Source organism: Carassius carassius, unplaced genomic scaffold (assembly GCF_963082965.1).
Source record: "Carassius carassius unplaced genomic scaffold, fCarCar2.1 SCAFFOLD_83, whole genome shotgun sequence".
NCBI classification, from domain to species: domain Eukaryota; kingdom Metazoa; phylum Chordata; class Actinopteri; order Cypriniformes; family Cyprinidae; genus Carassius; species Carassius carassius.
This window is the reverse complement of record NW_026775116.1, coordinates 1-72,089: the sequence shown is the minus strand read 5'-3', so window position 1 is coordinate 72,089 and position 72,089 is coordinate 1. Positions and strand designations below refer to the sequence as shown.

The 72,089-nt window shown below is 39.1% G+C and overlaps 1 protein-coding gene across 3 annotated transcripts; it reads right to left on the bottom strand.

Annotated features, from left to right (window-relative positions):
* Positions 1–35,966: 35,966 nt before the first annotated feature.
* Positions 35,967–70,260, bottom strand: LOC132136749 (granzyme B(G,H)-like). 3 transcript variants are annotated; one of them, XM_059547377.1, is made up of 5 exons: positions 70,064–70,260; positions 42,970–43,120; positions 39,985–40,132; positions 36,435–36,686; positions 35,967–36,343 (listed from the first exon to the last, which is right to left on the bottom strand). In XM_059547377.1, the coding sequence occupies exons 1-5, from the start codon at positions 70,122–70,124 to the stop codon at positions 36,185–36,187; spliced, it is 771 nt and encodes a 256-aa protein (XP_059403360.1). In that variant the 5' UTR covers positions 70,125–70,260; the 3' UTR covers positions 35,967–36,184. The 3 variants fall into 3 exon arrangements, with proteins under 3 accessions (XP_059403360.1, XP_059403359.1, XP_059403361.1); XM_059547376.1 differs by lacking the exon at positions 70,064–70,260 and adding an exon at positions 43,278–43,348; XM_059547378.1 differs by lacking the exons at positions 35,967–36,343; positions 36,435–36,686; positions 39,985–40,132; positions 42,970–43,120 and adding exons at positions 68,976–69,197; positions 69,286–69,540; positions 69,618–69,756; positions 69,830–69,977 and having other exon boundaries at positions 70,064–70,239.
* Positions 70,261–72,089: the final 1,829 nt, after the last annotated feature.

Genomic DNA, 72,089 nt, shown 5'->3' with positions numbered 1-72,089 from the left:
TCTCAGTCTCCATTTATCAAGATGGAAATCTTGACTGACAGGAGAACTTGATCTTGTATGTCCTGCTATACTTAGTGAATGTCCTCTGCTTTGATTGTGATGCTGCAATGGTTCATCTAGCTCGTAATCCACTAGATGAGTTGGGGGCTGAATCTGTCTTCTTGGACATACAACAGGCACTTCCTTCTCTGGTTGGGACATCTCTGTAACAATTCACCATCCTGCTCGAAGGATCATGAAAAATCTTGTGAATCTGCACTCTATTTGGAATGAAGCATCAACAGAGTGAGAATCCATCTGCAGCTTTATTCCAAATCGTGCATCCAAATAATAGTAAAATGTAAACACTTATACAGGCGGAATGGTTTTTATTCTTATGGTTGCTAAGAATGCTCAGAAAGGATATAATTACGGTGTGATGCACACAGACGCACAATCGATAAAACTCCTATTATCTACAATACCATATTCTCTACAATATTCAGTCAGTTTGTCTTCCTGTTCTCATCCACCTTCTCTCTTCTCCATCACTTCGCTAAACTTTGATGGAAAAGTTCAGGAACAGTCCATTTCGTACATCTGTGTATGACCATTGCCTGTCTTTTTCCCCAATAACATTTTTGAATTTTCCCTTTGGATTGGACTACCTTTCTGGTTACGAACTTTGACTGTCTCACGTTAATGCTATCTGTCTACTGTTTTTGACTTGTCTACCAAGGATTATATTAAACTACTGCACATGGATCCTTACTCGGCTTCTGCCTCATTACTTAATACTTTGCCTCCAATGGATCCAGCGGAAGTTTCTAATCTGCAAGCGCCGTTTGCTTTCCAGAGCGATATTATCAAGGGATACCAGGAACAGCTGAGTAATCTTGACCGCTGCCACCTGCTATGCCTAAGTCAAGTCAAGTCAAGTCACCTTTATTTATATAGCACTTTAAACGAAATACATTGCATCAAAGCAACTGAACAACATTCATTAGGAAAACAGTGTGTCAATAATGCAAAATGACAGTTAAAGTTCATCATTGAATTCAGTGATCATCTCTTTTCAGTTTAAATAGTGTCTGTGCATTTATTTGCAATCAGCCAGAAGCGACAGCAGCAAGGAACCGAAACTCCATCGGTGACAGAATGGAGAAAAAAACCTTGGGAGAAACCAGGCTCAGTTGGGGGGCCAGTTCTCCTCTGACCAGATGAAACCAGCAGTTCAATTCCAGGCTGCAGCAAAGTCAGATTGTGCAGAAGAATCATCTGTTTCCTGTGGTCTTGTCCTGGTGGTCATCTGAGACAAGGCCTTTACAGGGGATCTGTATCTGGGGCTCTAGTTGTCCTTGTCTCCGCTGTCTTTCAGGGATGTAAAGGTCCTTTCTAGATGCCGATCCACCGTCTGGTCTGGATACGTACTGGATCCGGGTGACTGCAGTGACCCTCTGATCTGGATACAGACTGGATTTGGTGGCTACGGTGACCTCGGAATAAGAGAGAAACAGACTAATATTAGCATAGAAGAAGGTAAGCTTTGCTTTACCCGATAAATACGATTGTCCTGCTGTGCAGTGTAAAGGATTTCTCAGGCTGGTAGAATTTTTTTTTAAGCAAAAAGAAGATGGTTTTGAGTCTGATGAAAAGAAATGTGCTTTCCACATGACACTGCTGACCTGTAAAGCAATCGAGTGGGCCGCGGATAGTTTGTTTCAAAGATCATATGCATACTTTTTCCAACAACTCAAAGACGTGTTTGAACATCGAGCAGGGGACAGGGATGTCTCAACCCAACTTCTGCAGATGTCACAAGGCCGCAGATCAGCCGCAAATTATGCTATTGAATTCAGAACGCTCTCAGCTCAGAGTGGTTGGAATGATATTGCGCTCAAGTCCGTGTTCCAACAGAGTCTGGGTGTGGGATTACAGGCAGAGCTCACGTGAAAGGGAAAAACCAGTCATTCTCAAAATATGTGACTCTTGCTATTAAGATTGACAACCTTATGCGCAGCAATCCCATTAACCCTCTGGAGTCTAAGTGTATTTTTGGGGCCTGGAGAAGTTTTGTCATGCCCTGACATTTGTGCTTTTTCAGTTTCTAATAAATATCTAAATGGGTAAAGTCTAATCTCACTGAAATCAGCACAAACTGTGCTATAATAATATGTGAAATGCATGTATGTACATGATTGTATTTTTGAGAAAAAAAATGTTATGCATGGTTAGTGAAAAACTAAAAATTTTAAAACATTTGAATAAGGCCATAAAACACATAAAGAACAATGGTTCCCGGGATTTTTGAGAACTGGAGCTTGTAGCCTAGATTTTTTCTTTATAAATTATGTGAAAATCATCTTGTTTACTCACTTACAGAAAACAATATATTGATTTAAATTTTCTAAAACACTTTTTGTTGGTAAAAGTCATATGCGAGTAGGCGTCAATTATCATGAATATCATTGTGATTTACACCTGAGAAGACAAAGGCCTGCATAATGAGCTGCATAATGAGCCTTTAAGTCAGCTGTGTGTCACTGAGAGGGAGGTGTTACAAGAAAGAATGTGAGGACAATACTATCTATATAATTTTATGTTTGTAGTTTATTTAGAATATATTTAATTATCCCACAACATAATTTAATATCCACTTGGGGGAGCAGTTAAACAATTTATTAGGAACAATCAAAGCTGACTTTTTGCATCATTACTCTAGTCACACAATCCATCAGAAATCCTTTTAACAATCTTATTTTCTACAAAAAAAAACATTTATTGTTATTATTATTATCATTATTATAATTTTTATTAATGTTGAAAAGAGCTGAGAATATTTTTCAGGTTTTTTAGGGGGAATAAATTGAAAGAACAGCATTTTTTTTTACATTTGTTGGTAATCTGTATTTGTTAAATTTATATTATTTACATCAAGCTTTTGAATGGTATAGTATTGTATATTGTTATTAAAACTTCATAATATTTCACTTGATTATACATTTAGTCAGGAATTATAGTTTAGAAAAAGTCTTTGGAAAAAGTCTAACTAGTAAAATGTTTACACGTTATGTGAAAACTAGTACATATATAAATAAATAAGAAGAGACTTACTCATGTTTATGATCTCTGCTGAATAATGTGCTTCATTCTTTTTTTCTGAGGAAATCCATTTCTCAAATACTCAACCACATGACATCTTTTTGGGGTGAATTATGTCTTATTCCTCTCATCGCGAAGCAAACAGTAGAATAAAAAACTTGAAGAACAGTCTCACTGCTTTTTCTTCTGTGTGGGCGTATTCAAGCCGCGCACTTCAGTTTGAATCTGAATAGCGCGTTCAGCGTGGGGGCGTGGTCACATTAGATATAGTGATGGGAAGTTCGATTCTTTGCCGCGAACCGGTTCTTTCGGACGGTTCGATTCAATAAACCGGTTGAAAAAAACGGTTCACCGGTTCTTTTACGCTCGACGTAATGACGTCATTGGCGATGACGTAATGGCGTCACGTCTATCAAACGTTCAAATATATAAAGTCAGTAATCATAACTTTAGTCAGTTAAAAACCTCATAATCATGAAAAGTTTACAATTAAGTTTTGCAACAATGCACCCAAATACAGTAACAGCAATAATGTGCATATGAGGATTTAAGTCTTGAAGATATAAAGTAAATAAATTAGGTGTCATCAGCGCAGAAACCACTATACTGTTCATAAACCATTGTGATGTATTTGTTATTACATGAACTTACGTTTCACCAGATTGCCCCTTCATTCAAGCCCTCGGTTTACCCACGCTCATAACATTAGCACAGAATCAGTTCAGAATCAAATACCAAAAGAATCAGTTCGGTTCAGACGCTGTTAGTCAGTCGGCTTCACGCTGAATCACGCATGCGCAGTATCATCAGCTCCTCTGTTCTCAAAACGGACACGTCCGAAAGAAACGGCTTTGGTTCAGTGTACTGATGATCCGAAAACCGATGCAACCGGTTCTTGACTCGAGAACGAGAATCACTCTAACCGGCACGTGCTGCAGTTCAGTATAATCAGCTGCTCTACTCGTTTCATGTTCTGTTTACTACAAACTCAAGTCAATTTGTGAATGTGTCATCATTAACTATAAATACAATACACATATTTCATAAATCATCCCTTATTCCTATTAAACAAAAAGTCTTTAGAGTTCTTAATTATTGTCCAACTTCCCTGAAACCCCCTCTGGCCTATCTACCATATACAGATTAGAAATATTCATCTTAAAAATAATAATAAAAATGTATATAGATCTTTTATCACACTTTCCGAAATACTTTAAACGCATGCGCAGTAGCATCAGTTCATCAGTTTTCAAATCGGACGCGTCCGAAAGAAACGGTTTTCAGTTCAGTGTACTGGTGATCCGAAAACCGATGCAACCGGTTCTTGACTCGAGAACGAGAATCAGCTCATCGGTTCTCAAATCGGACGCGTCCGACAGAAACGATTCTCAGTTCAGTGTACTGGTGATCCGAACACCGATGCAACTGGGTCTTGACTCGAGAATGAGAACTGCTCCAGCAGTGGGCGTGTTCGTTCGTCATCTTCAGTTCGGTCTACACAGCAGTTCAGTCCGTGTACTGTTTGAGTAAATGAATTACTCCGGGATATTGGTTTATTCTGACTCAGAGGGAGTGTCAGTCACGTTAAAAAAGTTAACATCTTAAGTAATTTGTGGATTAATGCTTATTGGAGACGTGAACCATTTCAAATGATTCAGTTCGATTTGGTGAACTGGTTCAACCGGTTCACTAAGAAGAGCCGGTTAAATTGAACGATTCGTTCACGAATCGGACATCACTAATTAGATATAATGAAGGGAGACGTGAAAAACGGACATCGTGTTGTTTTCATATGGATTACTTTATCACAGAATATTTGTTTTCGGCAGCACTTGTTTAGTTTAAAAGTAGACATGTCAAGCTTTCTATAGATATCTCTCTCATGTCTCTTCGTTGAGTATTCACGGAGTTACAGTTCATTTTAATGACGTGTTTGTAAATGAAGATCAGCGCAGACAAAGGCTGCAGACAGCACACCTTGTTTGTTATCTTTATTTTATAAGTGTTTTTGTGTTTTTACTGTGGGGAGTCAGGCCATGTTAACGCCATGTTAACCACCAAGAATACCAGCCGGGTGAGTGTTGATACCCTTTCTCTCCATATCTTAAAATCAGAGGTGGGTAGTAACGAGTTACATTTACTTCGTTACATTTACTTTAGTAATTTTTTGGGGTAACGAATACTTTTCGGAGTATATTTAAAGATGGGTACTTTATACTCTTACTTGAGTAAATTTTTGGGGAAAAATCTGTACTTTTACTTCGTTACTGTGGGCGACTCTCCTCTCGTTACTTTATCTTAATGCAATAAATGTTATAAATGCTTCAGTTTGATCCAAACATGCCGTCTACTTTTCTCTGGGCAATGAGCAATGCCCATTCGCGAATGATTCATTCTTTTGAGTCAATTCTGTTCAAAGGCTTGATCAAACCAGTGGCGGATGCAGAACGTGACAGATGGGTGGGCCTAGATTAAGTCGAGGTGGGCCTGAATTTATGGGTGTTCCGAAATCAAGGCTGGGTTTCCCGATAACGGTTGTTTCTTAGCGCGAAGACTCTAAAGGGGGCCACACACCGGACGCGCAGCTCAGCGCCGCGCCGCGCCACGTCTAGGACAACGCTCACCTGAAAATCCGATAACATCAGCAATTTTCTGATTTCTGTAAATAAATATAAAACTAAATGTATATTGCAGCACATGGTAAAGTCCGTATATACATTAACTACGATTTGAGACACATAAATGTAAACACGGTCCTGAGCCGTTGCTGGGCATTATATTATATATTTATTTACAGAAATCAGAAAATTGCTGATGTTATCGGATTTTCAGGTGAGCGTTGTCCTAGACGTGGCGCGGCGCGGCGCTGAGCTGCGCGTCCGGTGTGTGCCCTCTTTAGGAAGCTGATATATCTTCTTATGTGCGATGTTACCGGGTGCTGTCCGTGGCGATGGTGCTGAATTGGTTGATATCGATGGCTCGAGAATCAATTATTCTCTCGTGCAGGGGCTTTTTATGTAAGAAAGCGGTGTTCTTTATAAAAGAAGCGCTTCAGAAATAGTTGAAATTTCATTTATTAGGACTCATGGGATATTATAAAAAATAATCCAAACTATAATAGCCTAGCCTACATATTTTTAAATTGTATCATATATTGCTGCCATAATAACCCATAATAACCCAATAAACCCAATTTGTATGTGCTTTCGTCTCTTTCCCATTTTTGTTCGCTGAGGTGGAGCTGCGATTAAATTTTGTTCTTGTAAATACTTTACAGCATTTCAATAATAATAAAAGTGTACATCTTACGTATGGTGCTCGGCAGTGATCAAAAAGGATTTTAACAGTGTATTTTGAATTTCTTCTTGTAAACTCAGAGATGTGGATTCAGACGGCAATTAAATCACCACACGACCTGTTTGTCAAAAAACAGTAGGTACTAATTTGGACAGGGATTTTTATTGCGGGTTGGGTGAGAAAAGACACTGATATTATGGATTCGGACGGCACTAAAATCACCGACTTACTGCTGTAAATGTTTAAAATACCGTATGAGCCCATGAGAAACAATATTAGCGTCTGAATAGGACTTGACTGACAGTAGCCTATGCTTTCACTGACCTTTAAAAGCGCTTTTTAATTAAATTAAATTAATTAAATGTTAATTAAATTTGTTTTTATTAATTAATTAATAATTCCCTTTTTTTTTTGTTGTGGTGAAGCTGCAATGAAATATTGTTCTTGTAAATACTTTCCAGCATTTCAGTAAAAAAAAAAAAAAGTGTAGCCTAAATAAGAAGGTTTCGGGAAACGCTGAAACCTTGAGTCCTCTGACGTTACAAGGTGCTGTAGCCATTAAAGAAAACGTATTTAGGTTAATATATATGTTCAATATTATAATATACGTTTTTATTTATTTAATCTATGGTTATGAAAAGTGAACACTGAACAGCATTATAAGAGGCGCAATATGACATGGTCAGACATGATTATGACCACTTCATAGGTTTGTTTTGTAGAAAGACTTTCTTTAAAGTGAATTTCGTTTTGTATAAATTGTATCTTAATTTTAATCAATTTTTCATCAACCAATTGCAGATATAAAAACAAGCAAATATAACAGACAATAATCATGGAGGCGCCTGCGCGGTCACTTGCATTGCACGTTAACTGGAGCGCATCTCATCCTAACTTAACGAAACTCAGTGTATGCCTCACACAGACATGAGAAATACATCAAATGCACAAAGCTTGAAATGTCTTTAAACGAAATAATTCAAAACGAAAAAAAAAATTAAGGTTATAACATGGTGTTATTCAAAAAACGTTTTCCACTTGTCTAGTTCAGGGTGCTTGCAAGAAAAGTTCTCAAAGTGATTATAGCTGAAAGCTGCTCGGGAATTCTTTTCTCATTAGAATCATACTGTAACGCAATGAAACATTCAAACTGCTTTATAATGGTAAAAAAAAATGTTTATTAGCCTACTTATTTTGTAATTTAAATTTAATCTACTGTCAAAACTGAGCTAAATACATAAGCCTATATAACATAGGCTATGGCTACCGAGCCAGGAACATATAATTCACAAAAAGGCAACATTGTGATAGTGCATAGGGAAGATCAATTAGAGAGCACGTAGCTCTAACAAAATAACAAAAAAACAACCACAACATAACACTCTATTCATTGAACATTTAAAGTAATGACATGTTAACTGAACGAATATTTAGGCCCTGAACAAGAGGCTGAGGTCAACCCCCACTACACGTTTAGCTTTCTAAAAAAGCAACATTATTTGAGCTCAGAGGCTCAAAGAAGCCTACTTAATAGTCTCATCCTGCTATCAAGCCACGGCCTACATGTAAAGAAAACCATGGCCTATACCTTACCCGGCTACACAAGGCGGAGTCGCCTGGGTTTTGAATTAAAGATGCTTATGATCTCGTCATAATCCAGTGTTTCTGTCAGTTCTCTTTCAAAGGATAACAGGGTCAAATTGTTCAAGCGTTCAGTCACCATTGATGCTCTCAAGCGAGTGTTGATCCTGTGAGTAGCGGAGAAAAGTCTTTCAACACTGCAGGACGTCATGGGTAGTGTGATGATGGCCCTTAACAGACGGTTCATTCCGGGGGAAAATATCAGCAGCGCAGGCATCCAACAATTCAATTAGTGAGGGCATTTTGTCTTTGTCAGCTTTGCCCTTGATGAATTGGGTAAAAAAGGCAAATTCCGCATCACAGACTGTTATCCCATACAAGCTGCAAGGAGATTTGATCAGTTCTTGTGTGCCAAAAGTGGTGGATCCTGGGATGAGGGCAGCTGAAGCTCGCATTATTCCGTAGGTGTCGTCTTTAAATCGGCTGTTCAATTCAGCCATCTCGTTATCCAGAATACAGTTCCAGAGTGCTCTCAGATCACCATTATTTTTGATAGCGGATGTTTTTCCCAATGTTGTGGTGACAATAGACTGACTAAACTTTGCAGGCAGCTTTCGCTCACGAGACATTATCAGATCCCAGCATGCTATCTCGTATTTATCCATCAACTCCTCTGTCAATCTGAGAACTTTGTCAAAGTCACCATCTGAATCATCTCGAAAAGTGGCAAGGGTGGCTTTCAATGTTTCAATTAAGGAGATGCAGTCTGTCACGCAGATTGCTGGACTTTGCAGCCCCTTTGTGGCAAAATCGCTGCACTGAAACAACTTGCAAAACACAACAAGCATGAAAATTAACTTTTTTGTTTGCATCTGTTGTAATAGGTTATCTGCATCTAGTTTTGTCTGTCCACTTGTCTCAGAATACTCAGCAAGAGTCTCAAGTAACACGTCTAGCATTTCTAAAACTTTATGAACAGATCCTGATTTAGAGCTCCACCTGGTGTCACATGACCTTTCCAGTTCCTTACATGGGCGTTCTGGATGCATTTCCTTCTGAAGTTCCACAAACCGAGCGTGCCTCTGGGCCCCAGTGAAGAAGTTGTGTATCTGATTGATGACAGTGAAAAAAGTACTGACGTGTCCAGATGATTCCGCAGCAGCACAAAGCACTAAATTCAGTCTGTGGGAATTACAGTGTACATACACAGCTTTGGGAAATGTCTCTTTCAAGATAGATTGAACGCCTCCTCTGTGCCCAGACATGACCGATGCCCCATCAAAACAGAACCCGACACAGAGAGAAGGGTCCAAACCAAGTGGTTCTAGAATTTCAAGGATCCTCTGCGATATTCCTTGAGCAGACAGGTCAGCTGTTTTGACAAAGCCCAGCGCTCGTTCTTTGATTGTCCCACTATGGATAAATCGAACACAGACAGCAACTAGCTCGCGTTTCGAAACATCTTTAAACTCATCTGCAAGTATGGCAAAATATGTGGGCCTAGGCTGTTCTTGCATCTCCGTTTTTATCTTCCTGAGTAGAAGTGAAGCGGCAGCCTCAAGCACCTCGTCCTGAATGTGGTGGGACATGAGTGTAGCATTTCGTGGCAGTTCAACAAGTTTTTTTTTTATTTCTGGGTCGTACTTCGATATAAACTCGAATAGCTCCAAAAAATTCCCCTTGTTTAACGCTTCCTGAGTTTCCCGGTGCCCTCTCAGGGGTATCTCCATTTTGGCACACTGCATGACAACATCCAGCACAACTTTGACGTGCTGTCGATTACGTTCAATGAACGAAATGGAATCTCCGTGCATCTGATTTAATACAGTACCGCTGCCTTGTTGCGCATGACTTTGTTTGTAGGAGAGTAATTTTACAAGTGCAGAAGCATGTAGCTTGCTAGACTGATGCTTCTCACAGACCTGGCCGATACGTTTCCAATTTTTGAAACCCTCTTTAGTAAAAGTCCCCTCAGTGTGCTGTTCAGGAAAATGCCGACAGGCTTTACAAAAAATCAGGTCTTTCGACTGGCTATATTCAATCCAGTTGAACCTTTCATACCACTTGGCGTTGAAGCTTCGATATTTCCCATCAATTATGGTACTCGGGAATGCCTGTAGATGAGGTTGGGTAGCAGGTTCCCCCAGAGCTGACAGATCCGACGGTGCAATTAAGTGTAGCAGTGATCGTCGATTAGCCATAGGCAGATCTGCTTGCCGGTTAGCATCAGTGGAGGTCGTCGGTTCGGAGTTAATCTCCGCTCCATTCTCAGAGCCAGTGGTTGTTCCATTACGATCCACAGATTGGTCCTCCAAATAATTATTAATCTCAATACGAGGTTTTTTAAAAAAATGAGTGAGAGTAACTTGTTTGGCCATACTAAGAAAAATCAAGATACCGTACACTTCTAGCGAACGTTATAACCGTTGGTTGTTCGCGTCATAGATGGTTCGCGCCAGATTACAATAGAGCGCGCTACGATGTTGCATTGACCAATGAAAACAAGTCACCAACACACTTAAATATTAAATAGTTATCAGGCTTACTTATAATTTTACTGTTTTAACATAACATGTTATAGATGAAATACACCACATAAAGTAGTATCCATATTTAACAATACAGAGTAGTATTTTATTTATTTTTTTATTTCTGATTGGGCGGGCCAGCTGTCAATGTGGGCGGGCCCAGGCCCGTCCAGGCCCGCCCACAGCTCCGCGCCTGGATCAAACCAATTGGCAAACGAGTGAATTGGTTCATGAATCAGTTTGAATGAGTCGTTCAGTTCCCTGCCGCACGCGCTGAGCGTCTGAAGTGGTTCACTCGGAGTTGTAACGTTTAAGAACAGAAAGAGCGTTGAAAACGTGGCTGGAACTGCACTGAATTGAAATCTGCAAAGGTTATTATTTGCTAGCGATGGAGATCCTTATTAGATGAACACCGCGTGTGCTGTCTACTTTTTAACAGGTAATAACTTGGGCTACATTCGATTACAGTACACGATACCACTGTGACATTAGTTTGTTGTACGTGTGTGGCTTATAACAGAGGGGAGTCAAGTTGAATGCAGCTTCCAAAAGACAAAAAATAGCCAATTAAGATTTTATTAATTTTAATACAATCACACTGGTGCAAGTACGTTCAGCAAGTCATATTATCAGCTGCTAAATTCAGATCTGTGATTGCTTGCTGGCGCTTAGCCAGAGACAGATGCGTTTATACAGCGCTGCGCATTATAACCAATCACACACGATTCTTTTGAGCTTATTAAAGCATTGGCCAATCAAAGGTGTTCCGATGAGTCATCGCTAAAATGCCGGTGCTTCCTTCACTCGCTCACTGACTGAATACCTCTTTCTGGTGAATTCTCTCGTCAGAAACAACAAAGTGCAGATGTGTGTACAAATCTTTAATTAAGATATTGATTTCAAAGTGTTAACAGTTTCAGTGATTTTAATGGGAGTTTCTGAGAGTGATTGAAATCTAGACTGTCAGTGAAAACTATCTTTAATAATGTAAATGTTATTTGCTCTCTTTCTGAACAATGAAAGATTAGTAGCAATATTTATATCACATTAACTTTCAATGTTAAATTCACATTTAATATAAAGTCAGCCGTATTAAAAATATGTTATGGCATGACATCTATATCTGTTACTTAAGTAAACAGACAGGGTTTTATAATAAATTACATAAATTGGAGTAAAGGCTGATGAAATATATACATTTATACACGCACACATACATTACATACATTTTATCTATATATCTAAATAAAAATAGGCTCAGTATATATGACACAAAGTAACTAGTAACTAACTACTTGAGTAGATTTTTTATCCAATACTCTTTTACTCTTACTCAAGTAACTATTCAAGACTAGTACTTTTACTTTTACTTGAGTAAATATTTCTAGAAGTACTTTTACTTTTACTTGAGTACAGTTTTTGGGTACTCTACCCACCTCTGCATAAAATCTCTCACTGTCAATGTCAAGATTACTGCTGAAGGCAATTCTATTGATGTTACAGCGTTGATTGACTCCGGGTCTGCATTGAACCTGGTCCATCAAGATCTCATCAGGAAATTCAACATCCCCACACAACCATGTGATCCACATCTCAAAGTTAACGCTGTTGACAATAAACCCATTGGAAATGAAATCATTCAACGAACCCTGCCCATGCAACTTAAAATAGCCTGTGCAACTTAACCCTCTGGAGTCGAAGGGTATTTTTGGGGCCTGGAGAAGTTTTGTCATGCCCTGACATTTGTGCTTTTTTCAGTTTCTTATAAACATCTAAATGGGTAAAGTCTAATCTCACTGTAATCAGCACAAACTGGGCTGTAATAATATGTGAAATGCATGTATGTACATGATTGTGTTTTTGAGAAAAAAAAATATTATGCGTGGTTAGTGAAAAACTAAAAATGTTAAAACACTTGAATAAGGCAAAAGAACACATAAAGAACAATGGTTCCCGGGATTTTTGAGAACTGGAGCTTGTAGCCTAGAATTTTTCTTTCTAAATGATGTGAAAATCATCTTGTTTACTCACTCACAGAAAACAATATATTGATTTAAATTTTCTAAGACACTTTTTGTTGGTAAAAGTCATATGCGAGTAGGCGTCAACTACCATGAATATCATTGTGATTTACACCTGAGAAGACAAAGGCCTGCATAATGAGCCTCTCAGTCATCTGTGCCACTGAGTGGAAGGAGTTACAAGAAAGAATATGAGAACAAAATAAAACGATATAATTTTATGTTTGTAGTTTATTAAGAATATATTTAATTATTCCACAACATAATTTAATATCAACTTGGGGGAGCAGTTAAACAGTTTATTAGAAACAATCAAAGCTGACTTTCAAACAAATTCTTTGGCATCAATACTCCAGTCACACAATCCTTCAGAAATCCTTTTAACAATCTCATTTTCTACAAAAAAAAATGTTTATTGTTATTATTATTATCATTATTATTAATGTTGAAAAGAGCTGAGAATATTTTTCTGGGTTTTTAGGGGGAATAATTTGAAAGAAAAGCATTGTTTTTACATTTGTTACAGTTATCTATTTGTTACATTTATATTATTTACATCAAGCTTTTGAATGATATAGTATTGTATATTGTTATTGAAACGTACTCGGTTACTAAACGTAACCTCGGTTCTCTCTAGAAGAGCGAACGAGTACTGCGTCTTAGCTAAGACGCTACGGGAAAAGTCTCTTTTCACGAAATACTGAAGCAAAAAATTATCCTTAATTTTGTATTTTTGTAAAGCGCATTTGCAGCAGTACACAGCCATAGGCGAGACGGCTCGTTTGCTCATTGGCTTGTTCTGCTGCAACTGCACAGCCTATCGAGCGCAGGCTGATGCAACATCAGACCAATAAGGACGCTTCGCGCCCTTCTTGCCACTTCCCGCCGAAACGGGTGTGGCCCAACCTATAAAAGGAGCTTGAAAAGGCTGACTCACCTGATTTATTTCATCGCCGAAGCGAACCAGAGTGAATCGTGCGCATGGCAGAGAACGCAGTACTCGTCCGCTCTTCTAGAGAGAACCGAGGTTACGTTTAGTAACCGAGTACATTCTCTTACGAGAGCTCTCTCATACTGCGTCTTAGCTAAGACGCTACGGGAACCCAATGTAGAACGCCGTGCGCGCTGGGATCACACACCAATAAACCTGAAGCAACGCCCAGGATTTACAGTGCACAGTCACCTGAGGGACTCACAGAGAGTCCAGGACAGGAAGGGGGGAAGCCCTCCATCCCATATCTAGCAGCATCCGTAGATGCGGCAATATGACATCACACAGCCGAGGCAAGGCCTGACCAATGTGGCAATGCGGGTCTTACACAATACTGCCCATATAACAGTCGGCAGCGCATAACGCTCACGAACTCAGAGTTCCCTTCAGGGCCCTGATTCGACTATACCGACAGCAGCCTTGCTTGCAAGGCGGGAACCTCCAGGTTATAGAACCTGATAAATGTAGACGGCGAGGCCCAACCTGCTGCCATACATATATCCTGCAAGGAGATCCCAGTAGACCACGCCCACGATGAGGCGACGCCCCTTGTGGAGTGTGCTCTGACACCCAGGGGGCACTGAAGGCCCCTGGAAGCGTAAGCTAACGCTATAGCGTCAACTATCCATCTGGATAGAGTCTGTCTCGAAACAGCCATTCCCTTGGAACGTCCACCGGACGAGACAAACAGCTGCTCAGTCTGTCGAAAGGCAGCAGAGCAAACACATAAGCTCTTAAAACCCTGACAGGGCAAAGAAGACTCGAGTCTCCATCCTCTCCTGACACCGGCAGGGCAGACAGGGCAATAACCTGAGCCAGACATGGCGTGTTGAGGGATTTCGGCACATAACCGTGCCTAGGTTCGAGTATGACCTTTGAGTCATTAGGCCCAAACTCCAAGCACGACTGGCTCACCGAGAGCATGTGCAGATCACCCACACGCTTCACTGAAGCGAGAGCCAACACGAATACTGTCTTAAACGACAGATGCTGAAGGCTAATTGATTGGATAGGCTCAAAAGGGGAACCCTTCATGGCCTCCAAAAACGCTGCGAGGTCCCACATAGGGACTGACGGAGGTCTGGGAGGATTCAGCCTCCTAGCTCCTCTAAGGAAGCGGATGACCAAATCATTCCTTCCTATTGACTGACCGAGCGCTGTTTCAGAAAACGCTGCGATGGCCGCCACATAAACTTTGAGCGTGGATGGGGCTCTGCCCTTATCCAACAGCTCCTGTAGGAAGGAGAGAACCTCCGTCACCTCACAACTAAGGGGTGAACATCCTCGAGCTAACAGCATCAAATCTGGGAACCATGGTTGGTTCTTCCAAAGAGGTGCTACAAGCAGTATTGAACATCTCGTTTCTCTCACCCGTTCCATCACCTGCGGAAGGAGGGAGATGGGAGGGAAAGCATAAAGCGGGCAGCACGGCCATTTCCGTGACAGCGCGCTTTCGTTCTTGGAAAAGAACACGGGGCAGTGAGCGTTTTCGTGGGACGCGAAGAGGTCCACCTACGCCCTGCCAAATCTCTCCCACAACAGCCGGACTGTTTGCGGGTGTAGAGACCATTCGCCCGTAGGAACATTGCCTCTGGACAGCCTGTCTGGACCCAGATTCTGTAGCCCAGGCACATGCACTGCCCTCAGCGAACGCACGTTGCGCTGAGCCCAAACCAGGAGGCGTTCAGCCAGCCTGTACAGGTGCGGCGCCCGAGACCACCCTGGCGATTTATGTAGGACACCACAGACATGTTGTCCGAACAGACTAAGACGTGGTGGTACTTGACTTGGGGACAAAAGCGCATCAGCGCGTTCTCCACTGCCAGCATTTCCAGACAGTTGATATGATGGAGCTTTTCCCGTTCTGACCACAGGCCAAAGGACGGTCTGCCCTCGAGCAGCGCTCCCCATCCCGAAGTGGAGGCGTCCGTCGACACCATCTTCACATTCGGGGAAGTCCCCAGGCTTACACCTGATTGGTACCAGCCGTATGCTGTCCAGGGTTTCAGGGCTGTGACACAGCTCTGATTGACCTTGAGACGCAGTCGGTCAGACACCCACGCTCTGCGCGGCCCCCGCACCTTCAGCCAGAGCTGCAGGGGGCGCATGCGGAGCAGGCCCAGCTGCAGAACCGGAGATGCTGAGGCCATGAGGCCCAGCACCTTCTGACAGTGTTTGAGCGAAACGGTCGCACTGCAGCGGAAAGAACTCGCTGCGCGCTGAATGCCCAACGCGCTCTGTGGTGACAGCCGCGCCATCATGGAACACGAGTTCAGAACTATACCCAAAAACAGAATCGTCTGACTGGGGTTCAGCGAACTCTTCGCCCAGTTGACACTGAGACCGAGCTTCTTGAGGTGATCGAGTAAAACGGCCCTGTGCTCCACGAGCTCCGTTCGTGATTGAGCCAGAATCAGCCAGTCGTCCAAATTAATCAGCACTTGCATGCCTCTGAGTCTAAGAGGAGCGAGCGCTGCATCCATGCACCTCGTAAACGTATGAGGAGCCCGGACAAGCCGAACGGCAGGACTGTAAACTGGTATGCCTTGCCCCCGAAGGCGAATCTCAAATATCGCCTGTGACTTGACGCTATCTGTATTTGAAAATATGCGTCCTTCAGATCTATTGACATGAACCAGTCCCCTCTGCGAATCTGTGCGAGGAGCTTTGAGCTCGAGACACAGGCTCTACAGCCCCTTTGCTCAACAGTTTTGATATTTCGGCCCGAAGTATGTGTGCTACTTCTGCTTTGACCGTAGTTTCGACGCGCGCTAAAAAGCGCGGAGGACGTCGAAAAAAACTGTAGCGAGTAGCCTCTCTTTATAATGCCTAGCACCCAATCCAAAACCCCTGGAAGCGCTGTCCATGCATCTGCATAAATGGCTAAAGGCTGGATGCGAAGCGCGCACTGTTGTCTGGGCAACGGCAGCGTTTGGGTGCGCTGCACCATGGGCGTTACGCCTGTGGCATTTGAGGCGGGGAGCGCGCTGATCACAGCGGGCAGATCGCTCGTCCTCGACCCCATCCCGGTGCTTAACTGATTCGGGGAGGGCTGAGCGGGTCCCGTGGGACTCGTGATGTCTGTGAGTAACTGTGGGCTGCAAGCGTGCACATTTACCACTTTTGACTCGCTGTCTGCCTGGGCAGAGCGTACGTGCATGGGTTTCGTTTTTACAGAAACCACGCGCCGTGTGTGACATAGTGTATGTGGGCACTGAGGAGTGGGCACGTTTACTATGTGGTGCGCGTGACTGATCTGAGACGATCTTATGTGCGCGAGCCCTGTGTGCAGGGCTGTGCTTACATGTGGAGTTGGGCACTGAGGAGTGGGCATCGTCACTACATTTATAGCACCATCGGCCGTGGCCGGACGAACGTGCACGGGATTCGTTTTTACAGAAACCACATGACACGTGTGACATAGTGATTGTGGGCACTGAGGAGTGGGCATGTTTACTATGTAGTGCGCGTGATCGACTTGAGTCGCTTTTATGGGCGCGGGCCCTGCGTGCAGGGCTGTGCTTACATGTGGAGATGGGCACTGAGGAGTGGGCATCGTCACTACATTTATAGCACCATCGGCCGTGGCCGGACGAACGTGCACGGGTTTCGTTTTTACAGAAACCACATGACGCCTGTGACATAGTGATTGTGGGCACTGAGGAGTGGGCACGTTTACTATGTAGTGCGCGTGATCGACTTGAGTCGCTTTCATGGGAGCGAGCCCTGTGTGAAGGGCTGTGCTTATATGTGGAGATGGGCACTGATCAGTGGGCATCGTCACTACATTTATAGCACCATCGGCCGTGGCCGGGACACCAGAAATTACACCTTTTTCTGGAAATATCTGGGTAGCCGTGATAACGGTTTTTGTGTGCAGGCAAGCGGGCAACCGTACAGGCTTGCGCATTGCAAAAGACGCTGAAACAGTCACAATCCCTGGAACTGAAACAGCGGCGCGCTTAGGTGAGAGCCCGGCCACAGCGGAACTTGTACACCGGCGCTTCGATGAAGCAGCCATCGTGTGTAGTGCAGACGCAGCATCATACAGCAGGCATAGATGGCTTTCCTAGGATGGCTTCAGGGCTCCCGGCATCACCGTAATCCTCTGCTGTGGTCCCCGCGGCGCAGGGCGACGGCCGGTAGAGCGAGAACGGGGGTCTTGAGCTGCGTTGCTGAAGCTGTTGTGATAACGGCTTTTGTGTGCAGGCAAGCGGGCAAATGTGCAGGCTTGCGCGTTGCAGAAAACGCTGAGACAGTCACAATTCCTGGAAATGAAACAGCGGCGCGCTTGGGTGAGAGCTCGGCCACAGCGGAACTCGTACACCTGCGTTTCGATGAAGCAGCCATCGCGAGTAGTGCAGCCGCAGCGTCACACAGCAGGCTTTAGATGGCAACACCGCTTTTGCCGCCGTCCAGCAGAGGGCGGACAAAGGTGCGTCGTTATCGCCTGTTCCACCGGCGGAAGTGACTGGTAGTTCCTGTTTTTAGCATCATCCAGTGTGGAGAATGCTAGTGAGACAGATGAACGAGTTCGCGCTGAATATGGAGCGTTCCAAGCCTTCGCCACCTCTTCGTGAAGCTCAGGAAGAAATGAGGCGGGCTTTGAGAAGTACGCTCATCCGAAAGGAAAATACCATCCAGCCGGGAACAAGAGGGGGGGGCGCTGGTTCAGACCACTCGCGGCCGAGACCCGTCGCGGCCAACGTGAGCACCTTTTATAGGTTGGGCCACACCCGTTTTGGCGGGAAGTGGCAAGAAGGGCACGAAGCGCCCTTTATTGGTCTGATGTTGCATCAGCCTGCGCTCGACAGGCTGTGCAGTTGCCGCAGAACAAGCCAATGAGCGAACGAGCCGTCTCGCCTATGGCTGTGTACTGCTGCAAATGCGCTTTACAAAAATAAAAAATTAAGGATAATTTTTTGCTTCAGTATTTCGTGAAAAGAGACTTTTCCCGTAGCGTCTTAGCTAAGACGCAGTACGAGAGAGCTCTCATAAGAGAACTTCATAATGTTTCACTTGATTATACATTTAGTCAGGAATAATAGTTTGGAAAAAGTATTTGGAAAAAGTCAAACTAGTAAAATGTTTACACATTATGTGAAAACTAGTACAAGTATATAAATAAATAAAAGAGACTTACTCATGTTTATGATCTCTGCTGAATAAAGTACTTCATTCTTTTTTTCTGAGGAAATCCATTTCTCAAATCCTCAACCACATCACATCTTTTTGGGGTGATTTATGTCTTATTCCTCTCATCGCGAAGCAAACAGTAAAATAAAAAAACTTGAACAGTCTGGCTGCTTTTTCCTCTGTTATGGGCGTATTCAATCCGCGCGCTTCAGTTTGAATCTGAATATCGCGTTCGGCGCGGGGGCGTGGTCACATTAGATATAATGAAGGAAGACTTGAAAAACAGACATTGCGTTGTTTTCATATGGATTACTTTATCACAGAATATCTTGGCACTTGTTTAGTTTAAAAATAGACATGTCAAGCTTTCTATAGATATCTCTCTCATGTATTTTCGTTGAGTATTCACGGAGTTACAGTTAATTTAAATGACGTGTTTGTAAAAGAAGATCAGCGCAGACAAAGGCTGCAGACAGCGCACCTTGTTTGTTATCTTTATTTTATAAGTGCACAAAGTTTTGTTGTTATTATGTCTGTATCCAAAAAAATTAGACCCTTTACAGATTCAATTGATGTATTGCTCTTATCTGTACGATTAAAACTGAAAGTGTAATTTAAGTTCTTTTCGGGGTTATTAGGAGAAAATGACTCAAAACGCGTATCCGCGTTAATCGACTCGAAATGGTTAATATACCCATGGTTATCTATTCATGACACGGTCATCTCCTGGCATCATGGTGAGATTGCACAATGGTCAAAGTTTTGCGATACCTGCTGTCTGCACCCCATAGTTACCAAGTCTTGTTTATCCACAAGTGTTGAAAGCACCAACTCCAAATCAGTCACCATCCCATCATGCTACCAGAAGTATCAGGAGGTCTTCAGTAAGACTAAAGCTACTCAGCTACCCCCTCACCATTCCTAGGATTGTGCCATAGACCTTCTACCCAATGCAATGCATCCCAAAAGTAAGATCTATCCCTATCTCACACGGAAACCCAAGCAATGGAGGAATACATTGAGGAAGCCCTCAGTTCAAGTTTTATTTGTTCATCCACTTCCGCAGCGGGAGCAGCCTTCTTTTTTGTGGAAAAGAAAGATGGAGGACTTCGGCCTTGCATTGATTATCGTGGTTTGAACAATGTAACAGTAAAATTTAGTTATCCACTACCTTTAGTGCCTGCTGCCCTGGAACAACTCAGAGAAGCAACCATTTACACCAAGTTAGACCTGTGGAGTGCCTACAACCTCATAAGAATTAAGAAGGGTGATGAATGGAAAACAGAATTTTTGACCACCAGGAGGCACTATGAATACCAGGCTATGCCATATGGGCTAGTTAATGCACCAGCAGTCTTTCAGTCATTTATCAACGAAATCTTCAAGGATCTCTTAAACAAGTACGTAATTGCTTATATTGATGACATCCTTATCTATTCTAAGACAGAAAGTGGAACACAGGGATTATGTCTCGACTGTGCTATCCAGACTGCTGGAGAACCAACTCTATGTAAATGCGGAAAAGTGTGAATTCCACCTTAAGCAAACATCTTTCCTGGGATATAACATTAGCCATCAAGGCATGGAAATGGATAGTTTGAACATTTTTGCAGTTACTGAATGGCCCCAATCAACCACAATCAAGGAGCTTCAGCACTTTCTAGGGTTTGCCAACTTCTATAGATGCTTTATCCGCAAATATAGCATGATTGCAGTACCACTGTCCTCCTTGCTGAAAGGTAAATCCTCAAAGTTAGAATGGTCTGAAAACACCTCACTAGCTTTCACCAAACTCAAGGACAGTTTCACAACCGCACCCATTCTCAAACATCCAGATCCCAACTTGCCATTCGTCCTAGAAGTTTTACGCTTCAGATAGTGGAATTGGTGCTGTGCTCTCTCAACACCATGGACAGCCAGGGAAGCTCCACCCATGTGCCTACTTCTCAAGAAAACTCACTGATGCTGAACGCAACTATGATGTGGGCAATAAAGAACTCCTATCCATGAAAGCTGCCATAGAGGAATGGAGACACTGGCTGGAGGGTTCCACTCACCCATTCCAGGTAATCACTGATCAAAAGAATCTTGAATTCATCAAGAGTGCCAATAGATTAAATCCTTGTCAAGCACGCTGGTCACTTTTCTTCACAAGATTTCAATTTACCACAACTGACCAATACTAGTAGTAAAAACATTAAGGCAGATGCCCTATCCAGACAACATGATCTTCCCCAAACAGAATCCAAACCAGAATCTATCCTATCCCTATCAGTTTTCATTGCACTTGGGATCTGATAGATGAGATCCAAAGAGAATAACAGAATGAACCCGCACCACAAGATTGTCCCCCTAAAAAGCACTACATACTTGGAAGTCTTCGTTTAAGGGTCATGCAATGGGTCCATACCTCACTTTGTTCAGGCCATCCAGGTATCTCAAGAATGCTCAATCTCATACAAAATTAATTCTGGTGGCCATCAATGATTAAGGACGTGGCTAAATATGTAAAGCCTTGCTCAGTCTGTGCCCAGTCTAAAACCCCAAAATAATTAACCTCTGGCTTGCTAGAACCTTTGGCCATTCCTCAACGCCCATGGTCACACCTCTCAATAGATTTCATCACCAATCTACCTCCGTCAAATGAATTCAATACAGTTCTAGTCATCATTGATCGCTTTTCAAAGGCATGCTGTCTCATACCTATGAAAGGCCTCCCTACAGCCATGGAAACTGCTCTTGCCCTGTTCCAACATGTCTTCAGAGTTTATGGCATACCCGAAGATATGTAAGATTCCCTTAGTCAGGAGAACCATCTATGGTACCTTAAGTCGATGACTGGATTCGTCGTCGTGGATGTGGGACAGTGTTCATGTACGTCTCCAAAGGGCTGTCCGGAATCAGGAGATCCAGGCCAATAAACAACATCGCCCATACCCTCCCTACCAACCTGGGCAGAGGGTCTGGCTCTCTACACGGGACCTCAACTTGCGGCTCCCAAGAAGTAAACTCAGCCCACGGTATGTTGGCCCATTTAAAATCGTATCGGCAATGGGCTGAATTCTCTTTAGACATGCTAACAGGTCATACTCAGGGCCGGCTCTAGGTTATTTGGTGCCCAAGGCGAGAGAACCCTCCCCCCCCCCCCCTGGGGAGAAAGAAACTCCTCAGTTATTCCATAGTTATTCATTTTTTATTTTAAATGTTCACACAACAACTCTTTAAAAGCAACAACCTGAAGGATACAGTAGAAAACAATAGAGAAGCATTAAGTTATAGTGTTTTCATTTTATTACGATGTTTTCGCGCCACTCTCGGTTGCTGAGCAGCTGAGTTTGACAGCTGCCTGTCAGAGTGACTCAGTCGTTTTTTAGGATTGTATATCTAGTAAAAGAAATGAACAAATACAAGCAGTGTGTGGACAGTGCACAGTAAAAGTGTACAGCGTGTGCGCAGCTTTCATAATACGATACATACATTTATTTAACTTTTTTTTTTCAAATTCTGCAATTTTGCGCCCCGTCCAGCAGATGGCCCTGTGTCGCCTGTCGGTAAAGCCGGCCCTGATCATACTCTTTCAATTGATACACCTCAGGTGCCATGGATTCACCAAATGGGAGATTTATTCACCATTTCCTACCTCAAGTTGTTCCAAACCTGTATGAATTACTTATTTTTCTGAAAATGTTGAACATAAAAATTAAGATATTTTACAAAAAAATATTTTGGATTTTCAATAATAAAGACCACTTTAAGCACACAAAAAAATCATCCTTTCTCATCGCAATAAATACTTAACATTTGCAATTAAGGACCGGATCCATGCAGGATATTCTGAAATCTTTTCATAAACTTCAGGTCTTTCACGACTATTGCAGACTTTAGGGTCAACAAACAATGTGACACCAACTACCTGTAATACGATAACATTATCATTTTTAAAATACAGTCTGACTAATCATTCAATAAGAGTCATTTGAACCACTGTTACCCTCAAAAGCATAATGCCATTATGCAAAGTGCGATTGTTAAAGTCTGGATGCTTGTGGTAAGACTTCTCTCTGATGCAATCAGAACCCTCCTTCTTTTTTCTTTTTTTAAGTCATGCACGCCCACCACAGCTGTTAGTTTCTTATTTCTGTGTAAGAAAGTCTTATTAGTGTAATGAACAAGATCTTTAAACTATGATATAATGATTTAAATTTATCATTGCAGTTTAGACTAAATTTTAGTCTTACGTCTTCCTGCAATGTGTTGCAGTTATGACAAATTTATCAGAAATGAGGAATCCACCAGTGACATGTTTACAGCTCTTCTGAACAGAAACCATGTAAGGTCTAGAGTGGGGTTTTGCCTCACTCTACCCACATTCACATGAGTTGAGAGAGAGATAGAGTTACAAGTCATCTTCTTCTGTACCTACCAATTAGATATTCTTAAAAAATCAGTGTGATGTGCTTTAATATAATCAGTCTCCCCAGTGAATGACAGGTGTGGGAGCAGAGAGGTCAGCAGGAGCAGAGAGATAATGGACATGTTCAAAGTAGACAGTGAGTTATCACTAACAAAACTCTGTGTAAATAAAAGAGCATCAAACTCAGCATTTCCATTTGACTTAAAATATCTTGTAAGAAAGTGATATGCTCAAAATCCCAGCTGGAAGCAGAGCACCAAACTGAGGGTCATTATCTATGATCAACCGATTTGGTTGACCTTGTTTAGCAAACTGAGCTTTGCAGTGGTTGATGACTGTCTCTGCAGATAAATCAAGAAGCAATTCACAAATTCACCCTTAAATCTAATCTGAAAGCGAATAGTAAGCATATTTTTGCGTGCTGTCCTGGGGGATGGGTCCGAGCCCGGAGCATAGCCCGAACCCAAAGAACTCCCCATCCCTAATTTTGGGATAAAATAGATTAGAAGTGAGGAGTTGGGGTGAAGGAGGGATGCCGAAAAACTGTCGTAGGACAGGAGGTAGGAAGGCTGGATATATATACACTTGTTGTGCTAGTTAAGATGGTTAGCTAAACGAGATGCACCTGTGCCAAATTGGATGATTATCTGATCGTGCTCCTCCCGAACTTTGTTAATAAAACCCCATTTAAATCTCCCAAAAATCTGAGAAGTGGTTCACAATTAGAACATAGTCACCTTTTGCCAATGACTGGACAAGTCCATGATGACAATATGTCATGGCCTGCTGAGGATGTCATGAGATAGCATGTTTTTTTTCAGTTGATTGTGTGCTGCAAGTTGAACTGTTAATCAGAAAGTCTTCTGGCCAAAGGTATGCTTGGTTGACGAGTTGTACATCTTCCTACTTTTTCTGCAGATGACATATGGCATGCTGCTGGTAAGCTGCTTTCTTGTCTGTATAGTCAGCAAGTAAATCGATTAACATTTTAAGCCCCAGCTTGTAGACAAGCTTGAGGCTGTACAGCAGTGTTGAAGTGTCAGGATCATGCTTTGAAGCTGTTTGGGTGCATGAGAAGTGGTTTTCTGGAGATAAGAGATCAAAGGGTTTGTGGTTAGTCTCTGCTGTTACCAACTCTCAGTTGTGCAAGTAATTCTGAAATCTTTGGCAAGTGAAGACAATACTGAGATACTCTTTCTCGATCTGAGCATAATTTTTTCTTGGTCAGAGCCAGGGCTTTTGAAGCAAAGAGAACAGGCTATTCTTCTTGCATAAAACAGCACCCAAGACCACTTTGGTTAGAGTCACTCTGTACTGTGTACTGTGACAGGCTAAGTAACATCATGATAGCACAACACAGGCATCGATGTGGCCAAGGGCAGCCAAAGCCAAGGGTGTTTTTGTCAAGTATGTGTGCAGTGGTTCACAAACACTCAACAAGTGGGACATGAGCTTGGCTAAATAATTAGCAAACCCAATGAGCAACGTACACTTTAGCACCTTTTAGGTACCATGTCCATGACTGCCCTTATGTTTTCTGGGTCAGTGGATGAAAGGATATGACCCTGGAGCGTGACCTTGAATTGCAATTTTATTTAGCTAAGTTGTGGCTTGACCTCTCTGCAATGCTCCAACAGGGCCTGAAGCTTGAAATCATGATCATTCTTAGCTTGCTGGTCTGTCACCACATCCAACAACAAAAATATAATCTGCAATGGGCTGAATTCTCTTTAGACGTGCTAACAGGTCATACTGATTCAATTGATACACCTCAGGTGCCATGGATTCACCAAATGGGAGATTTAGCCACCATTTCCTACCTCAAGTTGTTCCAAACCTGTATGAATTACTTATTTTTCTGAAAATGTTGAACATAAAGATATTTTTACAAAATATTTTAGAGCTGCAATGATAAGTACCACTTACTCATAATGATGCTTGACACATAGTTTGTTTATTGAACACTTTTTAAAAAAATCGTCCTTTCTCATCGCAAAAATACTTAATATTTGCAATTAAGGACCGGATCCATGGAGGATATTCTGAAAACTTTGCATAAACTTCAGGTCTATCATGACTATTGCAGACCTTTGGGTCACCAAACAATGTGACACCAACTGTAGTGTCTCCAACAACCAAAGGACCTCCTGAATCAAACTGTGAACACAGATCAATATATAACTGAAGTGACATTTCTCACTACTGTAATACCATAACATTATCATTATTAAAAGACAGTCTGACTAATCATTCAATAAGAGTCATTTGAACTACTGTTACCCTCAAAAGCATAATGTCATTCTGCAAATTGCGATTGTTAAAGTCTGGATGCCTGTGGTAAGACTTCTCTCTGATGCAATCAGAACCCCTCCTTCTTTTTTCTTAAGACATGCACACCCACCACAGCTGTTAGTTTCTTATTTCTGTGTAAGAAAGTCTTATTAGTGTAATGAACAAGATCTTTAAACTATGCTATAAAGATTTTAACTTATAATTGCAGTTTAGACTAAATTGAAGTCTTACATCTTTCTGCAGTGTGCTGGAGTCATGACAAATCTATCAGCAATGAGGAATCCACCAGAGACATGTTTACAGCTCTTCTGAACAGAAACCATGTAAGGTCTAGAGTGGGGTTTTGCCTCACTATACCCACATTCACTTGAGTTGAGAGAGAGATAGAGTTATAAGTCATCTTCTTCCGTACATACCAATTAGATATTCTTAAAAAATCAGTGTGATGTGCTTTAATATAATCAGTCTCACCAGTGAAAGTCAGGTGTGGGAGCATAAAGGGTCAGCAGGAGCAGAGAGATAATGGACATGTTCAAAGTAGACAGTGAGCTATTGCTGACAAAACTCTGTGTAAATAAAAGAGTAGTGGAGACACTGAGTTTCCTGTAAGTGTTTTTTTCTCACTTTGGGGTGTCAAAAACACTGATGTCACCTGCATCTTCTGTTATTTTAAACCACAATATACAAGATGCATGCAGCTCTGGGTGTATTTTGTTTAATCGTGTCTCTGGGCTGGAATCAGACACATTCAGAAACCAGACTTCATTCTCCCCAATGGAAAGCATCAGTGGCGGACTGGGACAGTAAATCAGGCCGGGAATTTGACTCCACCCCAGGCCACCTCTGTTGCTGCAGTCACCACCACCCAATTCATGTGTCCACCAGACTGCTAAACTCTTTGGCTTTTTCAGTTGTTAGAATTGGTTTATACTTAAAAAATAAATCAAAATCCTTAGACTGTGGACGGGCAAAATAATCAAATGAATTATCAAGAAGTATCAAGGCATTCACTGTCTCTATCATCTCTCCCTTAACCCCCCTCTCTCTCACTCTGCACAATGAGTTTCTCTGCAATATGAAATAAACACTTTCAATAATTTATATTAATTATGCAGCCATTAATTGCATGTCCCAATGATCACAGTCTACTGATGATCTTATAAATCTTAAAAGCACATCTTTTTCTAAGAGTATATAGCCAGCATGTTTAGTTTTGCTTATAGCTTAAAATTTACCTGAAGGTTTCCTGCTCTGATTCAAAAGCTGAACTGCCCACCCCCTCTTGTTCAAAGCAGGAGCACTAGCAGCACAAGTGCTACTGTTGCTTCTTTCGTCACCTTCAAAATAAATAAACATTGTACACTGGGCTACATGTTGCAGGCTAGAAATGGAAAATCAATTTCTGTATCCCCATATGTGAAACAGTGTGCTAGTTTGACATTAAGATGCTCTTTTAAAACATCTATCATTATATACATTTGTAATATATATATAAGTGGTGGGCATAGATTTATTTTTTTAAATCTAGATTAATCTTAGCCTGGTTAAAACCAGACCCTTTTCAGTTGAAACTGAGTTAGGGTCTGGCAAAGCCTATTAGACGTCTCGTTTCTAAAGGGGCGTCACCGACGGACCTCGTTCAAATGACTCTGGGCGCAATTGGATAGACCTAAATCCAATCAGAGCGATGAAGGAGATGACGTATGCAGACTTGAAGGCTTCAAGTGTTGTTCTTTGCTCGGGTTTTAACGCAAAGTTAAAGTTTAAATCACTTAAAACAGACACGATAGCAGTTTCGAACGAATGTTCCTCTGCAGCATCCATCTTTGTAATGTACAAAATCTGCTTTACCGTCGCTGCGCTGTCGTCATCGTGTAAACCCCGCCTCAACTTTTCTGATTGGTGCCGCGATTTCGGCGGCACAGAAACGAGCTAGATAGTCCTCTTTGCCAGACTATTCTGTAGAGAGAAATTCGCCGGAAGTAGTCTGGGTTTTCCCAGGCTAGATTAATCTCAGTGTGATCTTGAAATTAATCTAGATTAATCTAGATTAAAATGGCTCATTCGAATTCTGCTGAAGGCATTCAGAATATGTGTGTTACCCAAATAAAATTGACAAACAGTAAGTATTTGAGAAGGGGTTTATCAAGCTTGGTGGTACATTAGAAAAGGGGCTCATCTCCTGTTTCCAAAATGCATCACAAAGTGCTTGAAAAAGCTAATTCCACATTGCACAAGGTGCAAACAACCTTAAGCCTGTTTCACACATACTCTGTCTGCAGTGCGTATACATTGCATATTTTTTTACGCACCCATGTTAACGGATTCCAGTTGCGTTCCAGGAGTGGTAGGTCTGCAGCAGTGCAGCGATCATTTACGTACCGAGTAGCGGACTGCAAACGCATCCTGTGTGAAAGCACATCAAGTCCGCACATACGTAATACACACGGACTGCATACACACTGCAGACGGAGTATGTGTGAAACAGGCGTGAACAGGGCCGTAGCTGGGATCAGCGGGGACCCGGTGAAGGTTGTACCAGTGGGCCCTGTTTGAAATTGTTTAATTTGTGTTTGTTTATTTTTATTTATTTGTGCTTTTTTAAGTTTTTTTCAAGTTTGTAGTTGTCAAGGTACAGAAACCAAATAATTAAATGTAAAATAGCACTAGATAATCTTCAATGTAAAAATGAAATATACAATCAAACCTACATTTATTCAGACACCTTCAACATTTCTCACAGTTTTGCTATATATATCAAAAATTATATCTGGTGTCTGAATAAATTTTGGTTTGATTGTTAAAACTACAAAGTATTTCAGTCAAGAGCACTGAGTGTTTTCATTTTCTTGGATTAACATTACAGCAGCTAGTAGCTAAATTAGGCGCGGTCACTTTAAGAGACGATGAACGCGTCCAATATAATACACAGCCCATTTTTTCCCTCAACTGTTTACTTTCACTTAAGAAATAGCTGATAGTTTTTTCGAGCATAATTTCCAAGGTGGATATTTTGACATATTTTGTATGTATTTGTTGACACAAGAGCAAAAATAAGCAAATTCGATGTTCAAGTGTTTTGAGATGCCTTTCTCCGCGTGAACCCTGATCACCAGAACACCGCGAGTACTTAATTGGGCTCTTTCACATATTTTTGTTTGTTCAAACTGCGATTTGTATTTGTTCGTTCAGGACAGGTGCAGGAGGGACTTCGAGGAGAACTTCGCAGAAGAGAACTCAGTTCAGTGTCGCTGTCCGTGATATGCGGCTCTCTCTCTCGTGCGCACCGAACACAGCACGCGAGTAACCAGCTTCTCTGTTCAGCTTTTCCACGTCTTGTTTTTGGATGCTTTAATGTTTAAATCGACAAGCGGTAAGGTTTAAAAACACGTGAAAAAGATAAGCTTTCGTGACGATGCACAGCAGTGGCCCGTCAACTGTCCTGAGCATCTTTTTAGGCTGGCCTCAGCCAGGCGGTTATATAAAATATCAAGGTGAAAGTCATCATAGCTCGCGTAGTATAGACCCAGCTCCCAACCCAACTTTGAGAATAGATTAACGGCAATATTTTTTTTTTTTATCGCCCGATAAAAGTCTCCCGTTAACGCAGCACGTTAACACTGATAACGGCCCACCACTAATATATAGCCCATATATATATTTTTTTATTTTAAATAGATTTTATCTATTGTAAGTCGCTTTAAATGAAAGCGTCCATCTGCCAAATGATTATGTAAATATTAGAGTGGAACAGTTCAACTTTTTCACAGTTCGGTTTGTTTCACAGTTTTAGAGTCAAGGTTTCGGTACCATTGTATGTGCTATGTTTATGGAAAAACTATACTTTCAAAAAAAAAAAATATATATATATATTATCATATTATTAAGAATATTCTAACTACAAGCAACAGCACAAATAAATACAAAAGAGTAAAGATACAAATAAAATAAACTGACTTTCAGGTTTTTTTTAGGTAGGTCTTGCGTTAGTTTTTAGGTACAGAAATTAAAGTAATCAAATGTAAAACAGCATTGCATTTTGGACTATAAATTAAAGATTATTCTTTATTAAAGTGAAAAAAAAGCTTTTTAATCAAGAGCAGTGAGTGATTTCTTTGTGGTTTCTGTTCGATATAAAGACTGTCACTTTAAGAGAATGCACTGGTCCAGTGTTCGTATTAGTATTGAACAGGAGTCAATGATCTGTACAGGGTTTTTTTAATCGCTGTTGTTGTAATGTCTAGGAATCCAGAATGCGCATGCATCAACAGAAACATGTATTATTTGAACCCTGTTTGTTTTGCATGTTATTTATAGTAAACCATATTACAGATGCTTTGTCAGATTTAAGTTGACCAGCGGTCCCAGCGCGTGCTGAACCGTGTGTGGCCGTTTGAAGGAATTTGGGGGCCCCAAGCAAAATGGACATAGAGGCCCCCCGACCCCCGCACGCACGCAAAGCCTACAGGAACCACAGCATAGCCATACAGTTTAAGTTCACCCACACTTTATATAAATAAAAAAGGTTTACAGTGCAAATACTGCTTGAAAAAATTGTTTGGTACGAATTCAATAGTGATTTGCACTGTTTTTTTTCTAATAATATGACAGCACACACTTATCAGTTTAAACTCTGGGCTGTGCAGGATATCAGCTATATTTATAGAACTTGTGGTACCTTGGCTATAGGAAACATCAGCACTGAGAAGTGATGCATCTGTTTATGTTGAGGATGAAGTTGATGGTGTAGCTGGGAAATTAATTGAAAAAAAAAATCTGAAATTACCTGTGATGTACGTTTTACCATTTCACTGTTAGCATATTGAAAGAGGTCACTATTAACAGCTCAGGGGTGCGTTTCCCAAAACCATAGTTGCTAACTAAGTTAGATGGTAGACACTTTATAATAACAATCATTAATAGATGGTAAATTAAAAGTTAATTAATCCTTAGTTAATTGTCATTTAACTGTTAGCAAACAGTATTTTTACTTATTATAAAGTTTACAGAAAAATTTAAGATATGTTAGCATTTCCATATTTTGATATTAGAAGGGAAGGGATGCAGGCAGCTGCTTTCACTACCAATGCTTAAAAACATCCCAAGCTAATGTTTGATGCACGGAATTTATTGTGTGGTTTTCATAACCCCCATTTGGTAAATAGATTATCACGGTGGAATAGTATAGCATGCTAATTGATATGCCACTTTCATCTAGACCTGTAGCTATAAAAATTTTTAGTAATCGAGTATTCTACCAAAAATTCCATCGATTAATCGAGTAATCGGATAAAATGTGTTTTTGCTTATTAATATTAATTATGCAAGAGAAAATAAGACTCCTGGGTCTCTTAAAATGAAAAACTAAGTTTCCTTTTTTAGAAAAAAAATATATATTTATTTTTAAATGCATAGAATGCAATGCATACATCAAAAATAAACACTTAATTATTATCCATTGTTTCTCTGTCTGTACTTGTACTGTGAACAATGACAATAGCGTTGACAGATGAATTAAGTGCATTTAAGTGCCATTCAGTTGGGATTTTAAATAAAGCATTTTCTGAGATGCACATTAAACATTAAACACAAAACATTAATTTAATTAATATTTTAATTATTGAAAATTAAGCAAACTTAACTTTTTGGTAAACAAAGGGGATTTACTATTAAAAATAAAACATGGAAGAAATTTTGTGTGATTAAACCTTAAAAAAAAAATGTTTTTTTTTTTTTTAGTAGTAGCCTATGTACATTCTGTTGAACAATAGTAATACATCTCTGGCAAATAGTTGTCTAAAACAGGAGTTTTATTTTGACGGGTTGACGTACCTTTAAAGTTCTGTGTATGTGATGTAACGCTAGTTTTACTCAAATCAAACGGTCAAATGCTCATGAAGTGACTGTCAGAACAGTTCTGGAGATGTTGTTCATGTGTTCACGTCCTTATTTAGAGAGAGAGCAGACGCTGAACTCACCGGAGCGTCACGCTCCGTGTGTTAATAAAGGAAGTCGCGCTTCTGCTCCATTCATTAACAGAGACACGCAGAACATGCAGGATTAATATTTAAATAGACTGTTCCGGCTTAATATTTACAGATATTAGTCCATATCGTGATTTGATGTAAGTGCAATGACCTATTTTTTATTAATTCATTCAAAATTTGGCAAATTTGCCATTCCGCGTTAAACTGTAAATTCTGTTTTTATGACTGGATTCCGCGATTCCCTCCGCATTTTCTGCATCGCGGAAATCATAGGGCCCTAGTTGTGGTATACCAGCTTTATCTTGCAATCGACACACGCCACGACGTTCTCTTTACGTTTGCCCACGCCCTCAAATCAAAACACTGCTGACTCCTTGCAGTATGCGATTTCTGTTCTGCGTCTTCCTTATCCCGTTAAAAAACATATTACAGTAACCATATTCCTTCCGTTCTAAAAAAAGTTGCACTAACTGTTCGTTACAAGCAGCATTTGCCGTCAGGCAGGTAGCTAACATAAACATATTTTTGCTAGCCTACCTGCTGCAAAATTACACCATTTGTACAAGACTGACAAGTAGAGCTATTTTATCCAGTGTAATTTATCACTTACCACTATCTTGTTTTTTCTTATCCTCCTCTTCCTTTCTCTTCTGGCTTCCTGAAGCATAATTCCGCTTCATGACTGCCGAGGAGGTTTTGTATTTTGCCGGCAGCAGAGATCACGTGGTTGGCTGGCTGCTGTCAGCGACTACTGACAGGGGCACCCTTGAGGGGGATCCTGATAACAGTGTCATTACACTTTACTGCATTGACGATCAAAGGGGCGCTCACACAGTGTCGTTGCATTTTATTCTTAACCAGTCGTTGTCTTGGGGCCCCAGGGCAGCTCGGGGCCCCAAGCAATTGCTTGGTTTGCCTGCCTTGTCGCGACGGGCCTGTGTGGAGAATTGAGCGGTTTGGTTTTTTCAGTGAACCGTCCCATCCCTAGTAAATATAAATGTAATTCTGACCGACCTGCTCCCTTACTGGCGAACATTGCTGGGATTTTGCAGCAACTTGCTGCGTCTGTGGCCAGGACTGACCATCAGGCCACCGGGAAATGTCCCGGTGCTCCCAATGGCCAGTCCGCCCCTGGAAAGCATATTTAAACTGTCTGAATCGTTCCATATACCCTATATAATACACTACATTCCATTCACCATACAGAAAATACAAATTCTGTAAACAAGTGAGCGGTTCCAGCCACAGTTTCAGCATGTATTTATAAGGGACAGGGGGCTCAAGATTCTAGAGCATTTGATTGTACAGAAATGTTAGATGAGAAGCTGAATTGTAGGGTGATGTCATCAAAATCATTGATCCATATTGGTTGAAAGGCTAATTTTTGAATGCTTATATCTTCAAAATATGAATTTTATTTTTATTTTGGAGCACAATACCTTATAAATAACCTAAAAGGGTTACTTCACCCCAAAATGTTTTTTTTTTATTAATCACTTACCCCAATGTCATTCCAAATCCGTAAACGCTCAATTCATCTTGACAACTCAATTTAAGATATTTTGGATGAAAACCAAGAACCTTGTGATTGTCCCATACACTGCCTAGTAACTTACACTGTCAAGGTCCAGAAATGTATGAAAGACATAGTCAGAATAGTCCATCTGCCATCAGTGGTTCAACCATAACGTTATGAAGCAAAAAGAGTATTTTTTGTACGCGAAGAAAACAATAATAACAACTTTACTCAACAATTTGTCTTTTCTGTGTCTCTCAGCATTACCGTAGCGCCATTCTGGAGAATATGAGCTGTACGCAGGCAGCGTACGCTCTTTTGTGTTACCTAGATAGATAGTGAAGTCATTTGACATTTTATCTCTTGAAACTTTGAAAAACCTCAGAATGAAAGACTAGTTGGGAAAAGCCACCAACATGTTTCTCACTCCTCCTAAATGTAGCTTCTGAATATATCTGTTTGTTTTTAATGAGGTCTCATTTACCTATGGAAGAAAATTCAAAAAAATTTCAAAAGCAATTGCAAATTGTATTTTTAATTGCGTTTTCCACATGTGGGTGCATAAATTGTAACATAATCCAAATGCTATTGCAAATCTTGCATTACCGTTTACATTTGCGTTACATGCATGATTCTGAGAGATTGAAAAATCAAATGTGGTTATTAGTATTGATATTTAATTACGACAGGGAAAGACATTGGAAATACAATTACAAATACAATTTGCTTTTACATTTGAAAATTCGACATGGGAATCGACATACATTCGACATACATTCGAAGGGAAGTCGTGGCCTAATGGTTAGAGAGTCGGACTCCCAATCGAAAGGTTGTGAGTTCGAGTCCCGGGCCGGCAGGAATTGTGGGTGGGGGGAGTGCATGTACAGTGCTCTCTCCACCCTCAATACCATGGCTTAGGTGCCCTTGAGCAAGGCATCCAACCCCCAACTGCTCCCCGGGCGCCGCAGCATAAATGGCTGCCCACTGCTCCGGGTGTGTGCTCACAGTGTGTGTGTGTGTGTTCACTGCTCTGTGTGTGTGCATTTCGGATGGGTTAAATGCAGAGCACAAATTCTGAGTATGGGTCACCATACTTGGCTGAATTTCACTTCACTTCACATTTTTTTTTTTTTTTTTTTTTTTTTTGAAAAGTGGCAGTCACTGCACGTTCGTGAAATGTGAAACTGTGGAAATGTGGAAAACGCAATTGAAAATACAATTTGCAATTGCTTTTGAAAAAATGTCCTTACTATTGAATATTCTTCCATATTTACCATTGTTTGTTGAATTTTCATGGCCAAATCCACAGAATAAAGAATTTCACACGATGGTGAAAGTTTGCCACAAACAAACTACATCAACCAATAAAAGCAATGTCTGCATGAGTTGTGATTTATTCATTTATAGACTAGCAATGTCCACTGGAATGAACCAAAATGAACACTGGAGAATTGAATGAACTGCATTTTTTTTATTAGCTTTTTCTATCACGGAAAAGCATAGGCTCATAATCACACTAGGGGGGTTGGAGTGGGGAGGAGATTTGAGTTAAAAATTGAGCAGATATTAGTTGACCAAATTTACAACATTTTTTATTAAAAAATTATAAAAAAAAATAAAAAAATAAAATCATAGACAGATTATTTGATGGCCTTTCTAATAAACCTTAAAGATCACTTTTTTCGTGTTGAAGCTTTGATTGTGTTTACAGTGTGCAATATAACATGTGTTCATGTTTTGCATGTATAAAAACACAGTATTTTACACACAATTCACTTATCTGTATAGCGCTGTTTTCACTGTCATAAAAACGCGCTGATGACTTCCTTGTTCTATGAAGTCCCTCCTTCAGAAATACGTAATGAGTTCTGATTGTGCCAGCGGTTCCTGTGTTGTGATTCGACATCAGCTTAGTGCACGTTGCCCTCCTGGAAACGCGATTGGGCTAGTTTTGGACTAGTTTTGAGAAGCAAATGGGCGGGATTTGTTTTGAAAACCTGGCAATCCTGATCTGAATGCACGTGCTGGAGATGTACTTCTAATCACAGGAGCGTTTTTACTGATGAGATGTGCATGAAAATCGCATTCAATTTTTTTGCACAGCCCTACCATCTAGTTAACAAAGCTAAGTTACAGAAACAGTTAAACTCACCAAATTAAATAATAAAATATACTTACCGGTTGTGGTCCATAAACAACGCTTTCTCCAGACAAAGAGGGAACTGCTCCATCTTTCAAGAATAATCTTTGTGCGAATCCGGCATTAAACTGATTGAGATTGAGGAAGCTGTCCTCAGCAAAATGTGCTGCACATAGTTATACATGTGGATTATAATTTTCGGGAACCGAGTTAAACATAAATTGTAGCCATTGATCTCTAAGTACAGCGTCCCTGGGAAGGCCAAACAAAGGTTATTGGACTCCGAGATGAAAATATCAGCGTTTTGACGACATGGCGACAAACACACTCTTCAAACGCAACTCTTCCTCTTCTCCATCGGAGAAGACCACGCCCCCTTTTTGTGTATTCCTGTGGGCGGAGGTTAGTCAAAAAACTGTTTTAGTGATGTCATTAATGAAGAAAGTGGTCTGTAATGAAAGAACTGGTCGTTCGATGTAGGCGAATTCTGTTAAATAAAATATCTCGCTTGGCATTGAATTTTGAGCTTTAGAATTTTACAGATATTATTTATACTCTAACAACAACAACATTACACACTAACTAAAGTTTGAAACATGGGATCACGAAGAACGGGACCTTTAATAGTTTTGTGCAAGTTTGTCTGAGACACAACTTAATAAAATCCAAAACATATAAAATATATCAAAAAATTCCTTTGTGTGTGTTGTACTAAAGTCCAGATCATATAAACAGTGACAAGAAATCTGTTTTGGGAGATTTCACTCCATGATGAAGTAAACAAGATATTACCCATTTCCCTAATGTCAAATTGTAATTATATGTGGCTGTGACAAGGATAATGTCACGGTGATACTGTGAGGACCAAAGAGATGATGGAGATTCAGAATACTTTTTATCTTTAATAATCCAAAACAAGGGGTATCACAGAGCTTGGCAGGAACACTTGAGCACATAACACGGATGTTTAACAGCAGAAAAAAGGAATCAAGAGGCAGACAACACTATAAATACAGGGCTTAACGAGAGGTAATGAACAGGGCACAGATGAAACAAATAAGAAACTCAACGAGAGGGAGAAACTAGGTCACAATGGAGGACATTGGGAGAAAAACACACAAAGTCCATGGACGTGACAGATAACACATCAAATGATTGATGATTTTCATGTGATACATTTATTGAAATAAATTCATGAATTCACTTGACATTTTTTATTATTTTGTTGATCCACTCCAGATAAGGTGAAATCTTAGTATACACATTAGGATACATAGGCGAATTGCAGAGATCCAAGACATGAAATGATACGATACCAACTGCAGTGTCTCCACAAACTAACGGACCCCCAGAATCTCCCTGTTAAGAAACACAAATTAACAGATTCCTTAAAATCATATATCAGTTTAAACAAGTTCATAAATGAACAGAATCTGTGAATTGTACATACATCACAGAATCCACCAATGCCATATGTACACATCATCTTTGGAACTGAGTAGATCTCTCCCCATCTTGTTTCACATTCTGTGTTATCCATTATATACACCTTCATCTCCATTAGACGATCATTAGCTGAGCCATTAGTCCGTAGGCTTCCCCAGCCAGTGACACTACAGACAGAATCAGCTTTGATGTCTCCCTTTTGTCTTGGTATTTTAATAATCTTGACTTTATTGTTTTCTTTGACTTTTTTTTGTAGCTGTAATGCAATAACATCATCATCATTAAAAGATACTGAATCATATTTTTTACATTATATTTTTACATCTTGCATTTTCTATGATCTTTATACACTGTTAAAAAAACTAAAAACCCGATTCCAAAAAGGTTGTGACACTGTACAAATTGTGAGTAAAAAAGGAATGGAATAATTTACAAATATCATAAACTTGTATTTTATTCACAATAGAATGTAGATAAAATATCAAATGTTGAAAGTGAGATATTTTGAAATGTCATGGCAAATATTGGCTTATTTTGGATTTCATAAGAGCTACACAATCCAATAAAGTTGGGACAGGTAGCAATAAGAGGCAGGAAAATGTAAACGTACATATAAGGAACAGCTGGAGGACCAATGCAACTCATTAGGTAAATTGGCAACATGATTGGGTATAAAAAGAGCCTCTCAGAGTGGCAGTGTCTCTCAGCAGTCAAGATTGGCATAGGATCACCAATTTCCCCCATGCTGTGGCGAAAAATGGTGGAGCAATATCAGAAAGGAGTTTTTTAGAGAAAAATTGCAAAGAGTTAGAAGTTGTATATGGGAAGTCATCTATAGTGCATAATATCATCCAAAGATTCAGAGAATCTGGAACAATCTCTGTGCGTAAGGGTCAAGGCCGGAAAACCATACTGGATGCCCGTGATCTTCGGGCCCTTAGACGTAGAGCTGTAATAAGGCCTTAAAAGTCAGGCACGACAGGACAAGAGCCTGACAAGTACATTTTGATTGACAGCTTTTTAAAAGCCTGAACCCGTTTTAGCCCGATATTATTCAAACGTGCGCACACACACAGCTCTTTTGCCTTTTGTCAAGAATGAGCCATTTATACATTTTAACAATTTATTCGTGACTAAAGTATGTTATAGGCCATGTGGAAGTTGGAATAAAGAAATAAAATAAGTCCTCTGTAACATCGTAACATCTCAGCACTCTAAATAAGCCTAGGCATAGGCTCATTTAGCCTTTAAATAGGCCAACGCACCAATAAAAACTAGTCTTTCTTAACAAATTAAATTAAGATAAATTCTAAATTAAGATTGTCTTTAGCCATAACGAAATTAAGAAAAAGGTTCCCGCCGGATTTGCTTAGCCACTAGCAGCTGACATTTAATAAAAGAATAATGCCAACATTAGCCTATATAGACTACTCTGTCTACATTATGCATTTAAGACTTAATTTATATTTAGTTATAATTTGAAAAATCTTTACTCACCTAGATTAGGCTAGGCCTACATGTTTTTGTGTAGGAAAACTATTGAATCCACTTTACAAGCTTCAGCGCGTTCCTGCACTCACTGATGGTGCATCCAGCAATATAACCCACTGGCTCATTATTTTCATTATAAACATGGTCAAAACTTTTCAAGACCTCAGACTTTGCTTTAGTTGCTGGTGCAACCAAAACGTAATCGCCAGAGGCAAGCCTCCGTTTCATGCATGCACTTCCGCATCTTTCTCATGCTAATTGAAACACATCACATGACCGCTCATTTACATCGCAAACCGGAGCGCGAGCCTGAGCCCGAGCCCGAGCCCGGCCCGAGTCTGTGTAAAATGATATACATTAAGCCCGAATCCGACCGAGGCAAAGATCTTCAGCTCAACCTGTCCTCCAACCAAAACGCTCATATAGGTCATTTGTCCAAATCCCTGAAATACGATCCATCAGAGCGTATACTACAATTGCGCCCCTATCGGCAAAAGGTCGTTTTCATATTAATGTTTTGTACTCTTTTATTTGCATTGTGATTAGTGTTTTGTGTAGCTCAGTTGGTAGATTATTGCGTTATACCTTGATATGCAATCATGCTATCATGGGTTCGATCCCAGAGAACAGATGTGCACGTAAAATGTATATGCTCAATAAGTCATAATTTAGCATGATTTCTGTGAGGGTTAGGTTTAGGGGTGGGGTTAGGTGTGGTCAATTGAACGAATAAGCCACCTAGTAAAATATGTACGAATTACTGTGAGATCGGTGTAAAAAGACCACACATTGCATTTAAATAAACGTGCGTTTTGATTGGTAATGACGTTATATGTCATTTCATGACGACTGACGTAACGCGATACTGTCATTATTTTAACGCCCACTAGAGGCTAGTTTTAAGCTTAACCGCTTAACTTTAAAACGTAAATATAGGTCGTAATAAGGTGCTTGTACAAACGACCTATATGGTCGTTTTTTGTTGGAGGACAGGCTCCTTTAGCTGTACTTAGACGGCACTGCATCACATACAGGAATGCTACTGTAATGGAAAACATTGTTGGTGAACACAATCCACTGTGCCATTCACCGTTGCCAGCTAAAACTCAAAAAGAAGCCATATCTAAACATGATCCAGAAGCACAGGCGTTTTCTCTGGGCCAAGGCTCATTTAAATGGACTGTGGCAAAGTGGAAAACTGTTCTGTGGTCAAACTAATCAAAATTTGAAGTTCTTTTTGGAAAACTGCAACGCCATGTCATCCGGACTAAAGAGATAAGGACAACCCAAGTTGTTATCGGTGCTCAGTTCTGAAGCCTGCATCTCTGATGGTATGGGGTTGCATGAGTGCGTGTGGCATGGGCAGCTTAAACATCTGGAAAGGCACCATCAATGCTGAAAGGTATATTCAAGTTCTAGAACAACATATGCTCTCATCCAGACGTCAACTCTTTCAGGGAAGACCTTGCATTTTCCAGCATGCCAATGCCAGACCACATACTGCATCAATTACAACATCATGGCTGCGTAGAAGAAGGATCCGGGTACTGAAATGACCAGCCTGCAGTCCAGATCTTTCACTTATAGAAAACATTTGGCACATCATAAAGAGGAAGCGATGCGACAAAGAAACCTAAAACTGTTGAGCAACTAGAAGCCTGTATTAGACAAGAATGGGACAGCATTCCTATTCCTAAGCATGAGCAACTTGTCTCCTCCGTCCCCAGACGTTTGCAGACTGTTATAAAAAGAAGAGGGGATGCCACACAGTGGTAAACATTGCCTTGTCCCAACTTTTTTAAAATCTGTTGATGCTATGAAATTTAAAATCAACTTATTTTCCCCCCATAAAATGATACACTTTCTCAGTTTAATCATTTGATATGTCATCTATGTTGTATTCTGAATAAAACATTGAAATTTGAAACTTCAACATCATTGCATTCTGTTTTTATTCACAATTTGTACAGTGTCCCAACTTTTTTGGAATCGGGTTTGTACTTTAAAAAGTAAGTGTTTGTGCAGTCCTTAAAATAAAAAATAGTTAGTCTGTAGATTTTTACCCTCAAAAGCATAATGTCATTCAGGAATGAAGGTCTGCCAGGCTTATAGCCTGGATGCTTGTGGTAAGACTTCACTGCGATGCGTACAGACCCCTCATTCTCATTCTTTAGGCGATGTGCCCCAATCACAGCTGTCAGTATCGTATTTCTGTTGAAAGAAAGTCTTAGTAGCAAAATAAAGTTTTTTTATTTTTTATTTTTGTATTCTTTTCGAAGAGCATATTGCAAGTACTCCTCGCTTCAGACTGTAGCACGGCGACGTCACGTATGTACGTCACGTATGTACGTCACGTATGTACGTGACGTGTGTTTACCGCGCATGCGCAGTAACGTATATGTATTTACCGTAAATACGATTGTGCGCCGTACGCGCCGTACTGACTGTCATTAATGCGCATATCCAGGTTCATTCACTTCCGGATGTTCGTAAGGTATGGTGGATATGAGATATTATTTTTGTTTTCTTAAAAATTTGCGTTTAAATTGCTTTTAATTGTAAGAATGCTTTGGTCATAATCATAGAGAGTGTCATTGCAAATGTGTGCGATTTCAAACACTTATGACATGTTTTATGATATAGTATTCGAATGCTGGTCTTTCAAAGTCTTATTTCGCCTAAAATGAACCATTAAAGATGTTTTAAAATAGAGCAGAAAGACTTTATTAATGTTAGTAATGCCATTCCCTTATGAAATAAAAAATTTATTACAGTATATTGGAAAATATCATGTAATATATTAGGCATATATTCTTATATATGGGATTTAATATTTATTTTTTCCAATATATTGCAATATATTGAAAGCGGCAATAATTTGTATATTTTGCAATATATTATATGATATATGTATCATCAATATATTATTCAAAGTATTCAAATATATAATATATTAGAAAATAAAAAGGGAAAATAATATATTACAATATATCACAATATATTTTAAGAAATATATTGGTAAATATATTTTCCTTTCGTAAGGGTTGATGGTTGCATGCATTGCAAAAAAAAATATCATATTTGTAATCTTATTCATTAACATTATCAAAGATTAATAGATACTGTAACACATGTATTGTTCATTGTTAGTTCATGTTAATTAATACATTAACTAGTGTTTACCAATGACACCTTCTTGTAAAGTGTTACCTCTTATATTGACCCTCTTATGTCTTAATATGACTTTTTGGGGACATTGTCAGTGTGAAGAAATTTAGAGAAGAGACCCACTTCATGTGGCTAGAGTACTGTAATTATGTGTTTTTCTTTCTCTGAAAGACTGTATAGCCCTCAACTGTAAAATTTTCAAATTGAAAAAAACTTCAAACTTTCAGGCCATGCTTTCTCAAGCCAAGCCAACCTAAATTTTGACTTGAGAAAATTTATTAATTTAGTTGGTGTTAATGCTGGTTATAAATTAAATCTCTTAGGTAGTTTACAGACAAAGCAAATAACACTTTTTATAACACCATGCTATAATATATTTAAAAATACATTTAAAATATTTTCCTTGTATGGCTCTTCTGCCTTTCTTCAAAATGATTTAATTTTGCTTTAGTATTGTTTGTTCTTTTATGTAAATAAGGTGTCGTGAACTGGAGTGCATTGTCTGAACAAAAGAACCAGAGTGTCCGGGCGTCATGTTCTCTGACCAAGTGCCTCCGGTGCAGTGAGATATTTAAAGACTGTCCACCTGGCTGTGTGAGGAGTCGCAGGAGGAGAGTCCTGTGTGGGTTTTATCCATTCAAAGAAATTGAGGGCTACTGAGGGCTACTGCTTGACTTATTGTTTTATCAGTGATGAAGGTGAAGTTCAGATTTTTTTTCTTAATCTATATTTGTATATACAATTATATTTTCTGTTTTGTTCTTTGAAATAAATAAAAAAAGATCACTGTCATCAGTTTGGTTTTTTTGGAGGCACCTTGCATAAAATGGGATGCAGACACTCAAAATATACTGTATTTAGTCAACTGAACTTAAAACTACTTTATTAGCTTAAATGTTTCACATGCAGAATTGCCAAAGCAAAAGAAAAATGTCCAAATTTATAGTTAAAAAATAAATAAACAAGAACCATAGCAAAAGAAAGATTAAAATAAGAAAGGCAGTGGCTATTCACACTTAGAGCAAATGGCTATAGATTATATTTACACTATGTTAAAATAGCAGGATTTTCTGCTATTTATATTACTTATTGCAAATAGTGGCAATTATTTGCACCTCAGTATTGTAGTACATTCTAAAACAGTATGCAATAATGAGTGTAAATTATAATTTTAATTCAAATTATTAAATGGATGCCAGCATATTAGGACAATAAAGCCCTCCCTCAAAACGGTTTGATTATTTCCTCCGTTTTTATTTAAAATAAATGCTTTTCTGATGTGATTTGAAATTGGCAGATTCGGACCGGATCGATTGCATCATATTGTGAACAACACATGTTTTACCATCTGCAATATTATAGCCGACGACTGTACTTTATCTGTTGTAATTTTGACTAGCTCAGTAAGAAATATAAGGTGCCATTAAAGTGTAATATTACAATATACACAGTGAAGTAAAGTGCAACAGAATGTTAATATATTGTAAGATACTACACAGATATTACAGAATAAACTTTAATTCCGTATAATTTTACCTCAGATGAAACAGGGTTAAACATGGTTGTTTTCCCGTCTTTTTACACCTTAATGTTCTTCAATACTTTAACATTTTATTAGAGTTTTCTTTTAAGTATGCACATCGTTTTAATGCACGCACGACCCAAAAACAACTAACGTCATCACGCAATGCAAATTACAAGCGCATGCGCGGTAAACACATACGTGACGTCATCGCGCTACAGTCTGCAGCAAAGGGTGTCTCGCATATTGTGCATACTCCTTTTATGACAAAACTTTGAAATCCATTTACTACTGTGAATTCATCTAAAAACATTTAAAATCAATCAATATTGCAGATTAGACAAAACAAAAGCCTCACTTTTGTCTGCAATGTGCAGCAGTCAAGACAAACTGGTTATGAATGAGAAATCCACCACAGATATGTTCCTTGTTAATCTGAAGAGAAACCATGTAAGGTCTGGAGTGGGGTTTTGCTACCCGGCCATTCACTATACCAACATCCACACGAGCTGAGAGAGAAATACAGACAGTAACTTATTCACCCTACAAACACCTAGAAACACATTATTGAGTTCAGAAAAAATCCAGAAACCATGCTGAGATCTTGGTTGTGATAATACATCTTTAAGTGATTTATAAATATGCAGTTTAGTCAATCAGTCTCACCAGTGAAGGTCAGGTGTGGCAGCAGAGAGGCCAGCAGGAGCAGAGAGATGATGATCATCATGAAGACAGTGAGCTCTGACTGACAAAACACTATAAATATAGGTGGGTGGAGACACTGAGTTGCCCCTACGTCTTTTTTTCTTTTCTTTTCTTTTCTTTTCTTTTCTTTTCTTTTCTTTTCTTTTCTTTTCTCTCTTTCTCACTTTGTGGTATAAGTGACAAAACGATGACTCACTATTGTTCTTGTTAATCTTTGTGGTCTCATTTCCAGACTATGGATGGTTTGGTCTAAAACTGTTATGTAGCTCACCATACATTTTGGTACTTGAATACTATACAGTTCATAACCATAAACATAATTATATAGAAGTGGAAAATCATCATAAAACAGGTGTTGTGTTTGTGTCCCCCTTTTCAGAATGCTGTATTTTAAAGATCATTTGAAATGTAATACATTTTGGAAAGTGTTAAAAATCTTTTTTTCATGTTTGTTCAATAAACAATAAACTATTGCACATGCACCAAGACTCCAATGGTTTTAGTTTTTCAGAATGAAGACAAACACTTTCTGTCACTACCTTGTGTTGGAGTTTTAGGTATAGCATAAATTGAAATGCTACTTGGTACCTCCGTGAAGTTGGCACCCCATAAAACGAAATAATTTCCAAAACTATGCCATTCGTTTGTGCTGCGTTTGTGCTGATTTGTGCCGCAAAAATGAACGTTTGTGCTGGTTTGGTGTTTGAGATATTGAACATTATTTTTTGGGTTGCGTGACGTCACTCTCCACCCCATGTCCTTCAAATCGCTCCAAACCGGTGTCATTCGTTTGTGCTCGGTTTGTGCTGGTTGGTGCCGTTAAAACAAACACTGTATCTGTTTTCCTTTCGCAGATATAATAAATTTAATTCGGGAGCTGTGACGTCACTCTCCACCCCACCTCATCTAAATCGCACCAAACCGGTGTCGTTCGTTTGTGCTCGGTTTGTGCTGGTTTGTGCCGTTAAAACAAACACTGTATCTGTTTTCCTTTCGCAGATATAACAAATTTAATTCGGGGCAGTGACGTCACTCTCCACCCCATGTCCTTCAAATCGCACCAAACCGGTGTCATTCGTTTGTGCTCGATTTGTGCTGGTTTGTGCCGTTGAAAGAAACACTGCAACTACGATCCCCTCTTAAACATAAAAAAAGAAACTTTTTAAGTACAGTTACATAACTGTCCACCCCATATGGTCCAAATCGTTGCAAAACTGTGCTGCTCGTTTGTGCTCGATTTGTGCCGGTTTGTGCCGTTACGAGGAACATTGTATCTTTTCCCCCTCCTTAGAAATAACACATTGGATTCGGGACAGTGACGTCACTCTCCACCCCATGCCGTCCAAATCGCCCCAAACCGGTGCTTTTTGTTTGTGCTCGATTTGTGCTGTTTTGTGCCGTAGAAAGAACCATCATAAATTATTCCATTCTTTAGACATCACAAAATCTTTGGAGGAGGAGTGACGTCACGCAAGCAAGCCACGCTCTCCATCCATCTCGTCTACAAACCTGTCCGGTTCGTTTGTGCTCGCACAGGGCCGCAGCTGTCAGTGTTCTTTTCTGTATATATGGGAATGTTTTATTGCCAGTGACTTCATCAAGCTCCAGATTTTTTAAAAAAAGGTATGTGATTGATTGACGCATAGCCTTGTTTAAAAATTCACGTTGTGTGTCACAGCTTTTTGAAAACTTTGTAGCATGTTCGTCGCTTGTTTGTGTTCTTGTCGATCTCCTTTGTTATTATTATGTTTTTTATTCAAATTGAGCTTAATTTATCAAATGAAAGTTTAGGCTACTACGTAGTTTGTTTTAAATGTGTAGGCTATTGCATTATCTAGGCCTATATTGCAGATGATAATCTGAGCATTTTATCTTTCTCTGAAGAATAAAGTGAACCAAGGACAGGTGAGCAGTGTTTCTGTTTGTTTAAAACATTTTTAAAGCAACTAATTGAGGACTGTAACTTGTTAGTTTGCTGTTCTTAGCTTGGTCTTCCCACTTTTGACCAGTTTAGGATTCTGTCATTTCGTACTTGTCCAAATAAAGAAAGTTATAGAGATGTTATTAATTGTTGGGTGAAGTATTCCTTTAAGACCAGCAAACCACCTGGTTAAAGTTTTTCTTTCTCTCGGTCTCTCTCAGCTGAACAGACAACATGTCCCAAACTTGTTTCCTTTTAATTGCAAAGATAAATATAACAATAACAAAGCAATTTCTGTGGAGAATTTACTTTTTTTTTTTAAAGAACCATAAAATAAGATAACTACAAAAAAATTTGACTTCATGTAATAGAAGTGTTAAAATGAATATCTGGGTACAAAGACAGAACAATTACAAAAGAAACAGAACCTGCTCAAAAAATCATGGAACTGTTAAAACAGAAATAAAGTGAATAATGTAGATTAACTACAATAGAACAACAATATAGACTGTTCTCTTATTGATTATGAAAATTAACTAATTTCTGCAGAGACCAGTCCAAGAAATTCATTAATCAAAGGTTTTAGTCCTCCTTTGTGAACAACATGACATGGGGTTGTATTTTGTTTTTTGCTGAGACTGTTGTGACATGCTCACACAGGTCATCATATTTTTCCCAGGCAAAAGAGTTTCTTCTGCAGTAAGCCACGTAATGTCCAAGAGATTCCCTTGTTGGTCCTGGAATGAATGCAACAACCCCTCGCAAAGTGAACAGCTGATTGTCCAGCTCCATGTGGACAGGGATTTCAGACAGTGGATGGTTAGTATCCACACTTGTTTCAATACACAGTAGTTGTCCAGGTATGCATCTGTGTGTGACAGAGCCATTGCAGAGGAATTTCATTGATGGATCATCCTTAATTTTCCAGTTATCTGGACAATCTTGGGGTGATTTCAGTGGCTTTAGACACTTGGACCTGTTGAGGTGTAGCCCATCTTCCAGTGCTGCTTGGAGGCTTTTCAGTCCACCAGTTTGTAGAATATCTACGTTGACTGGTAGGAGATAGATGGTCCTTGAAGATTTTGTATTTCGGCTGCAGTATGGAGAAGAGCACTCAGCTGTAAGTGTTGCACTTGGCATTTGTTTCATTGTTGATGTGATAATGTTAGCAACATTGCAATCCGCATTGACCTGCCTCACACCTGATTTTAGGTGAACACACTGAAATGTATCCAACAGCATTTTTGCCCTCTTTGCATAAGCATCTTTTCCAACTCCTTTTGTGACTATGGTCTTCACCAAATCAAACATTTCAGTTTTTGTGTGCTCTTTGTTGAGATAATGACAGAATGATCCACTGTCACAGAATGCAGAGCAAAGGCACTGGCAAAAGGAATCAAAGGCACAGGTATTACTTACACTTACAAGCATTTTGTCAACCGCAATGGGCTTTTTAGCCTGGTAGTTGCCATTTTTCAAGACATTAATTTTTGTCTTTTTTCTTTTCAGGTTTATGTCTGCATGCAACCACTCAGAGCAAGGGTTAAGGTAGGACAGTCGTTTTTTTGGAGGAACACCGAGGCCTTTCCAGTTTTCAACAGGGTCTTCCTCCACTGATTGTTGCTTAACCTCTGTGTCCTGCTCACTATGGGCAGTTTGTGTCTTCTGATTCTTTGTCTCAATGTGCTCTGTTATCTTCACCGGTGCAGAGGAAAGCCTCATGTTTCCCTCAAGAAACTCAAGGTGGCGTGTGACAAAACGGTCAATTCGGATGGGGAGGCTTTCATGTTTGAAAAGGCCGTGTTTTATGTTTTTAAATTCAGCCTCAACATTTGCAGAGCTTGCTGTGTTGTGTGCGCTTTTAAAGTGTGGAACCATCACAGCTGTCCAAAGAGGTAGGTAGCATGCCATTCTTATTATATTTGGGACAAGCTCTGGAAGGAAATGAAGATTGTCTCTGTCACCATGATGTGCTGCAATCATCTTACTTTCTTCACAGATTTCTGTAACCCATGTTTTCAGATCTGTGTGGAGTGTCTCCTCGACTCCGGTCACCTCTGTTAATTGGTCATCTTCAGAGACACATGGCAAGACCCCCTCTGCAAATCGTCTCTTCAATTGTGCTTTGCATGTTTCCGAGACAACAGGTAAACCTTTGTCATCGTTTCCTTCTGATTCACTGAAGGCAACAACTGCAATTGAATGAATGAGCTCCTTTGCATCTTCCAGTGTATCAGACTGTAAAAGTTGTGCCATGGCTCGTAGATAGAATTCTCTTACTCTGTTTCCTTTTTGTCTAAGGCATTCCCACCGGCTAATGAGCTTGATGCAGTGTGCAACATCTACTCTGATGAAGCAAGGTGGGAGCTTTGAGTCTTCGGGCTTCCTTGTCAGCACTCCAAAGCACTGATTGATGTACGTTTTCAAGTCTGGGTAAGGAGTGAAGGCCTTAACCAGTGCTCCAAGCAAAGCCAAGGAGAAATCACAGACCGCCTCTTTGGGCACAGCAGCACCTGCTCGTTGCCATTCATTGAGCCAGTTGGCAATAGAATTGATGGTGTGGCTCTCTGATAGCATTTGCACTACTTGAATATGATCTCCCTGTGAACACAAAACTCCTTGATACAGGAAGACATGTCCAGAATTGCCACAGGGTCTTCTCAGTCTTTTCACAACTGTACCTGTTGCATCAAAGCTCACAAATGAGCCAGAGTACTTGGATTTCATTTGATACACTTGCAGCTGAGATGGGGTCCAGTAATGGCAAAAAAAACTTATCAAGGCCTATGTCGTGAATGCTTCCATTGTGGGGTACACTGTATTTTAGTAGATGTAGTGACATGATTGGGTCTTTGTCTCCGAGCTCTTTGTCACCCATCTCTTGTTTGGCTTTTCTTAATGTTGCCAGATTTGGCAGGTGGCTAGGCTCTGGGTCACCAACATCCATCATTTTGTAAGCCTCGGCTGCTCGCCATACATGTGCTGGTTTTCGGCCTTCCCAGAGTTCTTTAGACACACTTGTTCTCAGATCCCCTGATAACTTCCGTTTTGCTTTGCCAGTATGGAGACTGTCATCAACATTGCGGATTATGCATTGAAGCACAACTGGTTCATTATCCACTGGCATGTTCTCTGCTGTTATAGACAATTGTGCGTCACACTCTGTGCAGTTCCCAATTATGTCTATGTAGTGAGATGCAACATTTGGAAAAATCTTTGCCCTCCTGAATCTAAGAGTGCATGAGGTTTTGATATTTTTCCATATCTCCTCATACAGGACGTGTGTCCATGCACCACGTTTCAGGATGGTGTATTCTCTTTTACATGTGCTGAGTGATTTGTCATTGTAATCAACCTTTTCAGGCCAGATTTCTACCCATCTCTGATGAGAGAGACTGATCTCAAATTGAATGTCGTAGCATTGACTTTGCTGATTTGTGTCTGCCTTTGACACAACTGAATGAAAATCAGCTGAGCTTTCTTGTGAGCTGTCACTGTTTGGACCTTGATCTTGGATATCTGTGTCGGTTTTGCTGAGCTCAAGGATTTGCCATATATTGTGCCTGTTTGTCTTGACAATAGTATAAAGGTTCTTTGGTGAAACTTTGTTGTTTAGTTGTTTGCTTAAATTTGCCCACACCTTTTCTGTAGGAACTGCTATGTTTGTCCCTGTAATAATCTGTTCCTTTGCAGCACTGATGACTTTGATGATGTCATCACATCCACAGGCTGGTTTCCTAGGCATCTGATCAAAACAGGAATAATTTTTAATGTAGTTTTTAATAAAGTAGTTGGGCCAAATGAACTAACTTGTTACCAACAGGTTACTTGCTTATTTATACGGTTTGTGTGTGTGTGTGTGTGTACATATACATTATATATATATATATATATATATATATATATATATATATATATATATATATATATATATATACTTCCATGGAATCGAGATGTTGGGCAAAATGATAGGGAGTGATATACTTAGTCGCCATTCACTTAAACTGCATATTGTTTTCCAAATCAGTTCAAGTAAATGATGGCTGAAATAAAAGCATGTGCAGACTATAGTCCAATTGTTCTGTGGTCATTCAATTAGATTTACCTCAGAAAATCTGGTCATCCATCCTATATTGGCCGTGTTTAGATATTGCTACTTTTTTATGACTAGAAAATCCGTCATTTGGTGGCTTAAAAGAACAGACTGAATTTTCAATATTTCAGTAAAAATCTCATCTCAAAGTCATTGTTTTCTGTTAATCTTTCATTCCAGTGATATGGATCAGCAAGTCAATGAGTTCAGAAAAAAAAAATATCAGTCAGATTAAGATTTACTAAGAATCCTTTTGTGAACTAAATCAACAAATTCATTACAAAAGAGCTCAAAAAGACAACACATTTTCCAGTTATAAGAAAAGTAGCAATAACTGAACTTGCCCAGTACAGGATGGGTGACAATCTTTTCTGTGAATTAGTTACATTTTAGTCTGTTCACATTGTAAATTTAATTATATGACTTCAGAGGATTAAATGGAACACATATTCCACTTTTATATTGCTTTCTGTCATTTCCTCTGCATAAAATCAAGCTTTATGCCATGAAATGTACATTGCTGTACAAAACTAATAACTTAATGTATTTTATGGCATGGCATAAGAATGTCATAGGTCTACGCTTATTAATGACCAATGGATGATCATTTGGACATGATACATTTACCTAAATGCCCAAAATGAATAAAAAGTTTCACATCTTTGACGTGTCTATCAATTTATTATTTGTTCAAATGATCCTGTAAATTTTATTGACCTGCACACATGATTTTAGTACTTTTTTTTAGTATTTTATCTCAGAGCACATGCTTACCTTTTTCACAGCCAGATCCCCTTTCCTGTTTTGTTTTCCCACTATGCAGTGCTTAGGGTAAACAAATGTTTTTAAGGGGGCAGAAAGACTTTAAATGACTGTAAGCTGTTAAAAGTATTCAGAAAACTTAAGACACTTTTTTTTTTATTGGTTGCTTTATTTTAATACAAAATTAAGCATCAGTCACACGTAGCTTACAGCCACAGTAGTGGCAGTACATTACATATCATAGTGCATTGGTGATTATATAAAGATCAAATGTCAATAGCACAAATCTAAAATAAAACATTCCCATATCTACAGAAAAGAACACTGACAGCTGCGGCCCTGTGCGAGCACAAACGAACCGGACAGGTTTGTAGACGAGATGGATGGAGAGCGTGGCTTGCTTGCGTGACGCCACTCCTCCTCCAAAGATTTTGTGATGTCTAAAGAATGGAATAATTTATGATGGTTCTTTCTACGGCACAAAACAGCACAAATCGAGCACAAACAAAAAGCACCGGTTTTGGGCGATTTGGACGGCATGGGGTGGAGAGTGACGTCACTGTCCCGAATCCAATGTGTTATTTCTAAGGAGGGGGAAAAGATACAATGTTCCTCGTAACGGCACAAACCGGCACAAATCGAGCACAAACGAGCAGCACAGTTTTGCAACGATTTGGACCATATGGGGTGGACAGTTATGTAACTGTACTTAAAAAGTTTCTTTTTTTATGTTTAAGAGGGGATCGTAGTTGCAGTGTTTCTTTCAACGGCACAAACCAGCACAAATCGAGCACAAACGAATGACACCGGTTTGGTGCGATTTGAAGGACATGGGGTGGAGAGTGACGTCACTGCCCCGAATTAAATTTGTTATATCTGCGAAAGGAAAACAGATACAGTGTTTGTTTTAACGGCACAAACCAGCACAAACCGAGCACAAACGAACGACACCGGTTTGGTGCGATTTAGATGAGGTGGGGTGGAGAGTGACGTCACAGCTCCCGAATTAAATTTATTATATCCGCGAAAGGAAAACAGATACAGTGTTTGTTTTAACGGCACAAACCAGCACAAACCGAGCACAAACGAATGACACCGGTTTGGAGCGATTTGAAGGACATGGGGTGGAGAGTGACGTCACGCAACCCAAAAAATAATGTTCAATATCTCAAACACCAAACCAGCACAAACGTTCGTTTTTGCGGCACAAATCAGCACAAACGCAGCACAAACGAATGGCATAGTTTTGGAAATTATTTCGTTTTATGGGGTGCCAACTTCACGGAGGTCTACTTGGTGTAATGTTTTGCATCTCATGCATTGAAATGTAAGTGTTTTTAAAGATTTAAGTGTCAGAAAGTGTACAAATACAGATATAGGCATTTCACATTTGTTGCCATGCTGATTTTAAGAATTTATTTTGGTTACTTGAACCTTTTCAGTAGCCTACTGCTATTTTATGAACCCACCAAGAGCAGCCTCACCCCAACCAGATCTTCTATAATTTGCCGTTGGCTCGGATGTCTCTATAGTGGTTAAACATGAAGTACATTTAATTTTGAGTAAATCTAACAGACAGTTAATACTAATTGTAACGCTTTATAAGTTGCAAAATTAAAATGAAAATGTATTACAGAAATCATAAGATAACATGTTCAAGCAAAAACTGTGGCAAAATGATCATTTAAATGCTATTTTTCTTAAATGCATTAACACTCACACTTACAATTGCCTTTTCATTCAGTGTCCCGCAATGAATGTAGCAAAATTCAATGTGCACATTGAAAATGCATTCCGAGCCGATCACGTGTCCGCCCCCTCCCGCCATGTCAATCACTGCGTGAACAAGGCGGGGCTTGCAGAAGGTCTGAGACTCAAATCTCAAGAAGAGGATTCAAGTGAGAGAACATGGACAAGACAGTTGGCCCGTGTACGTTTTGATTATTTCGGTTTATGGCTTCAATATTTCATTCGCACTTGTGGGCGGAGCTGAAACGCTGCTTTCATCTGATTGGTCGAATCGCTCCAGCTTCAGCTCGGTCTTTTCATTCTTTCAGGCAGAATAAGAGTCAGTGCAAGTGAAGCACTGTAATGTCTGAAAATACACTCACACTGTTAATTAGCATAATATTTGAATCAGATGTAGCTGGGCACATAATTCGTGCTGCTGCGACCTGCAAATTATTTCTAGGTTGTAGTATTGTATGAATATTGTCCCACTGATTAATACAGTGCAAATAGTTCTCTCTCTTTGGATAAAAGTGAAGTGGAAATAAAAATCAATAATAGACTGAACAGTTCCATGTCGGTAACATTTACCACTCTCATATTTTAAGTCATAAGGCACTAGGTATGTGTGTGTGACATTAATAAATAATTGTAAAAATTAATATAGTTACATTTCTAAATAAAAATAGTAAAATCAGCTCCATGCTGCTCAGTGCTCCTGTAGCCTACCCCAGAGCGCCCTCTCGCGGCTGTAGACGGTAATGTTTTTTCTTGGTTCTGAATAAATGCAACTTAATAGTCCAATGTGACTTATATATGTTTTTTTCCTCGTCATGACGTATTTTTGGACTGATGCAACTTATACCGAAAAATACGGGTAACATTATTATTATTATTTATTATGAGAGTAATTGACATAGACTAGAACTTTAATGTTTCACCAAATTCAGCTCAGATCTTCAGACTCGTCTGACTCGTGTTGGTGTATAACTGGCCAGACTTACCTTCCCAAGAAATCCTATTTTATTTTAATTCATAAATTTAACTATATTTATTTCCACTTCACTGTTATCCAAGGAGACAGAACTATTTGCACTGTTTTTATCAGTGGGACAATATTCATACAATACTACAACCTAGAAATAATTTGCAGGTCGCAGCAGCACGAATTATGTGCCCAGCTACATCTGATTCAAATATTATGCTAATTAACAGTGAGTGTAGTTTCAGACATTGTAGTGCTTCACTCGCACTGACTCTTATTCTGCCTGAAAGAATGAAAAGACCGAGCTGAAGCTGGAGCGATTCGACCAATCAGATAAAAGCAGCGTTTCAGCTCCGCCCACAAGTGCGAATGAAATATTGAAGCCATAAACCGAAATAATCAAAACGTACACGGGCCAACTGTCTTGTCCATGTTCTCTCACTTGAATCCTCTTCTTGAGATTTGAGTCTCTGACATTATGCAAGCCCCGCCTTGTTCACGCAGTAATTCATTGCGGGACACTGAATGAAAATGTAATCGTAAGTGTCTTGACTGTGAGTGTTAATGCATTTAAGAAAAATAGCATTTAAATGATCATTTTGCCACAGTTTTTGCTTGAAAATGTTAGACATATCTAATCATTCCTGTAATACATTTTCATTTTAATTTTGCAACTTATAAAGCGTTAAAATTAGTATTCATTTTACATATGAAAACTGGTGTATGAAATGGCAAATGAAAATTATGTAATTTAATTTTCATTTTGCACCAAACGTTGCACAAATGTATTGGAAAATGTAAATGTAAATACAGAAATGCATTGTCATTTTACATATTGCAATTTCATTTTGCATATTACATTCCAAATTGAATAATGCTACCCATGTGCTTCCATAGCAGTGAGGCAGAGATAAGATAATGACGTATGGCACACGGAACGATCAGCTCTTTTTTATTTTTAAATTAAGTGTTGTATAAATGTGTGTCCTGTCATTATAAAACTCTCCTTTCACTCAGCTACTGTGAAGTGGAGCAGGACAACCTTGTTTTGGATCCACAGGCAAACCAGTTTGGGCGCGGGGAGGGGCTTTGTGGGTTTTTTTTTTTTTTTTTTTTTTTGGCGTGATAAATGAGGAGCACAACATGTATCCATAAATGGGTAAAAATTAATTCTGCTTTTAAAAACAAATAATAATAAAAAAACCCTTGTGAAACTCAATATTATCTCTGTCACTTTCACTATTTGTGGAGTGTGCACATGTGAAAAAAAAATCTATTCCAATTTGAAACTTGAAGCACATCAACCCGATCACTTTATTTTGCGTTCTTGTAAACACTACATACAGATTCATCAAATGGAACCAAAAAGTGTGCGTGTAAACATGCGTGTGTTCATGATCCGCCTTTAGATGGTGACAAGAGACAGTTTTTAAGAGACTGTAACTGTAATTCAAAAACACATCTGTTATTAATAAACTAATTTAATCATCTTTTATAAGACTAAACTGCTGCTGATTATAGTGATGTGAAGTTTGTGTGAAGTTGTCAACAGCTAAACTTACTGTATTAAAAGTCATTACCCTCAAAAGCATAATGTCATTCCAAAGAAGATGAATTGTATAGCTTGGATGTGGGATGTACAGTAGGACTTCACTCAGATACGATCTGAATTCTTACTGTTCCTGAAGTCATGAGCACCAACCACAACCGTCAGAATCTGAGTTCTGTTGAAAGAGAAAGTCAGGATAATTTCAACACACAGGAGTCACTATGTCAGCCAAAAGTATTGTAACTGCAAAAAACTCACCCATTCCAGCAATGTGCAGCAGTCAACACAAACTCATCAGAAATGAGGAATCCACCACAGATATGTGTCTTATTCAACTGAAGAGAAACCATGTAAGGTCTGGAGTGGGGTTTTGCTTCTGTGCCATTCACTATACCAAAAATCACATGATCTGAGAGAGAGATATTGCCAAGTCAGCTTCTTCAGTAAATAAAAATGAATTGTTCTTAAAAAAAAAAGAATAATAATATACTACTTTATAATCAGTCTTACCAGTGAAGGTCAAATGTGTGGCAGCAGAGAGGCCAGCAGGAGCAGAGAGATGATGGTCATCATGAAGACAATCAGTGAGCTCTGAGCACTGTATATATATATATATATGTATGCATGCATTTTGGTTCTTTAATAATTTAAAATTCATAATAGAACTGTAGTGTTTTTTGTTAGTTTTTTTCTTGTCATTGAGTAATGATGGCTAAAAGACATGGAGCGATAAGAAAACTTTTTCAGCACATATAATTAAAGGTTGTACTGTTGCTTTCTTATGTATTTTTTCTATGATTTTATTTCAGTTATTTCAAAGAGCTTTGTCACATTAAAATAATCAAAAATACACTGATCAAACAAATAAATATGACAAACAGGATATAAATGACAAATTACTTCCATTATTATTTATTTGAAAAAAAAATTAAAAAGCAAAATCTTTTTTCTGATCTCTTCTTGGTACAAACACACCTACCCACAGATTCACGCACAGAAACTTGTTCAGGACTTTCCAGGTTATTTAATAAATAAATAAAAACGTGTAGACTACTGTATTTTCAGCTGAATAGTTTAAACCAGGAATGTCTAATCAACAGTGATATGAATATTGAGTACTTCTGCCATGAGAGCAGTGTATAGTTCAGTAAAATAACAGTAATATGAGTATTGGGTACTCCTGACCTGAGGGCAGCACATAGTACTCTAAAAATAACAGTAATATGAATATTGAGCACTTCTGCCCTGAGAGCAGCACATAGTACAATACAAATAACAGTAATATGAATATTGAGTACTCTTGCCCTGAGAGTAGTATTGTGAAAAGACCCGGTACTTCGGTACCAAGTCGGTACTAAAGAAATGAAAATGTCACAGTACCAGGTTTCTTTAAGTACAGATGGTTAAGCCGGTTCTTGACACATACAGCGCTACGATTTCTGCGAAGCAGAAAACGTGGACGGAATCTCAAAATCCAGTCATGAAAATGAAACATACATTTTAATATGGATAGTCACGGAATTGGTCAAAGTAAGCATAAATTAGTCAAATCAAATCTCCATATGAACCAGTATCTGTAAATGTTAAGCCGCAAAAGATGGTTGAAATATGAATCCTGCATGTTCTGCGCATCTCTGTGTGAATGAATAAATGGCAGAGACATGCGGTTTTGTTTACTACATAGACTGAAGCGTGTGACGCTTGCTGTAATTTCAGCATCTGCCATCTCAATGAGGACATAAATACATAAACAACATCACCAGAACTGTTCTGAGTCACTTCACAAGCATTTTACCGTTTCATTTGAGTAAAACCAGTGTCAAAATAAAAGTAGCCCGTCAACATAAAAGTTCATTTTTACATAAAGGTATTGTGCTAAAAATATTACTATTATTTAGTAGAATGTATGTGATACTGCTACAACTGTTGAAAAAATTTATAAAATTTGGGTGAAACTTGTTTACAGTTTTTCATAATTATATTACTTGTAGAAAAACTTTAAACACAATTGTAAATAAGTATAAAGAATGGCATTGGCTTTATTTTTTGTGATAAAAAGTGTTTTTTATTTTTAATAAGCACATTTTTGTGTTTGCTTTGGTACCAAAATTGGTACTGAGAACCATGGATTTTCACTGGTATTGGTACCGAATACTGAAATTTTGGTACCGTGACAACACTACCTGAGAGTAGCGCACAGTTAATTAAAAATAACAGTAATATGAATATTGAGTACTCCTGCCCTGACAACAGCACACAGTTCATTATAAATACCAGTAATATGAATTTTGAGTACTCCTGTCCTGAGAGCAGCACATAGTACGTACACTTAAAATAACAGTAATAAAAATATTGATATTAAATATTAAATGCCTCCCACGGAGCGTCAGTAACGAATCTGTTTTAGAAATATTCTCTCCACATGTTCAAATTTCCTGACTTCGTCTCTGCTTCAGTTTCATTAGCCGCGTTTCCACTGTCAGGCTTAAACCGGGTATACTAGTGCATGCCAGGGCCTGTCGCGTTTCCACTGTCACTTCCGGGGATTGATTGTGCCTCATCTGGGCTTCCTCGGGGCCAACGGCCAGGTTTTTTTGGCCCAACGAAAACCTTGGGCCAAAGCAGGCCAGCTGGGGCTAGTGAAGGGGTTATGAACAAAGGCGGAGTTTCTCTGCGTCTGGAGAGCTTAACGCTGCGGATCATTACAGAAAGATAACAGTCGAGATAACAGATGAAGTTTCGTGACGTTGTTCCTGAGAGGCGTGTAAAGGGTGTGTTTTAGTGACGCGCAGCGTACTTCAGGCCCTGACAGTGGAAACGCTGCGCTTTTTTAGCCCCTCCCGGCCCGTTTTAAGCCCTGGCTTACACTGGCCCGACAGTGGAAATGTGGCTATTGGTTGAATCTGTAAACCAATCATTTTCTTTTCTGCTCTAAGAATATGTTTGATGCTGATGCTGATGTTAACATTAACAATCTAAGAACAAAGTATAACAATAATAATCATTTGCAAATTTTAAGTGAAATGAGCTAACTGATCATTACACTTATTGTATACACTTATTACAATGCTTTTTTCTCAGTTTGTCAGAACAAACATGTATCCAGTGAAAATTCTTATTAGGGTAATACTTCCGAGATGTAGGCTAGAATCTGTGATTCCTAATTAAGTATCTGAAAGAAGTTTGTGAGCAGACTTAGCTTGATGTTCATTTACTTCTTTCCATGGGCCCATGCAAGGACTGAGAATGGCATCGAAAGATAAAGACAAAGAAATTTTTTATTTTAACAGAATCCAGACCGGTGCAGTGACTGACAGCCACGCATAGGCTGAATACAAATACTTGTTGCCATATGATGCAATTACTTTGTAGGCAGCATTTTTGCACAAAGGCACCTCATTAAACTGATTTCATACAGGCTTCTGAAGGCAGCGTAACAGTTTAATGATCTACAACAAAATAGATTTAGTTATTGTGATAACTAAACTAATATTTAATTACTATAATACTGATTTATAACTAGAAATAACATCAAAAGTGCAAAATGTTAGTCAGAAATATACATTTACACACAAACTGACCACTAAACGCAACTTTCAGACGCCATCTTTATTTTGCTTAACAATCACGGAATGGAACACACGGGACTCTGGGATATCAAAGGCAGTGAAGGGCACATCTATGATGCCTTCAAAATTAGATCAGAAGAAGGCACCTCCGGAGACAGGAAGTAAAGCAGAATTTGGATTTGGATGTGCCTTGATGCCTTCCTGCCTTGGAATGTTGCCTCAGAAGACAGCATTTTACAGCTTTCGGATGCAGACATAGACTCAAAACATTAGATTCATCCATGCTGGAGCCGTGCAGGGGCACAATCCAGGACTCTTAGTTACATAATGTAGTAAGACCGACTGAAAATGAAAAGTTGCGAGTTTCTAGGCTGATGTGGTTAGGTACTATCCTCTCAAAATCACAACTTTTCATTTTTGAGCGAGATGCTAATAGTCTATTCAGATTCAATGATCTATGCTTAGCTAAGCTAAAGGTGCTACCGCCAGACCCGGAGATTGGCTGAATGGATTCAAAAACTGTAAAACTCAGCTAGTTAAAGGCAGGGTAGGTTTATAAACAACTTTCTTCCAAATTTGTTTAAACTTTCTATATATATCAATGCATAATTAAAATGTAAGTACTCTGATAAAAAGAGTATAAAAATCTAGTGACTCTAGACCATTTAATCTGAATTAAACACAGATCATTATTTCCATTCGGGACGAAACATAGGATTGGTTTAGGCGACTGTCACTCTCTCGCAACCATGGCAACCACCCTTTTGCCACACATGACCTGCCCACTTGCGAGCGCACGTTTGATTTGAGGAATTCAACAGGCATGGATCCTAGGAATACCAAAACAATGACAGAGAAACAGCAAGCAAAATTCACAGTACCAGCCTATGCAGTTAGTGAAGGCAAACCAGGCAAAAAAAGGAAGACAGTAACAGTACAAGAAAAGGCAATGAACAAAAAGTCTTTGGATAAACAAAGAAATAAAATGTGAGTTAATTTCGGCGTGACTTTCCAGCGATGGCGAGAACTGGGGGCTGTTCCATAAACCAAGATTAGAGTATAAGCCAGGCTTATATCGGTTAGTCAGGCTTATTTTTGGTAGATTCGGTTTCATAAATCAAACTTACAAAAGTTCAAACTCAGTTACCCCGGCAACTTATGCTGGCAAATTAACCTGGTCCGGGGCAGGCTAACTGTCAGGCTAAGTCTGAGTTCAGGCTTAACGAGCATACCATTTATACTTACCTTCTGGTATTTCGATGTCATTTTATTTTACTTAACCACTATTAATAAATTTTTTTTTTAAATAAATATTATTTATAATCCAGACTAAAGAAGGAGATTGCCAATTGTGGGGCAAGTAGCCAAGGTTCATGGTCAAAAAGATGAACAGCCTGACCATCACATGTAAACCCATGGTAGAAATTATGAGCTACATACTTCCTCTGACTGGTTGCCCCCACCCAGGACAAAGACCAGGCTCCTTCTAGACCTTTCGAACTTTTCTTCATCACAAAGCTCTCCCTCACGTTCACAGAATGAGAAAATGTATTTTTCATATGCAGATGCATTCAAAATCATCTTAAAAGGACTTATAAAGGAATATCAGTTTATTGCATGACTTCATAGCATGTATGTAACCCACACATGTGTCTATAATGTTCTAATCACTCATTGAGCATGTATTTTTAATAACTAGTGAATAGCTAAAGGGTTCATATTCATGTTTAGTATGTGTGTGTTTGAATCGTCTTGCTTGAAACGTTTCTTCCAGTCAATTCTTTGTCAAATGTATCATATTCTTGTTATAGAAACCATGTTCAAATTATACTCTGCAAGAGCATTTGAGCTAAACTGACCCGTTTCCCTTACAGTTCTAAAGCAGCGGTTCTTAATTCTGTTCCTCCCTTCCTCCTGCTCTGCATCTCTCTCTCTCATTCAGATCATCAGCTCATCACAATGGCAACACCGCGAACACTTCAGAGGGATGCAGAACTATTCTAAGATCTTAGAAAGCTGCTTGGATTAAACTCACTTTTAATTTTTATTTGAAATAAAATTGTATATAATCTGTCATTTTTAGTAGTCATTATATGCTGTGAAAGATATCTTGTGCGTTACAAGCTTCTGTTTGAAAAGATCTATCATGTGCAGTGTATGTGTGTGCAGAAAAAAACAATTGCAACATTATAGAACAAAACTGAATTAAATTAGCCTATGCACTTTACATATACATCATATTTCTCATCAATATGGTTAACAATAAAGATTAATAATAAGAAAAAGAAGCACATCAAAAATAGCCTACATCGTTAAATTCCATCCTACTGTAGATAAATAAAACATCTCCGCTTATTAACTAACAATCATATGCCTCAAAGAAGCACAAATAAAGATATAGGTGCAAACAGAATACAGTGACGTCAACCTTGGTTTTGATAAACAGTTATTTTATGACACAGAACGTGTTGATGAAACTCATGCATCTAGCAAGAACTTAGTACACAAAATAATCATATTGATTCAAGCATTAAACATTTATGAATTAATTAAATGCCAGTAATGAACAAGACTGCACAAATTATAGCGATCATGAGGAAGGTCCGCGTACAGTAAAATGGATAGTGTACAACACCCCATCAGTTATATTCAGGTCTATAGTGCTAACCTCTGGCGCAGTTTTGTAACTTCTTAGACAAAATTAAGACGTTAAACGAGAAAACGACTTTCGTTATGTCGAGATAACGAGAAAATTAAGTCGTTATAATGAGAAAACAACTTTTGTTATGTCGAGATAATGAGAAAATGAAGTCGTTATAATGAGAAAATGACTTTTGTTATGTCGAGATAACGAGAAAATTAAGTCATTATAACGAGAAAACAAGAAGGAAAAAATGATAATGCATGGCCGCTTAGAACTTCCATATTGCATAGAATACGTTGTTTAACAATACTATTGCACACTCAACCAACTTTATTTATTACCTCTGTCTTACGTTGCTGCTGTTCGTAATGTATATCTAATCCTACATTGCATTCCTATGTATATTCTGTACACACTCTTCTTAATACTGTATATAGCAACTCCACTGTAAATTCTGTAAATCATAGTTTCACTTACTCTGCACTTATATTTACATAAAACACTGTATTCTTGCACTTCTGGTTAGATGCTAACTGCATTTCATTAGCTCTGTACTTGTACTCTGCATAATGACAATGAAGTTGAATCCAATCTAATCAATAGTTTCTTTCTTTTTATATCATTCAAATTCTTGATCTGCCATTACTTGCATTTTTCCTTATGGTTGTTGTATAAGCTGACTGAGACATCTCTTTCTCAGCTCACAGAGAGAGAGAGACAGATAGATCGATAGATAAGTGCCACTCGCAAACCCACTGTGTGGTTGTGAGTCTCTTCTTTTCCAATCAGAAAAGATAATAAAACGACTAAATATATAGCACCTTTCTTGTGTTATTTTAATGATTGGGGCAGTATTCAGTACTTTCTCAAAATGTTCCTCAAATAGCCCACATCAGATTGCATTTAATGCAAAAATTGTTAAATAATAAAAAAAAAAAAAAAAAACATTAATGCTGTCTTTATTTAGAAGTTCTGATTAAGATATTTGGGCTCAACCACTCAGATATCTATCTATGACATCTGGTCTTGTCTCTGAGATATGTCATGTTTTTCAGTAGTTGAAAAAAAAAATTAATGGGCAGAGCTGATAAGTTTCTGTGTGTGAGTCTGTGGGTTCATTTTTGTGTGTTGAGGAGAAGGCAGAAGTAAGATAATTTTGATAGATAAAATATATTTTTACATTTATTTGCTTGTTTGCTTGTTTGTGGTGTTCGATTCTTTTGCTGTACTAGGGTGAAAGCTCTTTGAAGTAACTGATACAGTTTGGCAAGGCCCATATATTAACAGAACTATAACGCAAGTTAGCAGGAGACCTACAGCTGCACTGAGTGTATACCCAACACACAAAACTACATGATTTGTATACTCGACAAAATGATTAATCATACTTACAGGTTGTGATTTGGAGGATCAAGCTGGTCCAAACAAACTGGTCACTGACCCATCTTTCAAAGACAACTGCATGGTTTAGGAATCCTGCGTTGAACTCAACAGAGTTTGGGGAAGCAGTCATAAGTGAAATGATAGAAACACAACATGAGATTGTGATTATATTATACTGCTGTGGTATTGTAATAAATATTCATTTTAACCACTGATTCTTAACAGCCTCATCCTTTGGAGGTGAATATAAAGTTAATTTACTTCCACAGTGCAGAGCATAGCGTCTTCTCAATATTATCATATCTCCAAAAAGTCTTTAGTTTTATCATATTTATAAAAGAAAAATACAGTTTTCCAATTCTTTCCGGAAAAAGCCAAGCTCCTGGAGGCATGCCATGGGCGGAGCTTTAATACTGATGTTTCGTGTGGTTTCCATTAACATATATTCACTTATGTGCTGATTTCCAACAAAATACAGAAATCTGATGCAATTGTACTTAAATGAATGGGGTCTTTTATCACAGGGACAGCTCCATGTTTTAATAGCAAACAATGTGCTGGTCCAGCGTCGACTTGGGCCTTGTTTATAAAACATTTGTCACTCAAATGACCAGAGAACACAAACGCACTTGATACACTCCGTTGCTGCCGTGGAAAAACAAACTGCATCCACTGTTCATGTAACGCTGGGTTCTTGAAGAAGCTGAATATGCTAAACTTTCCCTCACATCCTAAAATGCACTTATTTGGAGGCATTCTCGAACAAATCCTATGCAGCACTGCCGACGATTTTGAAGCACGTTGATCTGTGCGGTCTCGCTCTCCTCTGGTCAACGTGTGTGCGCGGGCGCGCTTTTCCAAGAGAAATGCCCATATAAGGACTTCCATTCTCGTCTACGTCATTAGATCCACGATCGAAAAAACCAGCTGAAACTTGTACCAACCCGGAAGTAAGATTTTCGGCACAGATTCTCAGTCATTCTTCTAAATTATTTTTTAAAACTTTGGCCATGTTTAGCATGAGAATCCATCTCTTTAACACTGTGAACAACTCTGAATACATGAAACCCCATTGTACCTCCCCTTTAATGTTTGTGACACACCCTTTACTCATTTAATTCACATACCAAGTCACTTGATGATATACTTTTTTTAAAAATATAATTTATGTTTATAACTTTACCAATACTTTACAAAGAATACTTAACACTGCTGCAACCCTTCTTCTAATATGATGGCAAAAATCCCTCTTTTGGAAAGTTGTAGAAATGCTGTCACAGAATATTATTTTGGTATTAGAGCAAATGCAGACACAAAAATTGCATATAAAACATTTTAAAGGGGTCATATGACATTGCTAAAAAGGACATTATGTTGTGTATTTGATGTAATGCAATGTGTTTATGTGGTTTAAGGTAAAAAAAAAAAAAAAAATATATATATATATATATATATATATATATATATATTTTTTTTTTTTTTTTCACATACTATACATTATTGTTTCTCCTATATTCCCTGCCTTTCTGAAACACATAGATTTTTACAAAGCTCATCGTTCTGAAAAGCGAGGTGTGGTCTGATTGGCCAGCTATCCAGTGCGTTGTGTTTAGCTGAATACCTCAAGCGCGTGATGGAAATGTAACGCCCCTTACTATACTGTTGTGACCAATGCTTGCTGGTAGCTATTAAATTGTCGACCAAATTGACTACGCCACCCACAAGGTCTGGGATGGGGGACCCTAACCCCCCATTTCCACCAGATGCGTAACGGCTGCGGAACGGCTCCGCTGCGTGACAGCTCCGTGTTCCGTCGTCCGTCAATACCCACCAGGTCCGTATTTGTTGCGGAACGGCTGCGGTCATGACTGACAGCTGACGTCACGATGCCCCATGTAATCTCGCGGATTCTGGTGTGATCGCGCGATATGTAGTTTCTATACAGAACTACCAAACCAGGAACAGTTTTCCATCCGAAGGAGTATAGGATAGAACTCTTTTCTTTTCACTTTTCATTTCTTCATCCATCGTGTCAACGGGGTTAAAACTTCAACAAGCCTGTCTCCGCCCATTATGATGTTTTCAATGTGTAGTGTAGGGAAATATGAGCGCGGTGTATTTTATTTTGAAAATTAAACGGATCTTTTATTTTGTTTCTGGCTGTTCTGTTTTGTCACTCGACTTCCTGTCCTGTGTACTCTGCCCTGTAGTGCTGCGGAGCGCTCCGGCATCCGGCAAAAATAGAAGCTCTGCGTATCTGCTCCGGAGGGCTGCGGATCGCCGGAGTCGGAACGCAGCTGTAACGCATTCAGTGGTAATACATTCATTGACTTTAATGGAAACCTATTGACTCCGCCGACATGACGGAGCCGTAACGCAGCCGTTATGCATCTGGTGGAAATTGGGGGTAACAATTTTTTATTTTTTTTTCACACAGGCAGTTCAAATAAGTGAGCTAGAAGCCAGAGTACAAAAAGGGTTGATTTATTTTATAAAATGAGAAATACCGTTCTTCTCTCATGGCTGAAATGACTTGGGGTAACACTATTCATAACTCAAAAGAAAACAAAAGAAAATAAACAAACTACAACAATTCAATACCACTCTAAATGGATTTAAAGTAAACTTAACCAAATTAATTTTCAAAAGAAATAGATGCTCCAAACAAATCAAACTAAAATAATACAATTAGAGAAATAATAAAAACTATAAAAATAGAGAAATCTAAAATTCAGATTAATTAAACAGACAAATCATAATTTAGATCAAAAGAAAAACATTATAAGAATGACACTCCAAGTAACACCAGTCAATTGACTGGTGTTACTTGGAGTGTCATTCTTATAATGTTGGAGTGTCATTCTTGTAATGTTTTTCTAGGTTAACCTAGAATCATAAAATGGGAAATGCACCACATAGGAGGAACAAATCAAACCCAAAGAAAATCAAACCCAATCAAACCATAATACGTAAAACACGCAACCAAACAAGACCTCCCAATACAGTGATACAGTATACCACTTAAATAAGACAGGCAGATCTCACAAAAATGAATGCCACAAATCAAAACATAATGAATAAACAAAAAATAAAGCAACCAAATCCCAAATTCGGTGGGGAAAAAACAATGGCCACTTGGCAAGAAAGGTTTTGACCGGTAATCGATGTAAACCATTTAATTTTATTACACACACAACATTCTACATCAACAATCATATAAAAAAATACTCACATTGCCAGTATGCTAAGGCTCACTTAATGGGTAATTAAAATGCATAAGTCTCAAAAAAAAGTAAAAAAGCAGAAGCATTGCATTGCAGTCGTGACTCTACCAGCCAATAATGCTCCTAAAGATACGCATTTTAATATTTCAACAATGTAAAATAAACAAACAAACTTGATCGTTACTTACGTCCGGTGGCCGTAACCAAGCGCACGCACACTATGTTCTCACATCAGTCATTGGTACAGGAGAAATCCTAAAACACATTTACTATAGTGAACGCTATTTTTACTAACATACATCTTGTTTAAGATCGACTACTGTTAAAACTTGTTTACTCACTCTGAATTGTCGGGCACAGTGGGTCAAACTGTTCTTTCAACGCGCCAGCAGAGGAAGAAACGAGAGCAAACGTTGTTTCCTTGACGCCCTCGAGACTTTAAACACAGCCTACCCATTACGTCATCTGCCCACTTGACAGCACAGCAAACTCATTCCGGTTACATTGTGATGCCGTCTCCCAGCACGATGAGACAAAACCAATAAAACCCATTATAATCGAGGCATTTGTTGCATCCAGTGGGGACATAATTACTGATTATAATGACTTATACTGTGTTTTTACATGTTGCATTACGTATTGTCATCTGATGTTTGCCACTATAATGACACTTCTGTAATGGTAACCATAAAATGATGTCTGCATTTATGAGCAGAGAAAGGACAAACAACAAGCGTTACTCTACACTGCTCAAAACTCGCGTTTGAATCATCAGTGGCAAATTCATTAAATATAAAAAATTTACTTACAGGCTGTGAGTCAGAAGCGCCAGACTGTCCTTGCAAAGTTGGAACTGCCCCACTTTATAGAAACAGCCTTTGAGCACAGACCCATTATAAGCTACTCTGGCGGATCAGGAAACAGTCCTCCATAAAAAGTGTCACACAGCATCACACACTGCAGGCTTGAGTGAGGAACGGCTGGTGGACTTGAGACTGGACTCTGCTTCGTTCACGGTGGATGCAAATCAACGTGCTGTGAATAATTAAGCAAAACGTCTTCTCATGACATCATTGTAAAGCCGTTGCTCAGCCATATTGGTATTCCCACTATTCCAATACATTCCATTGAATTAATAGGAAATCATACAAATTTAAAGAGAAACCACCTAACAATTCAGCGTTTTTAAATCTGAAGAATCCCTGGACGTTCTTACAATGCAAACACCCTAGGCCTTAACAGTTTCCCCTAAACAGTTTTCCCTGCTTATTAAAAAGTTTTGTTCATTACACTAGCGAACATCAGATGAACATGATAAACATCAGATGGACAGGACTTCAACAAATGCCAAAGTGCTAATTCAGAAATCTGAAGATTTATGCTTTGTACAGTTACACATATCATTCGCCTTGTAGTTATTCATTGTTCATGTAATTGTGTTGAAGTGTTTTTATTCGTACAGTAGGCTTACAGCAAATTCAAAGATGATTTCATTAACGGCATTCGTTTTGAAGCATGTAATGATTTAAATGGTGGTTAAATTAATGATTGATTTAGCATATACATAACATTTTACATGGAAAGGTAATGCTAGTAAACATATTTGCATAATCTTGGAGAGCTGAAAAAGATGCTGCTCAATCAGGACATTAAAAATATACACATCATAATTTATTCGGAGAAATAACTGACTACATAGAGTACGGACTTAAAGAAAAAACTTTATTTCCATATAATTCATGGTAAGTTAAGCTTTTTCATTTCAGTATAACATGAGCAATAATGTTACAGAGGCTATTGTATTATTCATTGTATATTCAAATCAATTTCTGATACTAATACTTTTATGTTTAATAATTCCTGAATAAATACTAAATAAGTAAATTGACTATATTTTGTGTTGTATCAATTAACGTTACGTTACCTGTGTCTGCAGTGAGCAGTAGCAGACACACTCACTTAAATATATTGCTTATCCTGCCTTAAAAGACCATAAACATTGGCAATAACATCTGAAGCAATTTACTTACACCTAACATAAAAACTAATCCCGTGTGACTTATTCGCTTCAAATCAGGCGAATTTAGGCCAGAGTTTTAGCTGTGACTCAGTGGTGCTCTCTGCCGGTAGGGAATAGTAAGTTGGCGGATCGAACACTTATGGTAGCTTCACTGCCTGTCGGCAGTTTAGATAACACTATGAACAATCCAGTCATTATATATAGATCATTGACTATAGTCCTTAGCCACATCACAAATTGTGACACCAAGAAGATGTAGATTTTAAACCCAGAAGATTAAAATAATGCAAAAGGCTTTGGCCTTTTTTTTAACCAGTTTTCTCCAACAGTTAAAATTATCAGATGCTAACCTAGTCTTCTATGATGTGTAACAAAAACTCCTCTGCTGTCTTGTGTTTCATGACCCTTTAAGGTGCAATACTGCCACCTGGGAGGTCAACCAAGTATAGCAACTGGAACATTCTGGGGTGACTCTGTACTGGTGAAACATTGGGATCCAGCTCAAAATGGACCTCACGAGTCAGAAATTTCACAGACAAGCTGAACACATCACTGTATTTGTCAATTAATTGCAAAACAAAAATATTCCCCTTATGTGCACTGTGCTTCACAGAAACTTAACAGACACATTCTGTGCCAATAATACATATTGTGAAAAGAGGCATAATAGGTGCTCTTTAAATCCGTCACGGGGTGGTTGGATTCATTCATGCACGTTAAAGATGTTTATTAAAAGCTTATTTCTTTTGCACATTCTTATTTACAGAATTATCATAATAGGCTGTATATTAACTTATTGGGACAAAACCGGTAGTTGAAATCAGACATTGATCACCCGTATTGCCAAAATGGCATGATCCTCATTTAGTAACACCTCTGTGACTATTCGACTGTGAGATTGGTAGTCGAATCAGGCTCATCCTCTCAAACCGTTGAATCTTCGACTTCGAAATCTTCGACAAGTGTGCAAATTGTAAAACATTATTTTAATAATATCGTTTACAATGTTCAGCTCTGGTCCTTTGTCTGGTCATGTTCATGCTCTGGCTGTTACGTGTTTGGTTTTCTTCTGTTTATGGTTTCTGTTGTTCCGGTTCATGTTAATTCCTTCAATAAGCTCATCTGCATTTAGATGCTCTCGCCTTCATTTTCGAATTCCATCAAGTGTATGTTGTAAAAACAATGGATGTTTTCACCCTCAAAATTTCACTGACGTGATGACTGCCCCTTTACCAACTGTAGCTGTTTTCACATTCAGTTACCCCGTTTAAAAAATGTGTATTAATGTCTTTGCATTGTTACAAAATACCAAACCAAGTGTCTGTTATGCTTGCTTGCCAATTTTGTTTATGTATTTATTTGAGCACAAAACACTTTATTACCCAAAATAATTTAAAAGAAGCTTGATACATTTTCAGTTATAATATTATAGATATACTGTCCAAAAGAAAGACAAAATGTCTAAATGTTAGGCCTAGTGTCATTGCAAATGCTACTTGGTGTGATATTCTGCATCTAATATAATCACATTAATTCAGTTTTAATCACTTCAGTGTCAGAAAGTGTCCAAACACATTGTATGACCACTGTAGAAAGAAGAGGATTGATACATTTAGACATTTCACTTCAAATTCTATTCTGACAATCATGATTATCATTATGAAGCATTTATATGACTTAGATACTGTTGTGGCTGATTGAATTTTAGTTACTTGAATCCTTATCAGAAGACTACTGTTATTTTATAGGGCTGCAATAATAAGCACCACTTACAAACGATGCATGACACACAGTTTGTTTATTGAACAATTAAACAAACACTTAATTCTGTTTCATTGCAAAAATCACTCATCCTTTGCAATAACAGAGCAGATCCATGGAATATATGGTGAAATCTTTATATAAACTACAGGTAATTCAGGACTGTTGCAGATTTTTGGGTCACCAAAGGAAGTGACACCGACTGCAGTGTCTCCACAAACCAAAGGACCTCCTCCATCCTCCTGTGAAGAAACACAGATCAACACATGACTGAAATGATACAGTACTTCTCACGAATGATGGTCTCAATTCGATAATGTTTTTACTTACACTGCAGCTTCCTCCATCACCGGAGACACACATCATCTCTGAGGCTGAGAAGTTGTCTTTCCATTTATTTTTGCATTCAGTGTTATTCATGATCTTCACTTCTGCTTCCATGAGATGAAAAATCCTTTTCCCTTTAAAATTCAGTCTTCCCCAGCCAGCAACACGGCAAACAGAATCAGCTTCAATGTCTCTCTCTCTTTCTTTTGGTATGGAAATCTTCATGACATTCTTGTTTTGTTCAACTTCTTTCTCTAACTGTAATACAAAACGTTATCATCATTAAAAGACATTCTGACTAATCATTTAATAACAGTCATTTGAATTACTGTTACCCTCAAAAGCATAATGTCATTCTGCAAAGTGTGCATGTTGAAGTCTGGATGCATGTGGTAAGACTTCACACCAATGCGGACATAGCCTTCATTCTGTCTTAGGTCATGTGCGCCAACCACAGCTGTTAGTTTCTCATTTCTGTGTAAGAAAAGCCATATTACTTTTATGATTTTAACTCATTATTGCAGTTTAGACTAAATTGAAGTCTTACTTCCAGCAATGCGCAGCGGTCATAACAAATCTATCAGAAATTAGGAATCCACCACAGATATGTCGCCAGTTCTTCTGAAGAGAAACCATGAAAGGTCTGGAGTGGGGTTTTGCTTCTGTGCCGTTCACTATACCAACATCCACATGAGCTGAAAGAGAGAGACTGTTGTCAGTCAGCTTATTCAGCAGATACAAATTAATATAATATAATATGCTGTTATAAAGTCAGTCTCACCAGTGAAGGTCAGGTGTGGCAACAGAGAGGCCAGCAGGAGCAGAGAGATGATGATCATCATGGCTACAGTAGGCTCTTACCGATGTACAATATATTAATATAATGATGGGTGGAGATAATGAGCTCCCCAGAAGCTTTTTTTTCTCAGCTTGTGATGTCAGTAACACTGATAGTAAGAAGATATTATTTGTGTTACTTCTTGTGTCATCTGCATCAAATTAGGTTTTATTAACAAGGTTTGGGAGGAGCACGATCAGATAATAATCCAATTTGGCACAGGTGCATCTCGTTTAGCTAACCATCTTAACTAGCACAACTAGCACAAATGACATTGTCTTCCAGATCAAGTTCCACCTGGAGCTTCAAGACGAAGCAAATTTAGGTTGTGCCCCATTCTGACGCTTCTCACACTGCACTGCTTCCCTCCTCCTCTCAGCCAATCATTGCAGCACCTTCAGCTGCTGCGCCGCATGCAACATCGCCCACTGGCATGGCTTCTTAACCTCCATTTCTTTCCCCTCTTTCTCCGGTTGTTGATGCTATTGGGAGGCTGCCTCCGCTAGCCACTCAAGCTCAACCACCTTACTCTTAACATTCCAATTTTCATTTTCCCAATGAATGGCCAGCAGCACCCACTGCAGATGCCCAAGAAAGCCTATTGGCCTCCTCCCTAATTTTCATCTTTCTCTTCCTCTTCTTATGGTCTTCCCCAAGCACCAGGGGTTAATTCGTGTGTGAGGCTGCCTCTGCACACGGTTACGGCCTCTCCCTATCTTCCTTCTAAATTCTACCCAAACTAAACCTCAGTATACTTTATTCACAGTGGCCCCTCTACCTACTCCACTGAGTGTTGCCACTCTGGAACCACTTCCTGTGCCTAATACCATAAAATCTAAGATTCTTGCAGAAGTTTCTAGATGTTTTTATTGGCTTTTTCGGTTTTCTGAGATGCTCAGAAAGTGCAATAACCCCTAAATTCAACCCCAAACTCCACCTGACAATCTCTGATTTGTCTATACTTGATAACAAAACTATTGCTTACTTCATTGAATAAAGTAGGATGGACCAAGAATCCAGCTGTCATTACAAATCTCCTTGCCTGTTTAGCATCAGACAGGGCTCTCCCTTCCAGTGCAGCAGGGCCGTTGCTCTCTTCAGCCACAGTGTGAGCCTTTCATCTGTCATTGAGTTGCGCTGCGTGCTCAATGGCAGACAGGGTTCTCCCTCCCGGTGCAGCAGAGCCACAGGCCCCCTCACAATGTAAAAATACATTTGCGTGGTATACAGTATGACCATTGGAGCATGTACATGAAGGAAGTACAGCCTCTGCTAGGCCTTTTTAACAATGGACTCAAGTTGATTGTCCTGAGAGATAGTGGTGCCCAGAAACCTGAATGACTCCACTGTTGTTACAATAGAGATCTACTTCAATTCATTTGACCAGCAATCATTTCATAGATCACTACCTCACAACTGATATGCAGATAATAAATGATTAAGTTAGCTTACTCCTCATTGAAAATTATTTAAAACATTTAGTTATATTACACAATGAAAAGGCCTTTAAATAAAATTCTGTCTAAATTTTTTTATATGTCAGAATACTTTCCAAATATCAGTAATCAAAATAAGACCTTTTACAAAGAAATTTCAGAAACAACTCATTTAACACAAAATACGTAAACTCTGTTTTTGTTGTTGTTTCATGTCGTATACCAGTCAAAAGAGATTTATTTATTTTATATATATATATATATATATATATATATATATATATTAGAAAATGGGTATTGTCTTAATTTACAGTCTCCTCTGAGATGCGCCATTAATGCAGCATCTGATGCTGCAAGCTCGGTCAGTTTTTACTTTCACTTTCTGTAGCTTAATGAAATGACTGGAGTTTAAAACTTCTTCATGGGCATAACACTCATGCAGTTTGCAAATTGTTTGTGTGGCATACACTGGCTCGCCTTCATGGTTTAAAACTGAAATATTTTTCATTTTGCTAAGTGTTTGTCCTTATCAC

Coding starts and splice junctions, on each gene's coding strand:
- LOC132136749 (XM_059547377.1), bottom strand. CDS start 70,124: ATGATGATCATCATCTCTCTGCTCCTGCTGGCCTCTCTGTTGCCACAC. Junction 40,133..42,969: donor GCTGCACATTGCAGACAAAA/GTGAGGCTTTTG, acceptor TTCTTTCAACAG/AAATACGATACTGACAGCTG. Junction 36,687..39,984: donor ATGACATTATGCTTTTGAGG/GTAAAAATCTAC, acceptor ATTGCATTACAG/CTACAAAAAAAAGTCAAAGA.